Source organism: Symphodus melops (genome assembly GCF_947650265.1).
Source record: "Symphodus melops genome assembly, chromosome: 10".
NCBI classification, from domain to species: domain Eukaryota; kingdom Metazoa; phylum Chordata; class Actinopteri; order Labriformes; family Labridae; genus Symphodus; species Symphodus melops.
In genome coordinates, this window is record NC_136700.1 from 23819648 (window position 1) to 23891736 (window position 72089).

Below are 72089 nucleotides of genomic sequence, written 5' to 3' on the forward strand. Positions count from 1 at the left end.
TTCTACCAGTCTGTGGTGTCCAGCGTCCTCTTCTACGCCGTGGTGTGCTGGGGAGGAAGCTGCAAGAAGAGGGACGCAGCACGCCTGGACAGACTGGTGAGGAGGGCCGGCTCTGTGGTGGGCACAGAGCTGGACTCACTGGTGACAGTGGTAGAGAGGAGGTCTCTGGACAAAATGCTCTCCATCATGGACAACACACACCACCCTCTGCACAGCACCTTCACCGGCCAGAGGAGCATGTTCAGCGAAAGACTGCTGTCACAGTCGTGCTCCACGGACAGACTCAAGAACTCTTTCGTCCCCCTGGCAATAAGGCTGTATAACACTTCACTGTCACGGCAGGGAAGAAGCGCACGGTGATCCCTGGAATCTTTTTTCACTTTTTTCTCACTCCTCACCTGCACTGCTGACCTCAGAGTCAGCCTCCAGTTGGACACTTTAAATGCATATTGATAGTCACCTTACTGAGCACTGGTCACTTTAATGATAATCACCCTAGTCATGTCTGGTTTCATCCTACTGTTGTGTTATGCTACATCTGTAAGGGTTGACATGATCACCCTAATTAGGTCAAGTTTCACTCTATTGTCTCCAACACTTAATGCTAATCTGCCCATCAATAGTTGGGTACTTAACGATAATTACCCTAAGCACTCCTGGTTTCACCATATTGTCTAGGTCACTTAATGCAAATCACTGCTCCTTTAAGTTGGTGAGCCAATTTACATTCCTGCATTGACTGTTTAACGACTGTACTCACACCTCTGGCATAAGCTCAAACACCTCTGTACATGCACATGTAACTAGTTTCTAAAGGTCAGCACTTTGTTTCTAAGGCTCTTTAACTGTTTACAGGTCTCTTTTAACCAACACATATTTTTCTCTCCTCACAGGTTATGTACATTATGCTATATTAGTTTTAAGTCTAACTGCTAATGCTAACTGCACAGGTTTAACATATAATTATGTTTATTCTTAGTCACATAGGGGCTGCTAAATCTGTTTGGGGGATTTGTATACAGAGGGGAGGGGGGACAGCGGGTGTGTATTGTAACTAATGTCTTGTGTCCTGCCTGTCTGTATACTGCTACTGGATGCCTTGAATTTCCCTCGGGATCAATAAAGTATCTATCTATCTATCTATCTATCTAAACTGTGAATTTCTCTTCATTTGTCTTTGTTGAATTTCCCTGCAAAACTTTCTCAGCAATAATACACACAATTGTTGGCAGGGGGGTTTCCGACTGTCTCGTGCACATTTTGAGACACTGCTGTGGATTTAAGTTTGTCAGCCCTCAATTCATTCCAATGTGCCCGTTCACGAGCAGCGTCTCCAATTAGGTTTACTTAACATTCAAATGTGTTGCGCTCCAAAACTCTCTTCGCCTACTCTCAGCAACCTTTGAATAGAATTACAATTTTTCATACCCATGTGCTAATTTTCTAAATTAATTCCTGCTGAAATCATTCCTCTCCTCTGTGAAAAGTTCCTTCCTAATGCTTTTCAAAGCTAAGCAATGATGGCCAAGTTTCTAAGACCTCTCCCTGAGTTTAAAAGTAAAACTGCTGTTCATCTAACACTTAAACTCTGTGGTCCAAGTTGGACAAATCAGATGGGGATCTTCACAAGTTCGCATTCTTTATGGTGTAAATTTCCCTCTTTGTAGTTCTTCAGTCAGAGTGTCCATGCTGTGCTGTGGTGGAAGCAGAGCAACACAAAGAGGGACTTCTGAAGACATTGGCTTGATTTGTCTCTCTCACACTGCTGAAGTTTCAGATTATTTTTAACAGAATGAGGACTGTGGACTTTGTCCCCGATTTCTTATATTGAAGTAATATTTAGAAGGTATTTTGCACATTCAGGAACATGTACAATGAACATAAACACTCATATAGGTTTTCATATGGGAACTCTACTTAAGTTTTTCAAATCAATAGCTGTACTGTTTGACTCTGAGAGAGACGCAGTGTGTTTAAATGCTCGTTGGTTGCACATTAATAAATTATTTGAGTCAACAGAACAACAACACTCCTGGCTCCAAAAATAATGTTACTTAGATTTTATTGTTTTCTTCAATTGCAATGACTCACTGCAAGCCACTCAGCCCTTTGCTTGTAATAAAACGGTCAATGTTTGATAGGGACCTTTGCTGTCTATGCTGTGAAACACCTCAAGCTGTCAGTGACACAACAAGAACTTTTCATTTATATACTTTGGTCATGCACATAATCCCTGATAGCGTCTATACAGTCTGTTTTACTGCAGCAGGTGGAAGCTATCTGCTGACAAAATATGTGGAAAATTGAATTATAATTGAGTATTAACTGATTTTATATTATTAACCGTATTAAGTGAGTATTGAGTATTAACCGTCTATATCTGACACAAAGAATGACATTTATTTTGCTGATTTAAGGTCAAAATTGTTTTGTAACCACAGAAATTTGCCTCAAAACACAAAACAAGTGGCTTGTTTTCTAAATTGTCAAAGTCAGCCTAACACGAGGTGATGGGGGCATTTTCTGGTGGAGAACCATCATTTTGTCAGACTGCTTCCAGGATGCCTGATGTCAGGGACAGTGCTTCGTGAAAATGCCCTGACGCTGCATATTCTCCCCCGCTGCAGAGCAGAGTGGCGTAGAGGCTGGCCGTTCATCATATTACACACAGTAGAGGGACGAGGACCGCTGGGGCCTCCGCAGTGAGCCTGTGCCATGTGCACACAGGGAATAAACTTTCACTACCAGCAGATGGGGATTTCAGTGTCCCAGTAAGACTCCCAGATCATAAACACAACCCTGACATCTCATTTTATCTCCCTGTGCAGTTCTGTGGACTCACTAAAAAGGCTCGATTCATTCACACATTTCTACTAATCAGATTAAAAAATGAACCATGAAAATCCGCTTGCACCATTACTGAACAAAATGATTAACCCTTTATATTAAAAGTGCATGTGTAATGTTTTGTCTTCGTCAGCTTCTTGTGGATTCAGGGGATTATAATGATTGATCTGAACATTGCTAATCCTTTCAAGGACACACAACCTTTGACACATACTGTAAGTGAACAATCTGCAGGAGATCCTGCTCACATTGTGTTCCACAGACACATTAATGAGACCTTCAAGTGTCTCAGGGAGGACAGATCAAAGGTAGACAGACAGCTCCATTTAAATGAGCCTCTTGTTTGTCGGTGGGTTGTTTCTACGAGCTGTTTGATTTGATGGAAACAGACAGAACAAATCAGTATGGACTGCAGGGAGTCACACCCTGACACTTTGAGATAAAGACAAAAAAAGACTGGTGGCTAAAAAACAGACTCACACATTATAAACACACACAGATGTTTTAGCCAATAAATAGAAGACACGTGTACAAAATACTTTTAAGAGAGGTATGAGGAGAGAAAATTGTTTGATATTTGATCTTTACGTGCGACTTTGGGAACTGTTCAGTGTTTTGTTGTGTTGTAGTCAAGACCACACTAACCGAGATCAAGACATACCCAAGACTGGAGTGCTCAGAGAGCGAGTCAAGACCAAGAAATTTAGGGATAGAGAACGAGTCAAGACCAAGTCCAAGATGATAATTATCATGGCAAAATCATCATTGAGTGTGCAGCAGGTGTGTCACTTACTTAGTCCTTAAGAACAGGAGCGTTTTCCTTCTAATCACAGTAATGATCTGGAAAAATAGCCTGTCACTCATGGTCTTAATTTATGATCCAGAGTCCACCAAGTCTGAGACCGAGACAAGAAAGAGGAAGCGTGCTTTAGATTCCAAGACCGAGACCTTCAAAAAGGGGTCTCGATACAGATCTTGAGACCAAGACTCATTTCAAAAACTTGTTCAATGAGTCAGCAGTTAAAATGCATGTTATTTTTCATAGAAACTATGTTTCTGCCGATTGCAACACACGACTGTCTTGACATGTAATCATGGCTTTGATGTCTGGGTGGTAATTTTAAAGAAACGTTTCAGCATCCTTTGGAAAGTAGTTAGCAGCAATTGCAGTGAGGACTAAATGTTCTGAAACGTGTGAACATTACAGATAATAAGGTTGAATAGCACACAGAGGGGATGGAGGTTAATGTTCTGTGGCGTGATGGAGCAGGACGGAGGCTGTTTGGGTGGGGGGGGGTGTCACACTTTGAGGGTGACACGGTGGAACAGCATGGTGTTTGACCAGCTGACCCACTACAGGTTTGTCCAACCTCAACATCCATCTGCTCTGCCGTCTGTCCTCTGACACTGAAGAAAGAGCAGAGACAGTCTATCACCCAGCCCACTGTCTACCCACAATGCATTTCACCATTACATACTCCCAAGTGTGGTTATGACCTCTTTAATTAAAGCCATCAAAAATGTCAAATCCTGTGAAATTCAATTTGATATATTCAACAATGTTATCATATTACAAAGGCTCTCATTATCTGTGCGAGTCATTTTCGTCACTGTACGTACGTGTATTTTACCAAACTGCATTTTACCAAGACACACCCCGGCCACAAGATGGCAGTAGTTACATTTTACGCATCAAATGGGAAAGGTCAAAGTCACTACATTTTTTGACATTTCCGGGAAAGTTTTATTTTGAATTGAAAATGTGTTCTCTAAAACCTTCGGGGTCTTTTAGTTGTAAGCAGACACAGACTGTTAAAAAAGGAAAGGGCAGCAAACAGGGACACTTTATTTTCAGGTATTTCGGTGTAGCTTGTACACATTCAGCCCAACACTTTCCTTTGAAATAAGAGACCATTTCTACAGCAGGATTATTAACAACACTTTATGTCAATGTCAATTTATAGAGATCATTAAAATATTTCACCATACTGACAATGGTGAGAGGGTTCTGGTCTTGGGAGGCCTTTCTATCTTTAGCTCTACTAACGGTTGTTTTATACTTAAAGCTAAAGCTTAATTAAACACTATAAAACTATTCAGACCTTAAACAGAAACCACAACTTCTGGCACCAAAATATTATTTACGGTGAGAAGGCAGACTCAGAGGGTAGAACAAACACCGAGCTGTGGGAGTGCCACCCACCTGTGGGAGGGGCTGCTGCCCTTTGTGATGTCATGAAGGGAACATCTCCTAACAGCCCGTTTGAGCACACATGTTCTAAGCGAATCAGACAAAAGATGCAGAGGATGGACTTTCCCTGTATTAACACATCAAACACACATACAACAATAAGATGAGTAACACAAAAAAGATATTTCATTATAAAGTGATTAAATACTTTTCTGTGTGCTCATTGATTTTTTTTCCAGGATTGAGCCTTATTGATGGCATGACTGAGATTTCACTGTTCTCTTTATAAATCTTGCAGCAAGTTAGAAATTGGTTTAGAGAAAAAGGCAGTGCATCTCGGATTCCTCCCAAAATTCAGTTCCGCCTCTTTTGGCAGCTTAATTATTTTAGTCTGTTTGTTTTTTTTTGTTTTATTGTTATGTTGCAGTTAAACAATGTACACGATCATGTTAATCCTGTTAATGCTGCTGAATGTTGTTTTTAGTGTTACAAATCACCATAAACATGCTCATCAAATCAAAATCTCTGTTACTTCATGTAAAATTGCTAATAAAAATGACTGAATTAATATAAATGAAGACATCCGAATTATAAATAAAGCGCAGAGAAAGGCAGCGGATGTGTTTCGAAGGACTTTGGGTCAAGTTGTGTGTTTAGAGGAGACTCGGCCTCTCCTCTGTGTTGGTGTGCTGCAGAGGTCGATGGGGATGAGCTATCTCTGTGCTGATCGATTGCAAATGAGAACTTTTCAGACTGAGGCTCCAGCTGTCCTCTGAATGAGGGGAGAAAAAAAAATCAATGAGAGAACAACTGAATCTCTCAACTCCTATCACAGAAAAGTCTTGTGCATAGGAAGAAATCGGTTTGGGTTCTGTTAGTCGACCAGTAAACTCATACAACACAGAAATAAATCAGGACATGAATTATTTAAATATTTGTTTGACTGCTCATCCTTTGCTGTCTCTTAACTTTAACGAGCTAATCCTCTGGTGTTTTGACACGTATAGCTCGACTTGGAGCAGCGAGGAGGTCCAATGCCTGAACAACATTTGGGCAGATGAGCATATTTGTCACATGTTGGACAACACTAACTGTAATACAGAGTCAGAAGGGGCTTTCATCGCTCTGCTGAGCATCAATGTACGAATGCCAAGAAACTCCAACAGCAATATGTTAAAGTAAGACAAGAGAGCAACTTTGCAAAAGTGAAGGTTCTAGTGATGAAAAGGAAAAATTCCTGAACTAAACAAGTTGTTGTTGATGTTGTCAAGCATCAGCTCTTCTGCTAATGTTGAATTGGAAGGAGACGTTGAATCAGTATTTTTGTGCCGGTTATCAGTGGTCGTCAAAATTGTCTAGTAGCTGTATTAGCGCATCGACTAACTGCTTTGTGTCTACTGTGTTGAGACAACCAGTTTTTTGTTATGGTTGCTGCGCTGATTGCATTTTTCAATCAACTAACCGCTCCAGGGTTCAGCTGGAAACAAGCGAAGAGATCACCACTCCTCATCAGAGTGCGATCACTGCGTTCACATCCGTCCAAAAGACCCCGCTCAAGAAAAGAAACGCTCCCTGTTTCAGAACTTGTTCCTACTTCTCTCAAGGATCCAAGAGTGAAAGCAGCTAGCAGCTGCAGAGTTAATAATAGTTTCTTTAATTGAACATTGTTCTGGAGTTTTCTTTCATTCTTCTTTGAATTTTGAAGGTCTATTTTAGCTTCTAAACCAAGCACAGGTTGAATTGCTGAGTTTCTTTCTGTGTTATGTAATCAGTGCGGCTGCCTTGGTGATGGTGTTTACTGTTTTACTGGGGCTTGTAAAAAATTTCATTATGATGCTCTCAGTAATAAACCGGTATCAAATGAGATTAGATCTGAAAGAGTAAGATATATGATGTGTGTGTTTGTGGTCTGTGAGAGCAAAAACCATGGAAACACACTCATTTCAAAATGAAGAGGAAACTATTAGAGCTATTTTAATTCACAGCTATTTTAGTTCAGAAAATGAACTTTGTTAATATATAAGGTCAAAGCGAGAAAAGACTTCTTCCAGTGATCGTCTGTCATTGAACAAATGCTTAAAACATGAAGTTAATCCACAATTTCTAAGGTCTAAATAAATATTCTAGATATGTAACTGTTCTATTCTCGGTAATGCTCCTTGTGAATCCAATGATCCTCTCAAACTGGCACAGAACCAAAAACCAACAACAAACAATTAACTTCAATGACTCACAAAGGACTAATCAAAAAAACAAAGCTGACTGAGGAGCAGTGGAAGCCTTGAAGTTCTGACTTCTAGTCTCTAGTTTGCAATTTGTATACACTGGAAGCTTGTTAAGGTGTTTATCGGTTCATGAAGAGCTTCCCTAACCTTCTGTCAGCAGGCAGCCTTACGTTTAAGGATACATGTTTTCTGTGTGATTTATGTCCGTGCAGTGAGGCTGCAGAGGAGTGACCCCTGAACTGCTTGTCACAGTTATATAAGTGGAGCAGAGCATGTGCACTTTGGTCTCTGTAGTAAGAAGAAATTCAAACATACCTGGATAAGGCCAGATGTAACTGGTTACCACAGCTTACCCAGAGCGTCGACAGACCTGAATACAGTGTGAGCCACATCATGTTCACGAGTGGAGGGAGAAGTCTATTTGCAGCAGTATACAGGAAGGCATTAATAAAATCCTTTCTATTATAGGCTTTGCTGAAAAGTTACACTTGATAATTGTTTTTCTTGTGAATGTATCTTTGGTTTGACAATGAACAGAGTTAGATATATTCCATCTGTCTGAGCACAAATATAAAAGGTCATATCCATTACCGTGTGTGTAATCTTTAAATGCTGTGAAATGAATAAAAAAAAGAATTATAATGTATTATTTCTGACTTGATTTACTTGCATCAAAGTCCAAGTTGATCTTATTTAACCCTGCATATTTCCTATGTTAAAAGTAGCTATGTTTTGTTTCCATTGACTACATGTAAACTTTAGTCTTTATTTTTCTTTCTCTCAAAAATGTGTCCTATTTGTGTTTGGACAACTTTGTGTTCATCTGAGCAGTTTTACTGGTTTTGACACTAAAGACCTACGAATGTAGAGTAAAGTGAAGCCTACATTACGTAAATGTATAGATACAAAATGGTTTAAAGTGGTTTTATTTTTTATAAAGTTTGTTTTATTTGCCCTTATGTTAGACTGTCAGGCACCGCGTCCTGCCAAGCTCGTTGCAGGTTCCTTCACCCTCCTAAACTTGTGCAACGACGTCCATATTCGTGTCCATTCAATGTAATCCTAAAGTGAAATCCTGAGTCGTGATATAACTGCAGGTCTCTGTGTAGCATGCTCTGCGCACCTAGCAGGCAAAGATCAGAGTACAAACAGCCCTGACTCGCCCCGTTTCGTCCACCGATGATGTGTGGGTGTTTCTCTCCGCTTATTGACATGTAGTGACACTGATCTTGCTGCTAAAGATAGTGAACATGTCTACTCAGGCGGTGTATGACTGTATAGTGATCGGGGCCGGGGTGCAGGGCTCGTTCACGGCCTACCAGCTGGCCAAGAAGGGCAAGAAGACCCTGCTGCTGGAACAGGTGGGTGTCACACTTTAAACTTTGTCCCATAAAATATGCCTCTGGATTGAGGCTGGAGGTTAGACAGCAAACCGGACTCAGAAGTGTTTTTACTAGACTGAAATGTTGCAGTGTGAGCTGAGAGTCTGTGTGCTGCCGGCAGCAGGTGGCACAAAGAATCACTGTAAGATCACAGTCACTGCATGTTTTCTTTTTGACTCTGAGCTGTCTTTTAAAGAAAGATGTTGCCAAACTGGCCTCCGAACTAGAAGTGAAGTTGGGATTTTATGATTGAAATCCTGCTTTTATTTGTGTTAAACATGTGTCCACTCTGATCTGATTAATCCTCCTTTAATTGATTGATTTGTATTTATTTATTTTGTTTTATTTAGTAAATCCAGATTCAATGACAGTGATGAGGTTATAAGTTCAAGGTGCAACGACTACTACAAAAAAACAGATGAACAACTATAACAGTAGAATTAATTAAATAGAAAAATAATATACGATTCAAGTATATCACAAGAAGCTTTGGTTTTTAGGGCTTTAGGATTTGGGCAGTGGTTGAATGGTCCAGGTAGAATTCCATGAAGGATATAAAAACAGAATTGCTGAGTGAATTTTTTACACGTTTAATCAAACTTCAACATCTAACTTTTGGTTCAAAAAAAAGATTTAAATCAGTCCAAAAAATTTGACTTGAAGGACAGTCCCAAAAAAAGTGAACATTTCAGAGAGGGGAGATGATGGATTTGCATGGTGTAACGTGTGCAAAAACAGCAAAACTGGAGGTGGGTTTTCTAATTTGAATTCTCAGACCAAAGCGGCAGTTGCAGACTTGATACCTGAACTTTTCTTCAAAACCTCCAGCCATTCTTGCAGCAGCTCTTCAGTGTCTCCGATGTAGTCCCATCTGCTAACTCATTCACCATTCAACTCTACACTGCTCCTAGCCGATAAATGTATATTTAGCGTAGTGTTTACTTCTCGGACATCACAGCCAACAGTCCCAACAAAGGCAGGATATGCAGAGCTGACATCATGCGTTTGCAAACACGTATTTAAAAACAAGTATTCTCTGGGTTTATACTAGAGTAGACATAACACGACATAGCATTCAAAGAAACGTTTTAACTATGACTGCTTTTCTTGACTAGTTAATTCTATTTATTAACTATAATTAATATGCAACTAAACCTGTGAGCTGAACAAGGTGAAAGAGCACTAAACAAAATATCGAGTAAAAAGTAGTATCATCTTTCTTTTATTTACTGAAGAAGAAAATGCATAAACTAGCTTGATCAAGATATCTACAACACTTGAAGTTCTGCTTTTTCTCCACAGGGGGCACCAAAAACACAACAAGGTGGAAACCCGAGGGTTTGTCTGCTTCAGTTGATCAAGTGACATTACTTTTTATTTTTGTCCAGTTCGTGCTGCCCCACACCCGAGGCAGCTCCCATGGCCAGACCCGGATCATTCGCAAAGCCTACGATGAGGACTTCTACGCCCACATGCTGGACGAGTGCTACGAGCTGTGGGCTCAGCTGGAGAAGGAGGCCGGCGTCAGACTATACAGGTAGACTCAGCACAAACACACAAAGAGAGAAACCCCATTAAACAGAACATAACAAAACCCCAGCCAGAACACAGAGATTTGTCACATTCAGGGTGCTGCGAGTGCACGCGAGCAGCGACTCAATCTGCAGAGCCATAAACGCATGACTTTCTCATTACCTCCAGCGTTACTGAATCACCCCGTGACACCTCCCGTGCCTCTGGATGGTGAGCAGGGGGCTTTTTTTTCATCTTGCTGAACCTTTGATTTTCCTTCGCAGAGCGGGGAGGAATTTGTGTTTGTAAATATGACAGTGGCTTCAAACTGCGGAAAAAACAAACCTTGCAGCAGCACTTTGACGTCCCTGCTCTGAGCCGCCTTGTTCGTTTCAGCAGCACAGAGATGGAGAACTCACTTCATGCAAGGGCATACAGTTGGGAAGGAAAGCAAGGCATATATCACAAACAATGTCCAGATACTTCTGAGTTGTTCAAATAAATCAAAATATTATCTGTCAATCACCAATGGACTTTCATTCTGCATAGGACAGTTCTGCTTAAGAAGTCACCAGGGCTCTGTCCTTTAAAAGATGACTAAAGGAAGTATTGGTGTAGGATAAAAAAATCAATCAACTCATCATCATGCTGTGATTTAGATATCATTGCAGCATATATCTGGGAAAATTCACAGCAAAGGAGCAAGCGGGAATGATGACGTTTATATCCTGCAACAAGTGCTCAATCCGTCCAATCACACATGAACGGATTTATAATCAGAACTGTCAAAATGGTGTTTATTATTATTCATCACATCAAATACCATGTCACGTTCTGCATGCATACATTTGATTTGTGCGTAGGAATAAACCCATCATGTAAAGAGTGGCAGTTTAAGTCTTACTAGACGGCATTCATAAAGACATTTCCACCAAAGTAAGCACATTAAATATTCTGCAGATTCAGAAAAAAAAGAAAGTGTAGCGTTTCACAATCCAAACTAGCAGAGAAGAAACCTCCCTGTGAGTCCCCACCAGCGCTGAAGCAAATCAGACGCCCTCGTATGGCTTCATTATTCATATCTCTGACTAATAGTTCATGAAATAAAGCCACACCCACATTGTATTCCCCTAGAAACACAGCACACCTCCCCGTCGCCTGGGCACCTGTCAGCAGCTCATGACAGATGCGTCCACATCGAAGGCCATCTGTGCCCTTGGGTCGGAAAAAAATGTCTGCATCCAGAAGAGAAATGAGCATAAGCACAGCCTCCCGCTTCTGCTGCCACCGCCTCTGGGACTGATGTAGCCATTGGAAAAAGGCTGGAGCTACTAAAACCTGCCCGCAAACCTTTTTATTTTCCTCACATACATGTCAACACGTGTGCACATCCACCCGGTGAACTAGTGCCACCAATCACCCGCTCTGACAGGTACGACTAGACGAGGCATCATATTTACGACCCGACATACACCCGCACGGTTTTTCCTTCCTCTGTCACACACTCGTAAACAGCCGAGCACACGGGCAGACACAGTCATAAAGTGTTCTGATGAATGGCTGCAGCCTTTAGCTGGGGTTGTCTGTGCCTCACGGCTGCTGACAGATGTCGGAGCAGCCTTTAGAAAACCATGCTGGCAAAGGTCGAGTCGAATATCTATCAGACAGATTACTGATTTAGACCCTGTGTTTCTCAACCTCTCACTCCAGGGACTCAATATCTTCATACTGGAGCTGCTGTGGTCTGATGTATTACAGACCACTGGTCATATAAGGGCCAGTCACATTTGTAATGTTTGTAATGTTGCAGTTTGCAGCCTTTATCTGAGAGAGGTACAGTACATTATACTGTGTGAAAACAGCTGCACTTGTTTCAGATGTTGCGAGTGTCTCAAGGCTGCATCTCTGTGAAGAGGACGGACAGTTTCAGCTACGATTTTTATCGTAGGTCTGCAAAATATGAGCAAATGTGCAATACTTTTTTTTCAATATTGCAATAACACATTGAAGTGTGATAAATGAAAAAAAAAAACATTACAGAAATGCCATATTAGCCATGACTCACTGTGGTCTTTAGTTCTGCTCGGTTCTTTACATGACAACTGTGCAACATGTCCCTCCTGACTCCAAAAGGAATCCAGAAAGATGTTTTTCCCGACAAAATCTGGCACCAACATATCTGAGGGTATGAAAGCATGGTCGTTAGGACCAGGCATTTATGCTGAAAGCGAGTGATGAGCATGCAGATTCAGAAGCTTTGTTTTCTCACATTCTGTGCTGCAAAACACTTAGAATTTTACGACGTGTTCACTGCAAATGCTCAGACGATAATAAAGGATTCATTGTGACTAATTGCGCCGCTGTAGTTTCTTAACTCTTCTTATGCTTGCACTGCTAGCTGACTTTGTAACGACGCAACAAAAAGGGAAAAATGACATCTTAACATATGAGAATAGAGGATGTGTGGGACAAGGAGACATCCTGACACTATTTCGACTTACGGGATATTCTTCTGTATTCGTTCAGTATGGGTACAACCTGAAATGATCTTGATGTCAGCAGACTACAATCTATTCTGAGTAGCTATGAACTTCCTTGAAGAAACATATATCATATGTAATGTCTCTGAAGCAAATGTACTGACTCGATCAGCAGTGTAATAAGAGATTGTTCTAAATAGATCCTCGACATTCGAAGAGTAAAGGTAATATGATTCTCCGCACCGTGTATAGAGGAATCTAAAGCTGGAAGGAATTTATGACGCATGCTGTGAACGGTATTTAACGGATGTACAGTGATCATTAAACTTGTCTGTCTGTCTATCCTCCAATCTGTTTCTTGTGTATATTGTCAGACCCTCAATTGGGTTATGCCGTCTTCTATCATCGAGTCTGTTTTATAGATTTAGCGTTAAGGACATTTAGTTAAACCCCTTACAGAAATATAAGGTTAAAGAGGCTGTGTTTACCTGCTTGCAATGCATCTTTGTAGACGTAGGCTCTGAACCTAAAGTCCAGTTTTCTCTGTCATTACATCATGGACTTAAAATGTTATTGATTTAAATAACATGCCCAGGGTTGAATATTTGTCAATCCATGTTTTTCCAAGTTCAGAAGTATTCTGTCATGTTTTTACTTGTCTTTTCAGACAAAGATGTCTGAACCTCAGCTGGCAGCGCGAAGCGAGAGTGCTTTTAAATATTTTCACACCATCTCTTGTGTCAAGTGCTTTAATTTCTGAAAAATATGCTCGAAATAACAGCTCTATATGCAGCCCTTTTCTTTCTCATAATTAACTTGCAAGTGTTAAACCAATTTAAATCCCATACACTCTATCTGCAAATACAAACACTCTGTGAAACTTGTACCAGAGGCTCGGAAAGTATGTCTGGTTTACATGAGATCAAACCATCAATCCACACTGACCTCCTCTGGAGAGTGTTGCAATATTCATTTTGGCCTTCTTAAATGTTAATGTTGCAGTTAACCGTATTTTAACATTAAACTCTAAATACATTGTTTTGTATTAAATCTGTATTCTTCAGCCTCTGATCATACAAACGGTAACATTTTCACAGCATGCATGCAAAGCTGCACTCTTTCCCTCTTTGAGTGGGTTATGAGTCTACAATAACTATTAGGTTACACAGAATGACATAAGTGGAGTTATCTTCGTGAGATAAAAAAAAAGCTTAAAGAAATAAATTAATAACTGCCATGTTTTTGAAGAGACAACATGGCATGTGATTCATACTCTGAACCCTGAACCTTAATAACGCTCGCTGAATATTTGAGCTGCTGTCTCGGAGGAGAGGAGCCGTTTCCACTTCCACGACACAGGCGCCTAGCTGTCCTTTGTCAAGTTTAATAGTTTTTTCAAGGTAGCTTGGGAAGGTGGACGAGGGCGTTTGTGAGGCAAAACATTGGTTTTGATGACCCTGAGCCTTCAGCTGCGTGAAGGTAAAAATAAGCAACAGTCTCCATTTTCATTATATAGTAAGTAGCTGCAGGGACAAATCCTTGGAGTCTTTTTCTTTTCTTTTTTTAAAATCAGCTTTGGCTTGACTAAAAGGTTAATAGAAAATCTTCTTTCAAAGTTACTTTTCTCTATGGTAAAGACGGGGGGGAAACACAGGAAACAGATGAGAGTAGATTGCTGAAAATTTAGTTTGACATGAGAAGACTTTGTGATCTCAATGTTCAATTCCTTACTTTTCTTTGAAGGTTCAACCTGGTGAATACCATGTTGAAGACATCATAGTTCAATATGAATGAATCTTCCTAGTATGAATGGTAAAACTCTCTGTGAGATAGTTTCTGTCGATCATCAGAGTGTTAAGCAAACTAAAACTAAACTGTAGGGTGAGTCGAATAAATAAACCTCTTCAGGGAATAGAACAACATACAACGTTATCACTGATTACTCAAAATGAAAAAAAGAGAAGTCTAAATTATCATGTCATTATGATCGAAACTATAAAGAAGCATTACAGTGTCATCAGCATAAAGGAGAGATTTTTCAAATGGTTTGATGTTAATGTTTAGAAAAAGAATAGAGGATCCAAAACAGTGCCTTGTGGAACTCCTGCATTAAAATATTACAAGTAATACAAGACCCATTGTATTGTAGCCATCTGGGACTTAAGTTTAACTAGATTAATATAAGCAAAGCAAAGTAGTACAATGTAGTTTGTTGAGCAGAATCTTCAATAAACTATTGAAGATAAACTAAGCTACAAAAAAATTGCTTTTCAGTCAAGTATCATTTTGCTGGCCTACCTCGTTGAATATGTTCCAAGATCTCATAATCATGTATAATCAAGACCATCTGCTCAATCAGCATATTACCTATTTCAAGATTGTATAAAACATTGAAATAGTTTCACTTCCTAACAGATGTTTTGAAGCCCATTGTAAGTGCTGTCAATCTCACGTTCGATGCCTAGAAACAGGTGGAGTTGAGATGAGCCTTAAGTCTCCTGCTGAACGGCTACAACACACCCACATGTCAGTCATATCAGCCACTGTTATCATAACTGTTAACTCTGCAAAACTCTGTCTTCACATTATGAGGATGATGCAGATGAGTTGTAAAAAGAAATTAACCCCTGCTACCGTTTCTGAAATATAAAAAAGATCTTTTTGTACCAGGCTTTAAACACGTTTATCCTGTAGAAATCAGCATTTTACCTAGAGGCCAGGTATTCTTTATCTTTTTCAACCAGCCTCAAGTGGACAACTGAGGACATGGTCCTCATTAGCTTTATTTTTCAATGGCAGAGGTTTCCTCTTCAATTTAATTAGAGCTTTATTCCTTACATGCATTGAATGAGTTACCACTTACAGTAATGGATTGGACCCTTAGTCTATCTATGTGAAGTCTTTGTTAGGCTATTATACAGAATGCCCCTGTACTCTAGTGTTTTCTTTTGTTATGTAATAATCTGAATGGCTTATTTATTCTTTCTACTGTTCATAAGCACCGACTGTGAAATACAATACGATTAGGACAACTTGCATGTGTCTTGAACCAAGCATCACCTAAAGATGCCACTGATCTCCCCTCTCAGACAAACAGGTCTCCTGGTTATGGGACCAGAGAACAGTCGGTATTACGAGCTGGTGAAGAAGACCCTGCAGAAGAACAAGGTTCCCATGGTGGTCCTGACCAGGGACAACTTCAGCCAGCACATCCCCCACGTCAACCTGTGCGAGGGTCACGGAGCAGTAGTGGAAGTGCCTGCTGGAATTCTGTATGCTGACCGTGCACTCAAGACGGCACAGGTACATCATGGATAAAGCATTAGCTATTCAAGACCTGCATAGTCTAAACTGGAGCACTAATAATAATAATAATAATAATAATTAGAATTGTAGCCTGATCACGTGAAAAAATGCTTAACGCAAACACCTCTATTAGAAGAGACTGGTCTGATCGAGCCCCTAAAGAAATTTTGGAAATGGGGAAATAAAAACAGATGACTAAAGTCATAGACACAGAAAAGGGGCTAAAACGAAGGCCAAACTAAGGACGGAGGGTAAAATTCCTTTCATGTGCACCTGTGTGAATGATTACATAACATACTTTTTCGAGCGGTTACAAGCACTCTTGAAAATATCACAGGGTCATCTAAAGAGAAGGGGAGGGCCTACTGGTGAGCAGAAAAGAGTATGAAGCAACTTCCTTACGTGCACAAAGATGCCACTGGCCGTCACACAACGGCGCTGGAAAGAAAAAAAGTTTTTGATCAATAATTCAGATGGTTTTATTCACGCATGTGACTCACCATGAGTATTTTGTATGTGGGAATACAGCACGTGTTACTTTAAATAAAATCAAATTAACGCTATTACTGAGAAGCCTAAATAGCTAATTCCCCGGATTTGTTGACATTTTTTTACGTTAAGGATGTGTTTTGTTTTTTTTTTAGTATATAAATGTATTCACAGTGACTACTTCCCTCACTTACTGAAAGGCATGACAATAAAAGTGAAGTAGATCATGAACAAATGTACGCCATCTGATTCAATAATGGGTCATTAAATGGTAAGCTGTTCAAAATGTATTCAATTAAACTTTTTTCAAGCACTGTACTTAACAAATGTACCTCTGAAAATGAGCTTGTAGGTGATGGAGGAGGTGATAAAAGATGAAAGAAGCCAAACATTTTCTGATTTCATGAACAAAAACTAGATTGAGAATTTGCACGAATTATTCCGTTGCTCTGTGGATTTTTGAACATATTTCATGCACATTGTTTTAATCCAATAATATCTCATGCCAGGAATATCTTTGAGCTATAAATTCACATTAGCGCTCTTTGTCAGCTCTGAGAGGAAGCACTGGAGGAGAACAGACTCCTCCACGGCTGCCAGGTCAAGCACAAAACGCCGCTTTGTTATTTCAGGGAGGTGCCATTTTCAATCGACTGGACAGATTGTTCGTCCGCCTCTCCGTGAAGCAGCAGTCAATTATAAATTAAAGCTTGAAGTGATAGATGTGCAATAGATCAGGAGATTACTGCTTTGTGAATTTTCATGCCCCGGCTCTTTAATAGCCTCTTGCCTATAATATTATGTCGGAATATATGTTGCAATTGATCTGTCTTGTTGAATTATCCCAGATTGGCAAATTCGTGATGGCTTCTTTTTTCCTCCCTGAAAACAAACAGCTGGTTTTATTTGAACCTAAAAAGCATCTAAATATCTTTAAAAAAAAGTGTGCATATTTTGAAAAGCTTAATAAATCCAACTCTCATCTTGTTTTTCATGCAACATGTGAGTTTTGGTGTTTTTTTTCTGCTGGAATAATCGATTGCTCATACATAATTTTTTTTTTTTTAAAAGTACAGCTTCAAAGATTTTACCACTTATGTATTTTTACTACATTTCTGTAACTTTTGTATTTTCCAGGGGCAGTTTCAGAAGTTGGGTGGGGTCATAAGAGATAAGGAGATGGTGACGGACATCAAGCCTGGCCCTGTGGTAACCGTTGTTACCTCTTCTGGTGCTCATCAAGCCAAGAGTGTGGTGATCACAGCTGGACCCTGGGCTAACAGACTGCTGGCCCACACCGGCTTAGAGCTGCCTCTCGAGGTAATCAAACGAGTGTCCTGCAAATAATGTTCATGTAGCTGCATAAAGATTAAGTCACATACTCGGTGTTGAAAAAAAATTAAGAAAATCAGGTTGTGTAAAAACACGGCAATTTATTAAATGTCCGCTTAAGGCTGGCTGCAAAAGACAAGGAATCCACATTAGAAATGTAAACATGTTTATTTATGCTGCAAAAACAGACAGTTTAGGTCTCTATAGCTTACTTTATTATTAGCACATAATATCCCTCATTTTGATTCTTGGTGCATCCTGCTCCACGTTGAGCTCAGCACGCACCGAGTCCTATCTGAAAGGCCCTTAAGATGTGTTTGTAAGTAACCTCAACCCAAGTTTTGCATCGTTAGAGGTGCGGCTAAGTTTAGCAGAAGGCTCGCCTGTTTCAGGATTGAAGGTTGACAGGGTAGGTTGATTGCATACCGATATGACAATCATTGGGCTACAAAACCAAAGGGCGACATCACAAAGACGGCGTGCATGTTTCATCCAGTGTAAGATAAAGATGCATTCTGTACTTTAAAATAGTCCATCTGTAGCAGTTGTAACGTAAGCCTGTAAAAACTTTGACCGATGAACATCACTCGCCCGAGAGCCGTAGGCTACTGCTGTCCTGGCCAATCAAGTTTCAACTTCTTCTTCATCTGTAATCCTGTCCCTCTCTCTTTAATCCTTACTGGGTCTTTATTTAGCCTGCCTGATACTTTAAACGCCCATCATAAAAGACACCACAGATCCAAATGCATCACTCCTCCATATTTTAACAGCTTGACAGCCTGAGTCAGCAAGGCGGTCTTTTCCATCTCACGGTATGCCACACAGGCTGAGGAGAGAAGGTGATGGCAAAACAAGCAGACAGCTGTTAGAGGGGAGAATTGGAGTTTATAATGGAGTTGCATTATTCAGGTTGCAGCAGGCTTGGGGGGGCTGAGGGAACGCCATGCGTGAGTAAACGGGTAAAAAAACCCGGACTCTGAGCTCTGCCTGATTTTTTTTATAGTCCCTGGGAATGAGTGCACGGACGGTTAGTTCATTACACTGAAAGCTCCTGAACAATGTGTCCTTATTATCAGCTTCCTCGGGTGGACGTCATTTGTACCACCATGTGTACATTTCATTAAATCCTCATTCTCACCTCAACACCGCCAAGCTGCTTTTGTAATTGCACTTCTATTAGACAGGAGAAAAAAAAGGTGATGAGGGGGATGGAGGAGGTGGTGTTAGGTAGGTTTTTGTTTTAGGAATTCATAGCTCATACCAGGCTGCCAGCATGTTTCATTCATGTATAATCCGTATCTTGTATTTGAGTTTGGACACTTTCATGACAATCACTTTAATTTACATTTTTAATTTGCAGCGGTGATGTCTGCATTGACTGTTTGATGTCTGTTCTCACAACTTTTGCACTACCCCCACTTCTAACACCACTGTTCATGCATAAACAACACATACTTTCAGAAGTTCAACACTCTTCACTTGTTATGCACTGGCCTCATCACTAACTATTCTGAGCTTCCTTAACGGTTTTGAGGTCTCTTTTAAATAGCACATATATTTTCTTTTCCTGCACAGGTTATGTTCATTTCTTTTTACAAGTGTGACTATTTTTAACTGCACCGGTTTAATTTGTAATTTTATTTTTCATTTAAGGAGCCTTCTAAATCTTTTTTCGGGCTTACTGTATACAGAAGAGAGGGGGGACAGGGGTTGTTTATTGTTAGTGTTTATTGTCCTGCATGTCTAGTATACTGCTACTGGATGCCTTGAGTTTCCCTCGGGATCAATAAAGTATATCTATCTAGCTCGATCTATTTTAAGCCGCCTGCAGACTGCGATTTTTACAATATTGAAGTGTATTGCAACCATTGTGCAACAAGTATCTTGTGTGTTTGCTGCAAGAGAAGTCAACACCGGTCAACATGCAGCATCATCAGTCTGATTTAACCTGATCAAGCCGAGGTTGCCATGACGGTTAGCAGAAAGCAAGCTGTTGCCATATAATGGTGCTCATGTGCATAGAAAAAAAAAGAAAAAGAAAAAGAGGAGGAATAGAATAATGGAGCCAAATTGGGACGTCAGTGTTGCCAAGAGCAATCAATCAAATTTGGTTGAAACAGACAGTCTTAGAGATGCATCCATTTGTTTCTGAATAGGCACCCATTTGGCAGTCAACTCAGCCATGCTTCTAATTATGTGAAATGATGAACAACTTTTAGACTGAATGTGATATATTCACCCCTGCACTGTGTGTAATAATAAAGAAATTAGCTGGAGTGCAAAAGTAATTTTTAAACCAGGCTGTACTTTTTCTTTTTTCGCTCAAAACCAGACATCAGAATAGGACCTACTATGATGGGGATTCATTTGCTTTTGCAGCCAGCCTCAAATGGACCCTCTATGAACTGCAGACTGTTTGCACTTATGCATTGGCTTCTTCAACAGCTGAGGTTGCTTCATGGTTTAAACGCAAAGGTCATGCTATCACAAATGGGGTTCCTTTAGGAGGCTTCTTCTGGTACAACTGGGGATTTGCAAACACCTGGATGACATCAGGCTGGTACTGCCTCAGCTTATATCAGTGGGGTTTTTTTGTACTGCAGGTGGAAAAGATCAACGTGTGCTACTGGAAGGAAAAGGTTCCCGGGTCGTACGACATAGAGAAGCGTTTCCCCTGCTTCATACAGACGGAGTGTGAGGAGACTAATGAGCACGTCTACGGCCTCCCGTCCAACGAGTACCCCGGCCTGGTGAAGGTACGTCACAGGGCTGGAGGAGAAATCCTACTCAGACCTCTCAGAACAAAAAAGAATGAGTCATGTTTTAATGTGATTGTTAACTGATCCTTTGAGTTCACGATGAATCATCAATGTGTAAACTAGTGCCGTGCGAGCTTTTTGTCAAATTAAAAAACACACACGTCCACTAAGAGATGTGCTTTATTTTTAGCTTCCTTGAGCTCAACATAAGTCAAATAGCTGCTGCACTAATATGATGGTTGCCCACACACTTAATCCATGATTATAAACTTTAAAAAGCATGGAAACGATTTGCTGTTGATGACTTAAACTAGAGCGATGACTTTACACTTTGAAACCGAAACAGTGCTGCAGAATCGGCTGTTTAAATCTGCGTTTAAGGTGCGAGCTTGTCGTGTTGTTTGTGTGAGTTTTGCTGCGTTTGATGTCATGAGATGGCACGTCTCTATTCTGGGCATTATGGTGGAGCAGCAGGAGCTCACAGCCTAATAGCAGACCACATGCACAGAAAAGAGGGGGGGACAGATGGCGATGCCACGTCCCATTATTCACTCTGAGACGGCGTCACCTCAGATACTGTATGTGTAATATTTAGACCATTTAATACACAGTGGAAACAATGTCATTAATTAGTCTCTTTATATACTTCTTATGTAGTTCTTTTCAAACTGGATGAACTTGTCAGAAAGTTTTCTACATCAGAAGCTTTTAACAAACATGCAAAAACAAAAGGAAAGAAAAAGTGCAGATTTTCAATCCGACAGCCTCCTCGCTGCGCTGCGAGTCTCTGTTTGTGTCAGACTGGCTGACAACAGCAGAACACAGGAGCAGTTTTAAAGTGTAGTGTGTGTATGACAGTCACTTCTCCTCCTCCTCCTCCTCCTCCTCTTTTAGTGCTTTACCTTTCAAACGGCAGCCTGAAAAAAGTCACGCAGAAGTGTGAAAGATGCAATTTTCTGCTTTTTGTTCTGTAGCTGCAGAAGGAATAATAATAAATCTTATTTTCTGAAAAACATTTAGATCAGAAGAAACGAAGCTGTCAGGTTCAGACTGAGATTTAGAGTTGGGCACTGTATACTTTGTCTGCATGTAGTGATATGTATCCTTACATCTCCCCTGCACAAGTTGTGTAGAAAATGCTGTTATGTATTTGGGACTTTTAAAGTTAATAAACACATGAAGAACATTTCAATGTGTATAAATGCAGGTTAACAATAATTAAGTGTTTCATTCACAAATGAAATGAAATGTCATATTGTGTGTGCAGATCTGCTACCACGCAGGCAGTAAGGCCGACCCGGACCGCAGAGACCAGCAGACAGACAGGTCTGACATCGACATCCTGCAGCGCTACGTCGCCCGCTATCTGCCCGGCCTGGAGCCTAAACCTGCCGTGGTGGAGAGCTGCCTGTACACGGTCAGTACCAACACTTAACATCACCATGTTTCTGTTAAGAATAATCCAATGTAATGATTTCAGTTTAATGTTTACGGAGGAAAAGGAAGACGGTTAATTATTGCTGAAATCTGCGACACCTAACTGCTGATCAGAGAAGAGGTTAGTTATTGGGCAGAGGAAGTCACCTGTTGATCAAACGTTGAATTATACTTTCGAAAATGGTGCATTGTGGGAGTCTAACACATAAAGAAGTAATGAAACAAACACTGGTATCGGAGTGGGATCATTGCATTTAAATGACACCAAAACGGAGCGTTCTGAGAGGTCGAGGGTCACACACCTCCTCTGGTGCTGGATTCATGTTATATTTGGACCAAAGCACAGGGGGCTGTTTGAAAAGGGGGAGAATATGTCCTCTTTAAAGTGACTTGATGGACTCTTCATTTTTACACTCATTTGCCCACCTACGCAAAGGAACCTCCACCTCTGTTAGCACCTATTCATTGTGACCTGTTCGTTCCTATTCTTTCTTGTGTGAAAAGGTGCAAAGGTGGCGTGTACCAATTGTGCTGCTTTATCTCTCTTAAAGATTAAACCATAAAAAAAGTCCTTTGAATATCCTCTGATTTATTGTTTACTCATTGGCGTGACCTTTAAACTGAGGTCGTACAGATCGGAGGGTTGTGAACTTTCTGCGAGTATTTTTCAGTGTCTACTCTGGCAGCATGAAAGGGGTTAACTCAAACCAGTAACAAGAGTGAATCATCATCAACAAAGAAGTTGATCCCTTTTTTTTATCCAGGGCAGTTAAATGTCTGATGAAGCGTTTAGCCGTTAGTTTTTAATTTACTGCAACGCTCAGGTGTTAGATATGCTGCGTTTGTGTGTGAATGTTGCAGGGGTGTGTGTGTGTGTGTGTGTGTGTGTGTGTGTGTGTGTGGTTGTGCAGCCGATCTGCCCTCCAGCACCACAGCGAGCAGCTTGTACCACCATCTCACGCTGCGGCTGTAGGAAAGCCTCATTTCTGTGACCTTGTCCAATGCCCCCTGTAATCCTGACAGTCACGCTCTTTTCGCCTCACATCGCAGCGTCTGTTTTGTTCCATTAACAGAGTTTCTTTAAAGAGGACGCAGAGTATGAACACACACATCGCTGGAAAAAATGGGGTTGGGGGTTGGGGGTTGGGGGGGGGGGGGGGGGGGGGGGCTTCTGTCTGAGGTCATTATGTAACTCTCAGATAGACTCTGTAATCCAGTTTAACACATTAAACACATTTTCCACATAGACTTTTGACAGGAACAGCTTCAAGGCCACATGACTGTGTGGGGTGTGTGTGTATGTGTGTGTGTGTGTCCTTGTCAAATGTTCCCAGGACAATCTGCAATTGTTCCATTCACTATTCATGTCTCCATATCGAGGGTGGGATGAAGAGGCAGGAAAGGAAAGACCACAGATCTCTCGACTTAATGTTTAAAAATGTGCTTTTTCAGACCATCGGGCCCAAGAGTCTTTATCAGTGAAGTCCGCTCTGTAGTTTTAAACTGAACTATTTATACTTCACCTCTCTGCTTATCTTTTTGACATGCTTTCAGGATGGTTGGTTTAAAGCCGAGTGGAAATGATGACTATGCTGAATGTTGAAACACAGTCTCGATGCTTCTTTTAAGTCTCTGTTTAAATGTGCCTGTCATTCATGTTTTTGCTGACTGTGTTTTGTTTCGTTGTAGCTAACGCCCGACCGCCATTTTGTGCTCGACTGCCATCCTACCTACAGCAACATTGTGATTGGAGCAGGATTCTCAGGTAACGAAGCACGACATGATGCATCCCAACAAAAACCACTTTGAGCAAACTAAAGTAAAGCGGGCTTCTGCAACAGAGACCCTCCAGCTAACAAGCTGGAGGGTCTCTGTTGACTTCTTTTGGGATGTGAACGAAGACATGAATTTTGTCTGCATTTAAAACGAGTAAATTCAGAGGTCAAAGTAAAAATATGTACGCAGTTGCTAGGGGCGACTGTAGTGACAGGTAAGTTGTCAGGACCCAAAACTTTGCTGTCTCACTGCTCAGGAAGGGAAGAAGCACCGCTCCGGTTACCAAACCCATTTCCAGACTCAATTCAATCAGGCCTTGAACCTTGTGACCCCAACCCAGGTCCCTGCTGCCGCTGCTTCTGTTCAACATTTAATGGTCACGTATTCAAGTCTAGAGCAAACTAGTGTAGTCACCTGAGACTCATAGACTTACAAGAAAGGAGGATTTCTGTCTTGAGATCAATACAGGGACTAAAGGCACATGTTCTGTGTGTTGCTCTCATCGAACAATCATTTATGAAAAAGGGAAAACGCCACGAGGAGCGTGCGGAAAAAAACCCAAACAAAAACAGTGTCTGTTTTCTGAAGGGAGTGGAGTAGAGTACAAAACATCGATGTCTAAATGAAAATGTCAGCAGCTTGAGGAGACAAAGAGCAAAGAATAGTGAATCTGGCACCTGGTACACCAGATGTGTGCTGATGAGAGCCAGCACACACACACACACACACAGCAGCAGCAGCTAAATGAATCAGCATTACTTGTTCTCTCGTCCCCCTGAAGGAGCAAAGAGCCAAGCAGCCAAGTGGGGCTCAGACATCAAGAGCTCCAGCAGTACATATTTGTGACTCTGTGGTTATGAGAGCAAGATTACAGTGTATGAAGGATCTATGTGACAGGAGGAATAAGAGAGGAAGCTCGAATAGGCGCTGTAAGCATCAGTTGCTTTTTATTTGTAGCAGACGCCTCGTTCATCTGATGAGCCTCGAGTTCTGTGGGATTATATTGAATATAATTTTGGTAAAACCCTGTTTCCCTGAACTTCTCCCGTTTTAATCTAACTTTTTTTTTTTTTATCTCTCATTTTCTCAATTCACCATTTTTCCCTCACATCCTTCACTCGCATTGATTCTGCTGGCTCCTCCCAGGCAGGAATTAGAAGAGAGACACGAGGAGTGAGGAGGCAAATTTACCTCCTGAGAATTTCTTCCCCATGTCTGACCCGACGTCAGGCACAGAGAACGAGCAGCAGTTCACCAGCCGATGCAGAAGAGCAAAAATCCTGCAGTTCGTTAAGTGCTTGCTTGAGGCTGGCTCCAAGATACCTAAAAGTCACGTACACACCAGATTCAAAAAAGCCAGTTTTGACAGCAGGAAATAGCTTTTACAGTCTGGTACAAAAAGCGCGATCAGGCTAATTAGTTAATGTCCTCACGGCACACACTGCACGGGGGGGGGGGGGGGGGGGGGGGGGGGATAGAGACAAGAAAGCTGTATTTTGTCTCCTCTTTATTTCTGCTGAGCTCCCATGACCTCTGGACTGAATGTACAGACATGAAACTGATATTACCCTCTCAGCTAACTGTGGCTACAATGACAAGGTGAGAGTGTTCCTTGAACAGTATTGGTTATCAGAACAGACGACTATTTATGGAACACGTGAAAAATAGGATCTGCAGTTTTTTATTGTTTGAAAGACCCCTGGTGGCCACTGTGGAAAATACAACTACCTGGAGTTCCCAAAATGTTTGACAACTCAGCTCTGATTCAGCCAATCAGACTGCTTCTTCTTACAATGGAAGACTTAACAGAGCTTTAAGGAACACTGGAGATTCTTAAGGAAGCTCAGGTCATCGGAGAAACCTTTTAAACCTCAAAAGTGTTTCCTGAGGAACCTTCTTGCTGAAGGATTATGTCCTGAGAGGTCTTCCTAAAAAGTTTGCTGGAAGATCTTGCTCCAATAAATATCAGCCTTCAAAGCTTCTTTTTTGGAAAACAAAACTGAATTTGATGCTTTTCATCAAAGTGTTTTCGGGATATTGATCTGCAAAGATACCACACTTTAAAAAAAAAAAAAAAAAAAAAAACACTCTTTCAAAGGAACTCTTTAGTCAAACTTGGCATTTTATTCTTAAGGGAAGAGAAAATATAAAATCTTATCTTCAAATAAATACATTTAATAAAGGACATACTGCAAAACTTCAATGAATAACGCAGACTTTAATTTACATCAGTCCATCCTAAGACCCCCCTTATTTGGGACAGATGTCAATAAATAAGATATCTTGTTGGAGTGAGTGGGGGGATGACATGCAGCACAGGGCTGAGGTGGCCTCTGCATTGAGGACTATTTCTGTATATGAGGCGTCATACTAGGTGTCGCTCAACTAAATTATTTTCAAACCAAACGGTTCACAGCAAAGATGGGGAGGACTGAAATATTGTATATTTACAGATAAAAAGAAAATGTAACTGTGTTAAAAATGTAGAATATCCATTCAAATGAATTAATCAATTATGTATCTTAAGTTTGATCTTGCTTTTTCAGAGATTACGGCTCGTACGCATGCCAGCATTTTCCTGTCTTTTTTGGTCTGATCATGAAGTTAATCCATTTTTAATCAACACGAAACACCCCGGGGTCTCTGAGTGAGACTAGTTTATTATTTCATGGACAGTCCACTTTTAATAATTTGTTCATTTCCAGCTGTAGCCCCCAGCCAGTTATAAGTCTGCAACCTAAAATGCATAATTCAAAATTAAAATACAATAAATTACATTACATTACATTTGTAATTACAGAAGGCAGAAGCAAAAGGAAGAGAGGCATACAGACATACAATATATCGCATACAATTGGAGAAAGCATAGATCGAACAAAGACATCAAAGTTATAACAAAGGAAACAAAAGAAAAACAATCACAGAGGCCACATTTAAAAACACACACAAGATAGGCAGCAGTGAACATGTCACATTGAACACACGTCTGACAGAGATTAGTGTGTGCAGTTATCGTTGTTAATAACCATGGTGTGTTGTAAAGGTGGAGTATCTATATGTATCTATGTACTCTGATAGTGGTGGGCAGTGAATTCCAGTTTTGTATTGCTCTGACATGAAGTGATAGTTGACCGAATGTGCTTTTCCTAAGTGGAATCAGGAGACCTGCCTTTGTTTGTTAAAACGTACCACAAACACCAGGCTTGTAAAAGGGACCAGGGACGGGCGTTTATGTAAAGTTTCACTATTGTTTTTTTTTTTTTTAATAGTAATAATAGTAAGCAAACAAGAAGAAGTGCTGTTACGCAACACCACCTAAACTACATTGCAGCCTGTGAGTCATTTCCTATTAAATCCAAAAATGTGAGACATTAGCTGTTCTTCAGAATTACATTTCTTTGGTCTCTCTGGACGTATAAAATCATCCTTTTTAATCTCCTCCACCATTTCTTCAGAGCTGATAAAGCTCTCAACGAGATGAGGGGAAAAAAGCTGCTTAATTTCATAAACCAATCTAACTTCTGTTTGAAGCGTTATCATATGAAAACATTAAACATTAAGAAACCATACAGAAGGAGATCCTCATATTCTAACACAGTGTTCGGAGCTGCAGCATATAGACGGTATAGTATACCCCTTTGTGTCGGATCTACAGGGTCTTACCAGACCACCAAAACCTTCCACATATTCTAAGGACAAAGATCTTTAACTTTTAATTAGAGAGGTTCTTGCTCATTGTTAGGGGGGGAAGCGTCTCTGCTTTGGGTCTCCTCTCGTGTTCTTCTTCTAATTAACATGGCTGGAGCCCCCAGAAGGCCGACCTCTCCTCCCCTCTCCTTCAGTTACCTTCAGCGTCTCCTGGCACTTTTCCTTCTCCTCCTGCACTCATGTCCTTTACCTAATTATATCTGTAATTAATATCCTGCTCACAATGCTCTGCCTCCACAGGAGCTCACCGGGATAAAGGCACTGACATACCTAACACCCACTATATAAAAGTGTTGCACAAATTAACTGCATAATAACTGGTGAGCCTCGTGAGAAATGAAGCTAAAGCGCTCGTGACCCTGCTTTCATACCGAAGGCAGACTAAAGCCATATTTTATTAATCAAGGATTCAGCAGATTTGCAGATTTTTTCAGCGATGCTATGAGAGACATGTACGAGCCTTATTTTCTGCCCTGATATTTGCCTGTTTGCGTTGTGGGTCAGATCACTTGTAGTGAAAGCCTTTTGAAGGTGGCTAAAGAGAACACATCTGTTCGTTCAGCTCCTGAGCAGTACGATAATGTAGAGGTTATCCATTTATTCATGACATGGACAAGTTCAAAGGCCATTTAAGACACTGAAATGATACTTGTAGAGTCTCGATGCTACACACAAATAAAACATATACAATCTTAACTTATCTGAATTATTGGAAAATTATGGAAAATATTTTTAAACGATTGAAACCAGAGAATTAAACGCCCTTTAATCTATTAATTATTTAATAGCAAGATTACAGTGTATGAAGATTACAGCGTCTGTCCCAGATCCAGCAGAGACAAACTATCTTTGGATAGCAGCTTAAATATAGTGTACGCATGCTCATGCATGGATTCATTCACATTAAACGTTAAGATCTAAAGTTAGAATAATTTAGGTCTGAGCCGCTGAAACGCTTCAGGCTAAAAATATAAAACTGTAAAATTAGGAGCAACAGTGCAAAGAATAAATGAAGTAATGTTAATAAACATCATGGTCTAATCAATGTCACCAGGACAGATGTCATCATGGTTTAAACTCGTGGTTCTCAGCTGGTAGGTCAGGACCCAAAGGGGCGTTGTGGGGAAGTTTCCAGCGGGTCGAAGTCGATAAAGCACTTTTTACAAGCGTTTGTTGTTGTTCTTTCTTTCTTTGTCATTGAAGAAATCTGATTGGTGGAAAAAATTAATGAGGGCGTGATTGGTCCTAAGACCAGTGGTGTTTAACCACAGGCTGAAAATAATGGGCACCATGATGTCACTATTAGTCCCGTGGATTTAAAGACACTAATGTGGCATTTCAGGGGCAGCCATCTTTGATTTTTGAGACAAAAGTGACAAACTTTGCTTTGATGTGCTTTAATGTAGGATTTATTTCATAAAAATTTGAGTTTTCCATCCGTCAACATAAATTGTATGATTAAGTGAAGAGCATCGAGATGATTGAAAGGTGTTACAACATTAAGAAAGATGGCTCAAGATAACAACTTTAAGGGTTCATCAGTCCCTGTTTTTTAACAAATAATTTAAATTCAAAGAATGTATTGGCTTAATTGGAAGTTGAAGGTCATTTTTAAAAATATGAATAAAATATTAAGTGCAAAACTATCAAATATTTGTGCATAAAACAAAAACATTGGTCAAAAGACCAAAACAATACATAAATACATCAAGATGAAAAATGACAGCAAGACGCTCAGGGCCACATTGAAAAGTTCACAGGGCCTTTTTGTACTACCGGAAATAAAAGTGCTGCCTCCCTCCCCGTCCTTCACCCCGGCACTTGTCATCAAAGCCCGACACGAGTGCTTTAAAGCAAGTGCTAGGAGGTTGCCATGGCTACAAAGTCACCCCGTAGGTTTGGCTATCAATTGAGGCTGGAGTTTTTTCTTCTCTCTCCTTCTCCAGCAAGAGGAAAAAATTCACGTGGCCAAAACTGTCAGAGCCGAGCTTTTATGACTTCAAAGGCCGCAGGATCCGCGGGAGCTCAAAGACCTTTGTCAGATGGCAACGTGCTGCTTTCCCTCCAGCTCCATTCACACTCACTATTTGCCTCTCAGACTTCAGCAGCAAGGACAATCAGCCTAGAGCAACCTGCAAATATCCTCTACCCCCAGAGCACATGAAGCCATCACACTGACAGAGGACAATTTTCACTCAATGAAGGTTTTGATCCCAGTTCAGTGAAGTGAATATATTCTTAGAGACCAACATGGCAACAGTTGGACTAATGTGTGGACTTGACCATCAACTGCATTTATGATTTGTCTTAAAGGCAGAAATGGAGATATTTCAAAGTGATGTTGGAGCAGAGTTATTGAATATATACAGTCTGTACTTGTGGCTAAAATAACTAGCTTCTAACAGTCTAGTTAACCCTTGTGTTCCCCAGAGAAAAGACATAGATAGTTTTTAACAGCTGACTTTAGAGGCTAACAAAAGCTTGTTGGACATAACAAAACCGCACAGAATAACTAATTGTGTGTGTTTAATGTTTACATGAAAAACATTTTCAAAAGGCTCCAGTGTCACAAACTTGGCCCAGGGGTTCAGTGACAGACTCACTTTAGGACACAGCCTCAAGTGGACACTCGAGGAACTGCAGTTTTCAAAGTCCAAAAGATTGTCACTCTGTACTCACTCATGGTTGGCTAAAAAACAGCCAATTAAAATCCCCATTTTTGGGGACTTGAAACGCTCTGCAGAGCACTGACTCGCTCTCGTCACTTTGATTAATCCGACTTGCTTTTATGACCCCGTGAACCTGCTTTGCTCACTGTATCGACTTCTCTTCTGCAGGTCACGGCTTCAAGTTTGGACCAATCATTGGCAAGCTCCTGAGTGAGCTCAGCCTGGGTGAGGTGCCCTCCTATGACCTCTCACCTTTCCGAATCAGGCGCTTCCACGGAAACACCAAGTCAGCCTTATAGATCCAGGACTGCAGTCTGTGACATCATCAGATCCCCGCAAAGTCTTAATTCAACCTAACTGGAGCTTGATTTGCCATTCAGGGCTTGACATTCACTGCTTGTGCTCACCAGCTAAAGTGGCTAGTTGGATTCCAGCAGCTGTCTGATTAGATCACGTACCAATGTTCTGTGTGATTACATAGTGTCGCACTAATTGATATTAAAGCTGACCATCATATGAAGTAACATGCAATGTTATTAATCAAACATTCTTGGGATCTAACTTCTTCCCCTCACTTCTGTGTCGGGACAATCAAAGAGACTGGGTGAATCCGAATGCTCTGACATTTCTCCTGTCGTCCCGCTGTCACAGTGAGTGAGTGGTAGAGCAAGTCAAATAGAGAGAGAGAGCGACTGAAACGAGCGGAGCTGAGGGAGAGGAAATGGAAAGATAATCGGGAGGGGATAGAGGTCAGGTTTACAGCAGGAGAAAGGGTTCAAAATAGGGAGGCTCAGATCGGCAGGTCTGCAGAGCCAACTATAATGAAAACATACGCGTGTATACAATTCAACCAGCTACAGTTTTTGAAATCCACCCGCAGCTGGCAGGTAAGCAAGGGTTAATGTCAAGCCCTGTTGTCTTTATAATTTAGCACGTTGTTGTTTTAACTGATGCTTCACTGGATGTGTTCAACGTCAACTACAGTCAAGAGTCAATTCGGGTCATCTCTTGTTTTCATCTTTGGTGCACAAACACAAGAGAAATGTTTCAGTACTGAGAGGTTTGAAAGATTCGACTCTTTTGCTTGTTGCAGCTCTGCTTAAAAACGATGACTCAAGATCTGATGTTTTTCAAATCATTTGACTCAGCTTTGCTCCTTAACTTGATCTTCAAACTGTTAATGAACTAAATGTCTTAAATGCTCAAAAAAAAAAGTCAAATGATGGTGCTTTATGTTTGAAATCTGAAATAAAGATATTTCCTATTATTTTATATTGTTTATTTGTCATCAACACATTCATATTACTACACATTGAAGGACATTTCAAGAATGACTCTGGAAGGGATCTACACGAATATAGTTCAATAATTAATTTTTACTAATTTTCTCATAAGGATAAAACATCTCATTTGAAACTTTGTTGTTTGTTTTTCACGCATCTCTGATGTTCTATTCGCAGTGTTTCCTGCTGATGACAGAGGTGAGGCGCTTCTGGAGGTTTGAAACATTGATAAAGACGGCACAGTATCAGCTGTGTTTAAAATGGCTCTCAGTCTTAAGCTGGCTCATCTGGGTGACTTACAGAAGTTGTGAGAGCCGACTTTCCTTTCAGGGCCTTTTGTACACTAAATCCTAAAGTCAATATACCAAACATCCTGTTGTGTCCCACAGGCCAACAAACCTGTGACCAACCAAACATGTCCTTGTTTTAAAACATCATGTCTTTCTTCTTTTCAGTTTTTACTTCAATGTTTGTCCCATCCCACTTTTTATATACTGAACAATACAAAAACTTAAGATGACGATTATCATCATCTGCTAGCAGATGACTTATAGGCATAATTTATTTGATAAATTACATAGTTTTGCTAATCTTCACTAATCTTCACTAACCATGCAACATTGGTATTAGAGAACAAACTCAACGTGCACCATGTGTAAATATGTGGATTAGGAAAGAGTAGTTTCAAGGCTGTTTCTGTTTTTTTAGACTTTTGTAAACACGTAGCTCCGCCCCATGGACGACCTCGGAGATAAAGACCTTACTAGGGATGGTTGTTTTTTTGTTTTTTTTACTGGTCATGTTCTTCTTCTTTGTTGAAATAATTGGCTGTCCACACCGTGTCGAGTCACTGTGATTTATGAGCAAGAGTACGTTTGGCTGTGGAAATGAAGCAAGATCAACTGTACTGAACCGAACCGGGCCGCTTTAAGGAAACAGGGCTGACGACATCTAACCTGGCACGAAACAGATTTGCATTTGAATGAATGACAGAAGGAACAACCTGTAGAAACACAGAGCTTGATGTAATAATGTAAATAATCCCGCCTTGATTCTGACCATGAGCACCGACTGACACGCTGACATTGTTGTACATTTGTAAACTCACTCGGCTGTGACAAATGTTAATAAAAAAGAGGCCATAATTACATTGGCTTGTATGATTTCATGCATGAGTAAATCTCCCAGCATCCTCCATTTTTGCCACTAAATACATGGTTAAAAAGACATCAGCGGTGAGTCGTTTGTGTCGTCGGAGTCAAAGCCAGCTGCATGTTCGTGCTTCAGAGGCGGCCTGTTGCCTGGATCTATTATTTCCCTGTGTACCGGTAAACATTCTAATCACTAATCAGACGACCTATTACAATAGATACTAAGCAAGGCCATCAGCGGGAATGAGAAAATTATGCAGCGAGACGGCAGAGATCAGCCAGCCATTCGCTCCCTCGCCTCTAAGTGACTTCAGATGGATAGCAAAGGGCCATTATGCAAATAGCAAGAATTACAAGAATATTAAACATGCAAATGGATATATTCAACCACCAATAATCATCAAATGGATGAATTAAACCCCCCCTCTGCAACAATCTGTAGCATGGACAATCCCTAAACCTAAAAAAAAAAAAAAAAAGAAGCAGCACATGATGTTCTGCAGGTGCCGACACAAGACACCTGACTGTCAGTCCACAGTCCATTCAGGAAATCAGAAGAGGCATGCTCATGACTCCAGTAGATTTCTTCAGACTGTGATGGCTGCAGTGAAAATGTGGCAAGCTGAGTGTATCAACTAAAAGTTCTTGTTTGTGTTTGGTTGGGATTATTAGAGAGTCTGTCTTCATTACAGACATGTCTGACAGTGATAGACTTTTTTTTAAAGTGGAAGATGATTTCTTTGAATCAGAAACAGCTGATACATCACTCTCTTTAAAGACACTAAAGTCAGAGTTGGGTTTTTTGTGCATTCACACATTACGAGAAATGTGACTGTGTTTTGGTGTAGAACATTAAGCAAAGGGCTAAAACCAAAATAGTAAGACCCTATAAAAAAAGCTGCTGACAACCTATAGCTTCACTGACACTCATTCTACCACAACTGCATGGCCGCCATGTGTTCGTATGTGTTGAACAGACATTGTGATTGTTCCGTAATAAATAATTGGAATAACAGCATCACAACAAACTAACAGTCGAGCACTTAGTAAAGTTCCACTCTATAAAATGTTTTCTGGTGGCTTGAAGACAGTAATGTTTTGCATCCTGATTTCTATCCCCGCAGAGATTCCTCATGTGGTTGTAGCTCTGAATTTTTTTTTTTTATGCAAAAAATATTTTTAATGTACACAACTTTAAACATTAGGATGTATTTCCTAAATTTAAAATGTAGCGACATTTTAAGTAGAATGAGACTGTTGTCACTTCCTGAAGAGGTGGGCATTTATCCTCAAAAGTGACAGGAATGAGAAAGTTTGATTTGCTAATAAATCTTTAAAACAGAAATGTAGTAAAGCCAATCTGCTGCAGCCGCAAACGCCATTCTTTTTCTATCTTTGAATATTACAGCTGAACACAAAGAGCTAAACATGAGCACCAGTTTGTCCCAGGGGACCGGAGCCAACATTAGACCCTCCTCTGAAACCGCTCCTGTCACATTGGAAAGATGGAAAAGAAAAACACATGGATGGAAAAGAAAAACACAGTGAGGCTGAGAATGACAGCAGAAGTGTTTTCCACACGATCGAGTTTACCGAATTTTAACGGTTCTCTCTCTCTCTCTCTCTCTCTCTCTCTCTCTCTCTCTCTCTCTCTCTCTCTCTCTCTCTCTCTCTCTCTCGTCTGCTGCTGCTGTCACGAAGGTTTCAGGCAAACACAAGCTTGAGATCATATGTGACATTTCCCTCAGAAGGCAAGCAGACTGGATGCAGCGATAAATATTTACAGGTCGAGCGTCGGCCTGAGGGTTCCTCTCAATCCGACCCAGAGGAGTCACTGTGAGCAACTGGGCAACTCCTACACACGGTGTAATGATGCATTGCACCAGAGTTAGCTTAACTCCCCTTAGAGCTCTTTAAAATGTTAGCACAATGGGGCCATCTTTTGTTTGTGTGAAAGGTTAATAACACACCTGTGTGTCATGGGACGAGACAGCTGTTGATTAAAGCACACTGGAGAGAAGCAATTAACAAGCACTTCATTTAAGGTACTCCTCTCAGTTTGGGATAAAGCTCAGAAAAATACCTGACTGACAGACATCTCTGGTTTGTTGTAACCTTTTCAACAAACATTAGCCGACTCGGCTGCAAACAGCAGGAACAGACAGCAACTCGAGTGAAGCTGCAGGAACCAAAGCAACACCATGTTGGACTTTTTTACTGAACGACACTGACATCAATACAAAGAACACAAGCAGACAAGAACACACAAACAGTTCTCGTCTGCTGAGCCTGTCTGACCCATGTGAAACCTGTTAGTACCTCTGATGGGGGTACAAAGTCAGTACTTTGTCCCCCCATTACGCCTCCCGTTCATATGGAAGGCGAGGTATCACAAGAGAGTAAGTATCGCACCTTTAACTGCTAGTCTCAATATGGCTGCCGCACAAGGCAGCAGAAGAGCAGTGAGTCCTGTGAGCTGTGAAGTAAAACCCATCTTATTTTCAGAGGAGTCAGGTTTCCTCAAAGAGAAGAAACAAAACCAAAGACAGTTTTTTCTTGAATTTCGCTCGGGATCAATAAAGTATCTATCCATCCATCCATCCATCCATCCATCTATCTATCTATCTATCTATCTATCTATCTATCTATCTATCTATCTATCTATCTGTTATAAAAATGTGAACTAAAAGATCTCTCTCTGTGAGAAGAACAAACTGAGCCTGTCAGTGAGACAAAAACAACTACTCGAAGTGAATGCACTTTGATGACAATTAAACCATTTTCAACTCCCTTCAGAGTCGATTTATTGGAGCCAAGCCTCCAAGAATGTCAGCCCTTGGGTCATTTACATTCAGAAGTATAAAACAATCGGGCCCAGGTTTAAAAATATGAATTCAACGTATGCTTTATCCTTTGCTCTTTTATGAACTCCGACAGATATGTGACACAACATTTTTAAAACTGAAGCATTGCCTTTAAAATCAGATCAATTTAGGCTGTGCACGAGTGTGCTGAACTTTTGGTGATTCAAAAAGATACATTGACAAAAATAACTACAGTAAATAACTTTACTATATTTTATTGAGCAAACAACACACGAACATCACTTTTCATTTCTTTTTCGTGCTATGTTCCTGCAACCGTGCACACCTGAGAGAGAAGGTGTTTATGGTGTGCAAAGGGAACCCTGTTGGTCAAAGATGTTTAACTTGCTAGTGGCAGTCAGTGTGAGCATTGAGCATGAAGGACTGTAAATATGCACACTGCTGGTGTTAACATGTGTGAAGAGGTTCTCGGGCTGATGTGCAGAGCTGCTGTGACCTTCAGAGGGCACAGCTGTAGCTCTCAGGCCTTTTTCCAAACACTCCTACACAACCCCAGAGACAAGCCGTGACACCAGGTCAGCCTGCATCAGCCCTGCAGGCTCCTCCTCACCTGTCCTCCTGATCAGCACACACACACACACACACACACACACACACACTGAAGAGTCGATGTGTGTGTGTGTGTGTGTGTGTGTGTGTGTGTGTGTGTGTGTGTGTGTGTGTGTGTGTGTGTGTGTGTGTGTGTGTGTCTGCATGCCGCTGACCCGGACCTCGGCACTACAGACCTCAAGCTGAGCCTCAGAGAACCAGATCCAGCAGGACACAGGTCAACACATGGTAATATACACATGAAAGTAAGGAGACCAGAGGTCTGTATGACAGCAGCTGAATAAAATATGAGCAAAAACAACCGAAAACAAGAGTCAGATTTCTGTGACATTCTTTGGATATACGCTTGATAAAAGGAAAGCTCAAGACGAGCAAACATTACAACAAAAACAAAAAGATCACATCCTGGTCAAGTTCAAGATGAACTAACTCGAACAGGAAGGGGGAAAATGATGTCTTCCTCTGAAAATATTCAAAGTATTGAATGGAAAACATCAATTCTTACTCAGTTAGTTTGACTCTTAAAGGGACAGGACACTCAAATATCAAATTACTATTTTACAAATGTCAGCTGTAATTTGTACGAGGCTCCCAGTCTGACAAATAATACTGATCATTTCATAAGCTCGTTCTAGTATTTTCAGAGCGTTTGGACATGTTTGAAGTTTGATTTTTTGGCCACTTTAAAGTCAGGAATCACATTTAAAAGCACTGCAGAGGTCTGCATGATAACAACCGGATAAAAGAAAAGCAAACATTTAAAAAAGAATCAAACGTCAGAGTCCAGAATGATTTTTTTTTGTGATTCCAAAATGGTCTTAGGGAAAAACAGAAACAAGGTACATCATCCATTCAAGTGGAATAATGACCAATGGACAAAACAAAGTAACACAAGCCGAAGAAGCTCTCTTAGACGTGATGTGGGAGGAAGATGAAGCGGGTGATGCTGAATGATGAAAAATAATGAACAAAGCCAGGGCCTAGTTAACAAAAAGATGCAGTTTTTGCATCCACTGAACAACGAGTCAAAAGGACGCCATCTACTTCACAAAGCACGGCTAACAGGCTAACTGCCCTGCAGAGCAAACAACCTGCTGCCCCCGGGATCAAACGTCATTTCAATGAGCTCTCACAGAGGGAGGAATTGACCCTTTTCTTTGCAAATAAGTCCCATTGCAACAATACAGTGACCATTTGCTGCATTCATGTGCTGCTCTGCTGGTTCAAGTTCCCCGAGTTGGGAAGTTGTTGTTTCCACTTCAGTGTATTCACGTGATATCAGCTAATCAGGACGTTGTAACGACAGCAAACAAACAAACAAACAAACAAACAGAGTTGATGCTGTGAAGATGTGCGAATGCCTCTGCTAAAAGTTATATTTAAGCAAAAAGTGGATGTGTAATACTTGAATTAATAAAAAGTATGTTAACATTAACAAAACAAAAATATTTTGCCTTCGATGTGATGACATCAAGTCGGGCACCTTATGAGTCTCTGGGTTGTTGTTCCGACTTGAGCAGGAGGACATGTGTATTTTTTACAACTCAAAGAACTAATTTTCCCGATGTGTCCGAAACCACATGAACGCAGCATTACTCCACCAGAGAGCTCTTCAATGGGTGCAGTCTAGATTTTAAAACCAGATACAGTTTATAATGTCACCTATGTTCTGTATGTATGCACAAGGATTGCAAGAAGTATTAATCATTAGCCCATGAAAAAAATCTTTTTCCTCAATACATTTAAATAACGTTTTCAATGATTACAATGTTGGATATGTTGTGTTTTCAGCTCCATTCCAACCAAATCAGGAGACAAATCCTGTGCCAATATTTGCACCAACAACAAAGATCCTCTGAACAAAAAGAAGGAAACAATTGAAGTGTTTGGGTACCTGAGAGTCCATGTTGAGGGAAGAAGCAGGCAGAGAGTCCAGCTGGAGCCTTGTTTCTTCTGCAGATCCTTTTGAATCCTGTTTACTATGTCAAGCTTTGACAAAAATCTTTGGATATTTGGCTTTGTTTAGAGTGTGTAAACACAGTGGAGGAGAAGTCGTGGATTACCTGGATTCTGACTGGATTGACTGAAAACTTCCAAGTGAGCTGCCATGTTGTCTGTAGCTCAATTAAACTCTTAAAGGGACAGTTCACTCCAACGACAAGCCTTTTGTTTTCTTCTTTCTCTCAGTTTCCTCCGATGATTTAGGAGGAGCTCCCGAGGGATCATGATGAGAATTTTTACTACTTCCTTACCGAGCTATGGTTTTGCCTTTGGTGATTTTTCCGAGTCAGGAAATCTTTTTTTAGTAATTTTTTTAATAAATACTCTGTCCGACACTACGATGCCAGTTTCTGCCTCCATTTCAGTGCTTCTGTAAGTGTACTTTAACATTTTCCCGGTGTTGATGAACAAGTAAAGAACATACTGGCGAGCAGAAACGAGTATGACGTAGCTTCTCGAAATGCAATATGATGACACTGGGGGCTCCCCAGTGGAGTGACATAAAGCCTCCCCCTGACTTCAAATCAAAGTCAGGGGGAGGACTGAGAGGATGTATTCCTCATCTCCATATTTTGGTCTTTATCTTGAATGTGAAACAGAAATAGGCAACCGATTATTTAAATGTATTTCTAGACAGACAGATGAATTTAATTTGAACAAGCCTTTGATTCCTGGTAGGTAGCAGGACTTAAAGAAACCAGCATGGACCTGAGGCATCACTGGTAGTTCTGGTCTCAGTGTGTCCAGGACATACGCTCTCCTCGCTCTTGTTTAGAGAAGACCACATCCAGGCGTCACAGCCCCTGAACAGATGACAGTTCAGAGGGGCTGCCAGCCGTTTCCCTGACACCAGGTCAGAGGCAACGACTGCGAGTCGGCCAAAAAACACGACAGACTGTCAGCCAAGGAGACGGTGGGGTGGGAGGGGACCTGCAGCAGCATTTGGAAGGCTAATAAGCTCCAAGTGAGAAGAAAACAGTGAAGGCATTGCATGTTTTCCCTGCGTCTGCTTGTCACTGTCTGTCTCTAGGGAAAAGGTGTGCGCTCTCTCTCTCTCTCTATCCATCTGTCTTCCCTCCATCCCTCCCCTCTTTTCCTGCTACAGGAGAAGAGGGAGCTACAGTGTCTGAAAGGCCAATTTCCATCACTCAGCTCATGAATACTGAACGGCCTCGAGTAGTTTTGATTAAAAAGGTAAAAAGGTCACAGACAGAAAATCTGCAATCTTCCCCCGGTCGGAGAGGGATTTCTGGGAAAACAGCTGATGGAAGAGGAGGAATAATTTCATTTTGAAACCAGAAGCTGTTTAAGCGAGATGAGTTTTTCATTTCATTCCTGATAGGAGAGAAATATAAGGCATTAACACGAGTGTCTGAATTTACCATTTCACGACGCAGAAAGTGCTGAGGCAGCAGACACTCTTTTCACACCAGCAACAAAAACTTTTTCACAATTTTCACGATATTCCGACACAAGGCGTCAACTGACCTGAGGTTGTGTTTTTTCTTTCGTTCGTGTATTTCGGTATTTGTCGTTTTACTGTACGTTACTGCTCCCTGTGTTTGGCCGCCCTGATTGTGCTCACCTGTGTCTCGTTAGCTCCTGATTGTGATTTAATCCCCGCGTGTCCTCCTACTCTTGTTGCATGTTGGTTGTGTGTTCTCGGTCGGTCCAGGGCCTTCCGTCTTGTTTTTTGCACCGATAACTTCTTACCTACGTAGGCCTACTGACTTGGACTGTTTATTACAATTCTTGTTACCGAACATTGGCTGTCTTGAGTTAACATTTTTGGGCCCATGTTTTGATCATGTCCTGCCTCCTGACAGCTTCTCCCCTCTGACAGGGAACATCTAATGTTCTGAGAGACTTTTAAAAAACAAACACATTTTAAGAAAGTTAAAATCCAGGAGGGTAAAATCAGGTTTCAACTCTCTTATTAAAAGACATTCTCTTTACACACATACAGGCCCAACATACACACACTAACCACTAGTCAATGGAGTCTGGCACAACATTAATTTTGGTTTGAACCTGAGCTTAAAGTAGCAAACACTGAGCTGCTCCTGCCCAACATGTGAAGATCCAATTCGTGATGATTTCCGGGGCAGCCGGCCTGTCGTCTTCTCGATGTCTGCAGGAGTGCGTGTGTGAAAAAGGGAGAAACTTCTGACATCCTGAGTGTGAGCAGCATCCGCTCGCTGCGTGTGAGCGCTCCCCTGCAGCACAGCCACAGTCTGGGAGGATTCACTTTCACTTACTGACTCCTCACAGGGTCTGACCTCGTCACAGGTCGCCTCCTGCAGGTTTTTTGCTTGTCGGTGAGACCACAGGTGGGGGGTCGGGGGGGGAGACTAACATGAAGAGCCAAACGTATTTGACCCATGAAGAGAAAAACAGCACGAGAGTGACCTTCCAGCATCCACGTATTTTCACAAAAATAAAACGCTTGAGTTCCTTGACATTTCCTCTGGCTCTTCATCATGTGACGAAGAAGGGTTTTATTTGTGGATTAACAAAGTCAAGATCCAAACACCGCTGTGATGCATATCGACGTGATACAAAGAAGAAGTGTAGTGTCAGAGTTTGGATGCAGTTAAAGTCTTAAGTCACTTTGAAATCAACTAAAAAATAGATTTGATGAAACATGAAGGAGTGTTCGCTCTCTGAAGTCTGAAGGACAAAATACAGAGCACACATCAAAATATCAGATTGAATATTGATCAGTGATGGAGGATAACATCTCTCTCAAGGACACACTCTGCAGAGGTTTGTCATATGAAAGCTCTGCTGGATGGTTCGGTGAAAATGCGACAGGCTTTGGGAGACCATTTATTTTTACTTTTTCCAGCACTTTGCACGATAGTCTTGTTCTGGCAATAAAGAATTGATTATCTGGTGTCTTTAACTTTCAGTAAAAGCAAAAATCAGCCTAAAGAAACAATTTGACATTTATTGTGATATTTCTTGATATCGACTGATACACAATTTGTATCTCACAAAAATACGTACAAAAAAGGGAGAAGGTACTTGTTGTTATAGGATGACCTTTAAGTGTTTTTTTAATGATTCAATATTTCTTGGTTGACTTTAAATCTGTTGATATTTCTATCAAAGAAGCCACACCAGGATCCCTTTCAAAAAGTGGGATTTGTACAGTATGTGTTTTTATCAAGTGAAAGTCTTTATCACCCGGAAGCTTGTGTTACAGAACTCCAAAACGCCTCTTACAACAAGAACAAATGACTTTAATTCATTCTGAGTTTGATTTCTTCCCAGTGTTACGTTGTTATGAGGATTTATTCATTGATATTTGAAGTCTAGGTCCTGTTTTGGTCTCGCCCTCCCTTGGTCTTAAATAGATGTTGATCCCTCAATGACTTGGTCTTATCTCGGTCCCGGATAGTGTGGTCCGGACTACAACACCACCTGCTGAAGCTTCAACTGAAGTAGATCCTTAAAAACAGAAATCCAGCTGTTGTTAGACATTCAGTTTTTGTTCAAACCTGGAGAGCTCATTCTAGTTTGAAGCTCTCTCAGCTGTAGAGTTTTTCTTTAATTAGAGGTGAAACACAATCTGCCGGGTTTGTCTCCATTGAAGGCTTCACAGGGTCAACGCTGCTCTCGACTTCTCTTAAAGAGGATAAAAGCCTCAGAAAAAACACACTGGCTCTTTTTGTTTCATGTGCATGCCCTGTGGACATGTGAGAACCGAAAGCACATTTAACTTCCAGATTTCAAGCGTGAAGTGAAGACAGAAAAACAAGTGGGACAGATCCACGCCTTCAGGCCGTTTAAAACAATCACCATCATTTATTTACAATATATTAAACTGTAATGCAAAATTTATAACAAGTGGTCAATTTGTTCAATAATGAAAATAAACATGAACTATTTTCAAAGCTAGCATGGCTCATACACATGTATATATAAATAGTGTGTGCAGTCAGCGATATTATGTCTGCTGTTTTTTTTTTTTTTTTGTTAAAGTCAGACACATCAGGGTCAAAAAAAAAACAAAAAAAACATTTCCACACGTGTCGACTGCATAGAGAATAAAAATGAAGAGTCTACAAAAAGCATGTGTAATAAGATTCACACCCAACATCTCCCACAACAAACAACATCCACATTTCTTTTTTTTTTTTTTTTTTTATCCCTAAAAGCACTTCTGGACTTTAAATGGCTTCCACACTAGCATAATGCAACAGACACATGACCACAGGGAGGGACGTCAGCGACCATGAAGATGCACGTTCCTTTCCCCCCCCCTTTGTGTTCGGAGGCATCGTCGGGGTTGAACAGACAGACAGGCCTCACAGACACAGAGCATGAGTTCACAGTATTCATTATCAAACAGGCTGTAGTGTGTCCAGTTCATGAAGATATACTTAGAGTACCAAAACGAGGCTTTTTAAAGACGAGGCTGCTCAGTTTCTACATCTTTCTTTTTCACACCAAAAACACATGAAAAGAATCCTTTCAGTTCATTCCATCGATGAGCTGATTCATCCGCAGGACTGGCGTCCAGAACAGCAGCTTGCAAAGCTGAGGGCTTCAACATGACCGTATGACTATCGAGGTGCCCCAAAGAGTCAGGTTTAGGATGTGCTGATACACAAGGAACTTCAGGTTACAGCTTCAAATTTAAGAGACAGGGTTTGTATTAATTACAATCAAGCAACATCTGGTCTGAAGATTTGCAGTTTCTCACATGCAGGTGAAATCTCTTGTGTAATTAATCTACTTTGATAGCGTAAGCAGAAACCAATTTAGACAATATGTTTCTCACTTTTTCTGAGTTGAACCCTTTGTTTGTTTGAAGCATCCATTGGTTCAATGACCACTGCAAGATTTAGCTCTGGGCTTCTGACCAGGAGAAATTTGCTGACATGTCAGACCCTTTATTAAAGGCATACACAAACAACTTAATACTAATGCCAACAGGAACAATTTCACTTTCCATAAGGATCAGTAAACAGAGTGAGATTCATTCTGTTCAGTTCGGAATAGAGACTGTGTGTCCACTTTTGTTGGCTACCTTTGTACGCATATATGTCATCCACCACTCCAACCATTGGTTTCTAAAGCAGACTTTTCATGCTCATTGATGGTGGTCGCCATAATAGACACCGTGTCTCTAACCGGCCATCGGTCGACCTAGTAACAGGCAAAGAGCGGGAGCTGAGGCGGGGCCTTGAACCTCCGAGCGAAAAGCAACAATCCGCCTGATGAGTTTGGCTGTAAATATTTTTATTTCTGCTGTTAAAATGGGCATTTTAGAACGGATGAAGAAGAAAAACGGATTTCGCAGCACGCCTAAATCGGACACACGATAAAACTGCAGGTTTGCACTTGGATGAAGCTAGCAGTTAGCCACAAACAACCTCCAGCTAACACTTCCCTTTTCATGCTTATTTTTTGTTAATAGTCTAAAAACTAACAAAACAAGAGGAGATCATTAGCTGCACTTCTCTGCATATGTCTGTTTGAACACAAAGGGTTAAACAAGAGATATAAACAAGTTCCTTCAATAAACTATGACGATTAATATTGTCAAGTTAGCAACCACACGAGGGGAGCATTTGAGGATTCTGAGAAGTGCAGACACTTTTCCATCAGTATGTTTGGAAAAGCTGAGAGTAGATGGTTTAAGGTCATGATGACATGTATCCACCTGACACATAATGTAAAAGGAGAAACCAATTTTCCTCTCATGTTGGTCTTTCCGTGTGATTTGATGCCACGTGAAAAATGTAGAAAAATAGCCGTCTGTCCCTTTAACATGCCGGTTCAGGATGTGATCTGAAGTTTTAGTGAGAAACCATTAAATAAGTGGTGCATACGGTCAAGTACATTCCCTTCAGAGAAGGAAAGCACGCCAGAGCTAAAACACAGATGACAAGCACAAGCACAGTCATCACTGAAGAATTCTGGTGAGTATTAAGTCAAATAGAAAAAAGACAAAGCGTTTCACAGAGGTAAAGCGTCCGGCAATTAATTAGCCTGACGGCCGTCCTCTGCGAGACGAAAAGTGTCACACATCAAAAACAAGAGATTCAAAATGGAGAAAAAAAGCTTCGCAGCAGTTAGCGATGCAATCCTCGTCCCCTGGAAGGAGGAGATCATTTGCCAGCAAAAGGCAAAAAAAACCAACAACTTTGCAGGCAAACAAAATGCGAGCAGATGAAGATGAGAGAGCGTTCAGCGCACAGAGCCGCAGCTGCAGAGGAGCCAGCTGTGGAGGAGCCCACTTACATCAAATGGCACTTATCCCCAAGAACAAAGAAGAAGAAGAAACAAAAAGGCTGGGACTTTTCCCACGACTCCAATAACAATAAGTACAAGAGTGTGCACGCATATTCTAACAAAGGCTTTTTTGGCAAATACATTGTACAATGCTAATACATGTTATTGTGGTGTATTATATTTTAAGAGAGACAGAGACAAAGAGAGAGAGAATCTTTTAGCACTGCAACCGTGAGTTCTTTGGCTCAGTTATAACTGTGATAACTTGAGTTTAACTGCTGCATGCATGCAACCAGCAGGTGTTAACGACGCAGCTGCTGAGCGTGCAGTGAGGTCACGCACGACTTTCTTGGTTTGCACAAAAAAAAAAAAAAAAACCCTGCGAGGATTTGACTGAGTGTTTGAGCATCTACAGTGTTTAAATGTTTTCCTGCAGGATAGTGAATTTCTGCCTGACCACATCTTTTTGGTCGCCTTTGCATGCAAACAGTCTCAGATGAATGAAAAGACTACGACGTGCTCTCGTGAGGCGTGTCCTCCCCGTCGTCCTCTTTCACATGGCTGCCGTATCTGTGTCTGGAGTAGTGAGAGCTCGGGGTCGCCCCGCCCTCTTTTTCTTCTTCTTCCTCTTCTTCATCAGATCCATTGAAGCAGTAGCGTCTTCGGCCAGTGGGGCTGCAACAGCAGTGAACAAACAGAGACATGAATCATTATCTGATCAAAGAAGTGCCAAGAAAGCCGAGTCCACTGAAACAGTACAATCCTCATTACTACTTTGAATTCATTCTCTGTGTTGCATACTTGATTGTTTACAGAAAATAAATGGCAAGAAAAAAAGTTTTGAAGAATTTCATACGGAAAAAAATATTTAACAGTAAACTCCTTGTTTTGAAGGCTTCTGAAAGTATAACTGGTAATGATCATTTAAAATGTGGCCTTATCTTAAAATACTCGAGGTCTCATTGTTTACATGAGAGTTTATGTTGTCAACATAATCCTCGATGAGACCCACTGCATCCACTGAAAGTTGTTTATGTCTCTGATTGTTACAGAGAGGACGCCTGTGTGTTTTAAGCAGAGACATCACTCTCTTTAACAACACCAGACTTCAAAGACAAAACCTCACATTTTCTGCAAGCTGAAGTAAGCGAATCAATGGAGTCTGGTCTGACAGTCGATGTAAGTCCTGAACAAAAAGGTCCATCTCTGTATGGATCCTCTCTGTAAAGCTGTCAGACCCTCACGGCGACTATCAGAGTCTGTCAGTGACCAAACAAGAACTTTTACTGAATTAACTGTGATCAGGGTGTGTTCACGTTGTCGCCATCGCAGCCTGTGATGGATTACTGGCTGAAGCAATTTACTGGAGCAATTCTACATTTAAGATGGTCGCTGCCAAAAGGCCAAACTGGAGACTTCTTTAAAGTAATCCACAATGAAAAACATGCCGTCCCTCCACGGTGGATTTAAGTGCTGAATTTATCAGGAACAACCTTTCGTGAAGAGACTATTACGTTTTACTTTAAAATCTTATAACTTTACAAATAAATGGAAGGTTTCAAATCGTTTTTTTGAATTGACAAACATGTAAGCAGAGTAATAATGAGGTTCATATCATTAACTTGATCTGGTGTGCTGCAGTGTTTTGAACTCTCTTAACCAGCGCTCGCATCTTGAGGGCACAAAATCATGCAATGCATTTTTATTTTAGCATGCAGCACTGATAACGAATACAACATCTATGCTGTTCAAAAAAACAAACCAAGCTCTGTGAGTTCATCCTCTTAATACTCTTACACTTGCAAGTGTTAATGCATGAAAAAAAAAAAAAAACATCGAGAGAACCAATAATAAGGAAAACTTCTAAAATGACTTGAGATTTTTTTTTTTCTCCATTCCTCCTCTGAGGCAAGAAACATACAATTCCAATCCCGGTTTACAGCTCAGCCCAGTTGTTTTTTTCCTTCATTTTATTTAGCATTCTATCTGCTTAAATTTTGCAAACTGGGGGTTAATTACTGTCAACTGTGCATCTCAGATGAATTTGCCAGTTGCTGTAAATCAATGCTTGGGGTCTAATTACGCCTGCAGCGTTGGGGCTGGAAGATAAAAAGCGATTCTGGCCTCTTTTAATTGACTCCTGTTATTTTTACCTTTCTGGGGCCATAAATCAATGTGACATCTCAGGAGTAATTAACGGCTGAGTTTACATCCCTGTTGGGTGAAGCATCTCACCAACTCCACTTCCCGGTGTGGTAAAACAAGTCGTTTCAGCTCCCCCAAAGGGTCCTCAATCAAAGCCTGAACACTTCTGAACCAGTGAACAGACAGCATTAGAGGTTTTTACCTAAAGCTGAATATGTGAGGTCACATCAAACATTGTTAGCATGCCAAAGACGTCAAATCCAACGCAAAAATTTGAATTGAAAATGTGGAGGTGTGAGCTGATTGGTTAGGTCACTCCATGCTTTAACAACACGCCTTGTTCAGGGGAACCAGAACCTGCCTGCCTCAGTCACTGTCAGGCCGGTAGAGGTACTTCATCATCAGGCTGTCCACCTTCTTCTTCCTCTTCTTGTCGTCCTTTTTGTCCCCTTGCTGGTTCTCGCTTGGTGGCCTCGCCTCCTCTGCGTCTTCTGGACTGGACATCTTCCGAGTTGGGGCCCTTTTCACACTGCTGGAGCTTCGGTAGGAAATGGTTGAGGCCCCTGAGCTCGAGTCCGATCCAGACTCAGATTCTGAAGATGAAGAGGAAGACGAGGATGAAGAGGAAGATTGGTCCCTCTTCTTGGACTTTTTCTTGGACTTTTTGGACCTCCTCTTGGAGCTGCTCCTGTGCCGACGGTCTTCTCCTGAGCTGTCGGACTCGGAGCTGTGGCTCCTCTTCTTTTTCTTGCCCTTTCCTTTGCTCTTGCTGCGATGGCGGCGGCGGCTGCTGCTGCTGGTGCTGCGGGTCGGTCTCATGCAGTCCACGGCTGACGCAGATCGTCTCAGACTGCTGACGGGGCGAGCACTGTCTCGCTTCAGCGTGCCGTCTTCTTCATCTTTCTTGGACTTGTCTTCATCACACTCCGAGTCTTCCAAGCTCCTGCGCTTGAATTGAATAGGCTTGAAGCTCAGCACCTCGTTGATGGCTTTCTCGAGGTCAGGGTCCAGGTAGTTCCGGTGACTGACTGTTTTGATGTCCATGGTATCGATTGGGTCATTCTCGGATGTTGTCGCTCTGGCTTGAGATGGAGGCATGGAGATACTTCTGCCGATGGATGAGTGAGGACTGTACGCGGATCGCTCTGTGAAGGCAACGCTTCGACTGTCATCGATATCAACGTCAAACTCGCTCAGGCGGCAGCTCCGTGCCAGTGACATATGGGAGTCGGCTCGGCTCACACTTCCAGGACTGCGACCCCCTGACCGTCTGCTGAACGAAGGACTACTGGGAGTGCTGGAATACACTGACCGTCCACCTCTGTCCTGTTCGAAGCGTGAGGTGGTTCGGCGGCCTCCAAGAGGGCTTGACAGACCTAAGCTGATGGTGGACTTGGCGTCATCCTCCGGGCTTAACCCTAGACGCGTGGATGCCCGACTCGGTGCAGTGAATGAATAGGTGGATTCTTTGTCGAGGTCGCCCCAGCGGCTGTCCATGCCTTTCCTGGCTCGGCTGTTGGCTTCAGAATACGCCTGAGAAATGACAGATTCTCTACCGTTCAAGTCATCGCCTGCCTGAGACTTCCTCCTGGAGCTGACGGAGTAAGAGTCGTTCTGGAGATCGGTGCTTTTGGGTTTCGTTTTATGGAAGGACAGAGTGTCTTCTGAATCAGCGTTCTCCTTAAGTGCACTGAAGAGGGCGTCCCCTTTGCCACCGATGGAATCAAGGTTGGATCGTTTTCTGTAGCTGAGGGAGCTCATGACCGACACCGACCTGCTCGACTCGACCTCTTTACCCTCTTTATTTACCTCTTTCCATTCCTTACCCTCTTTCCACTCTTTCCCTTCTTTCGAGTCTACATTAACAGCAAATCTAGAGAGAAACAACAACGGAGAGGACATAGGAATGAAGACAAAGGGAGAGAAAATGACAAAGACGAGACATTGGATCAAGAGGTGGTGAGTGAAAGAGGAGAATGAAGAACAAATTAATCAAAATTGAAATGTGAGGAGAAATGTAAGAGCTGGAAATGAACCAAAAATAAAAGGTACAGTAATGACATAAAAGAAAAGGATTAAGAGGAGTGCAAATGGAGACAACCAGCAGGGAATAACGAGGCCACTTTCTGTCCAAACAACACAATCATCTGACTGCCCACCGAGGACGAACAAAGGCCAGAGTCATGACAACAATGGGAACATCCTGCACTCAAATACCACGTTAAAGCAAACAGAACATTTGTGTAACTAACGCGTACTGACCAGACAATGTGAGACTCAAACATTCACACAGCCATTGTGTCTGTCACATACAGTACGCTACTAACTCATGTACTTATCATGATTTAAGTTCCACTCTTCTAAGAAAATATGAAGGATTTCAATGTGGAACTGTAGTTCTCTAAAGACAAGCAGTTGAGCATGATGATTACATGTTGTATGATTTGGTATGGATCATTAATTAACAGTGAAATTCAAAGCTCAAAGTTGTCTTTTTGTAATCAGTGAGCTTCATTAGATCTATTGGCTTTATTACAGTGCTAATGTAAAATGAAATGGCAGAACTGATGTATAAAACATTCATTTAGTTTTTATTTGGCTTATTTAATGATTGTGGCGTAGCGTTCTTTAAACAATCACAATACTCCTCATAATGTTAGACCACGTTCGAGCACACCGTCCCCTGGGTGCTGGATCCAAAAAACACACAAGTAAGGAAGGAGAGCAAAACATGACCTGCACACCAAGAAGCTCCCTTAAAGTCACGTTTCCAGCCAACATGTTGAGAGCATGTTCCTCCATCGGGAGCTTCTGGGTGTGCGGATCTTGTTCGGCTTTTCCAACCACAACTCTGAACAACGTATACAGTACCTGCAAGAAAAGTCAAAGTTTTATTTATTTTATTTTTTTTGGTAAACTCTTGTTTTAAATGTTTCCAACACAACAATGAAACGACAGTATCAAATCAAAATGACTGGACAGCTCCCTTCAAGTGCAGCCAACACATTTAGAGCTCCCGCTACTGAAATATATCAGTGCAGACCATTAGCTCCGCCTCCTCCATGTTAACAGATGAGACAAACTTACATAACTTTCTCCTCAAACAAACTCTCTGACATTATAGCTCTGATCATGATAATCACTGTCATATGTAAGTGTTCTGAGACGCCTAATTTTAATTATTAATTTGATGCTATAAAAAAATGTAAAACCATGATTGACAGCTGTGTTGACAAATACAGTTCATTCAGCGCAACGTGCACCATATTAGAGGAGAGCAGTGAATACGAACATAATCATTCATCTTTCTCTAACAGTGAGTGTGTGCTCCAAACTGACACAGGAAGCTGCTCTGGCGTGGACTGAACCCACCGGAGGGACCTCTGATGTTTTATCAGTAAGTTTAAGTGTTTTAAGTGACAGTCCGACTGAACGATCTCTGGCTCCCAATGACGTCACGAGAGCAACATGTAGAGACTCTTTGTCCGTCTTTGTTCACTTGCTGTGAGAAGTGACGTTGTACTTGTACTCATTTACATGTGACTTAAAGTCCCAGGAAGTTAAATGATGCCGCTAAAGTGGGAAGTGCATGAATCTCTCTGTGTTTGCTGACGGGGACACGCTGCTAACCGAGATTTAAAAACTCCCAAAGTTTTTAAAGTTGGGAGTGGCTCAGCTGGGAGAGGGAAGTTAAATCTTCAGGTGAGGAGACAAATCTAGGGCAATCGAAGCTGTCAGCCTGCAGACACATTCATTAATCTCAGCGCGCGGGCTCAGGTAGACGATGCCAGCTGGCCATCGGGCATGTCGATAAATCTGCTCGGGAGATGGTTTGTTTTTGAAAAAAGAAAGTTCCCTCTTCACCAAGAGGCTGACAGCAAAGACAAAGCAGTGAGAAAAACACATTTAGGAAAAGCATTGGTATTATTTCTGTAGAATATTCTGCTCTGCTTTATTTCCTCTGGGTCAGATCATGTAAAACAGACAAATCTTTCCAGCACAAGAACTGCTGCTTGAGTGACAGAAACGGCAGCAGCTGTAAGTACTGACCTGGAGCTCTTGAGGCTGCCGTCGTCTGAAAGGTTCTTGGCCGAACCTTTGCTTTTGGACAACCAGGACTTCACCCCATCCACTCGATCCTCCAGCTCAGAGTCTGTGTCTGAATCCCCCTGACTGGTGAGGAGTCAGAGACAGGACAGCAAGTCAGAGGAAGGTTATAAAGAGCGAGCCACGCTAAGAGAGGAACGTTCAAATAAGAGGCATGTTAGTGCAAAGAGGAGGGTCAACACTGGTAGAATCGATCCTGTGAGTCTCTGTGGAAGCAGGCTGTACGTGTTAGTGTGGCAGCAGAGAGGGATTGTGGCGTTTATTCTGGATGAAAGGCAGCTCATGCAGTCAGCTCAGAGAGCCCCTGTAAACACACAAACATGCCCACGACAGGTTGTAAAGCTGCAGACACCACAGCAGCATTCTCACTGTTGTCGTTGTCAGACGAGTACTTTCTGTTCTGCAGTCAGCTACAACAAACACTTTACCTTTTCTCGTCCAGAGCTGCTTCGAAGCTCGAGTGCAACCATGACAGGAAGAAAACCCAAACACAGAGCCTTATTTTTACAGCCTTTTAATGTCACAGCTTCCTCTCTCGTGTCTTTTAGTTATGAAATGAAGTTGCGTAACAGAGTCATTGCTGATGTCGGGGTTGAGTGATATGATGGTACAGTGTAGCAGCAGGAGAGAACAGGAAACACTTTCACTTTCCTCGCATGAATATTTTGAACATTTCTGCGAGTCCAGCTGCATTTGATGGAAACGTGATGTGTACAAACACGGAGAAGTTTGATGTAATGAAGGAGCAATAACCCCACCCAAAAACAAAACCTCTGCTCAGTGGACAAAAAAGATATATCCTTCACTTGATAATCATTTCCATTAGCTGTCGTGCACGCGTCCTCTCATCATTTCAGCTCTTGACAGAATGATTTCGTACACAGCTGGGCACTGCACTGTTTTTCCTCTCAATTATCATTACATGTTCACAAACCACGGCGAGACGGGGAGTAAAAGAGAGGGCTTGTCATAAAATTTGACACGGATGGAGAGAGCGCCACACTCATTAAGTGCCGTCAGAGCCCAGCGCTTGTGTGGCGCTGTGAAATTAAGTTGTTACAGCTTAATAGTCCTGCAGAGACGTGGCAGGGGCGGCTCTGCATCTGTTCCACAACGACTTCTATCGTGTGCAGAGAAAAATATTCTGCTCCCCAGCACAAAAAAGTACCACCTATAATTAAAAACATTAGCAGGCAGAGACAAAAGCTCGCTGCTTTTCAAAGAGGAGATCTGCCCAGTGAGATTTAAACGCGCGGCTTTTATAGAATACAATCACCTCGGCTGGTGGCTGCATTCACACTGGAGAAGAGGGAGGGAGGGATGGGAGGAAGGATGGGGGCGACGGACTCTTTAAGCTGTAATTAGCTGTGCAGAGCATGCCTCAACTATTATAGTCAACCCGGGGACTCGCTGCTGCCGACTGTTCTGATGACGGAGCAGCAGACTCTTTGTCAGAGAAGACTGTGCAAACATCATTTAACGAGCGGTGAGGACACTCCGACGAGAGGTCACAGAAACTAAAATCCATGTTTTAGAATCAAACACTGAAATCTCTTCAAAGATTTGGATGTTGGTTGGTTTCTGAGGGTCATTAATTACCAGGACTTGACTCCACACAATAAGACTCCTTAGACTCAGATTGAGCAACCTCGAATAATCTGTGACGTTCTCAAAGCTCGGAGCGAACAACGACAAGTTCCCAAACATCCCTGTAGATATCAGGAAGAGCTGTTGACTTAGTCTCTAGACATCAAGAACAGGGAATTAACATGCCACATTTAATTAAGTAGTTACCGAAATTCAACCACACATCTTCTCTAAAGCTCGGCAAAATGTATATTCTAACGTCTTTTATCACTGGAAACACTTTTTCTAAATAACTCCTTCATTGGGAAATCGTGAATTTGAAATTGGGGAAATGATGAAAAGATTGTTTTTCACCAAATGACTGCAAAACGTTAACTTTTTCCCCCAGCTTTTTTCACAAATGGATTAGAAGAACGTTTCTTTTATACATTGTTTTAAATGATTAGCAGACTTTGTCCAAAGGGGGGCGTCAAAATCCACACAGACAGGGGACAACATCATGTCCTTTTATTTGTCTTCAAAACTAATGTCTGTCGTAACGAGCAGCAGCGTCTCAAGAGCAAAATCTAAAAAATCAAAAAAGAAATCAAAAAAATAAAATCAAAATCCGTGTATAAAAAAGTTGTTTAGTTTGACCTACTTTAAGGTTTTCTCACATTTTGTGCCTGTAACAAAGTCTGAATCCAGCCCTCTGCAGGAATCAGGAGAACCCAACATTTTTTAAGGATTAAAGTTATCCCAGTCCTGTCTTAAAGTTTTGAACACAAACTGGACGTAAAACAAATCAGCTAGCAGTTATTGTCTGATTCTGTTATCTTTCTTTTTCCTCCTTCTGAACAATTAATTTCAAGATCCAAAGCATTTCATCAATCCAGATTTCTTTTGAAATAGTGATAAAGATGAGATTCTTGGTTTTACTCCGTTCCTGAAGTGCGGCCCGGCTAAACCCTGACCCGCAGGATCCTTCTGATCTCTGAAGGCAGTCCTTTACAGCGTTTTAATGGGCTCTGAAGCTCCTTCAGTGTGCGACTAGTGATGCCTTAGTGTTTCCCTGAATGACTCAGGAGGTCATTTGTTCCCGCAGCTGTCAGATATTTAAATGAACATTAATAGCTGTGGCTCTGAGTCACGCCTGTGAATTCTGTCTCAAAAGGTTTCTGAGGTATTTGTTTTTTATTCACTTGTTGTGTACTGCAGTTGCACTGTCGTTAATGTGTGACTAATCTAATGAAATGTAAAGCTGAACACACAAACAACATCTGCATGAAAGTAACTGATTTATCATTCACTTTAGAATATCATCATGTTTCTACGCCTCTGGTCACAGAGAGATACTTCCCTCTGTGACTAACATGTTTTCAGACCCACTTGGGACTGAGGGTTTTTTTTATTTTTTTTATAGTATTTTCCCACTACGTGCTTGATGACCTGAAAACCAGTTAAAGAGAAATAATGACTCTTGGAAAAAAGTTCCTCTAATTCTGCAGCTGAGAAAACTTTGGACTGTCATTATTCTCAGAGGCTCTCCTATCTGTGGACACTTTCCTGATACATTCAGAGCACATAGAGCCCTCTCTCAGGTCTGCACACACAACCACAATGGTGGGCACTATGTAATTGAGCGCTTCACACACCGTGTCAACCACAATTTATGTCCTTGACCACCACACCATTAGTTAAGGCCTGCTGAAAGCCTGGGGGAGGCAAACAAACACAGCGCTGAGGAGACATTAATTGTCTGTGACACTCTGCCGCCATTGGTTGTACATCTCTGTTACACACTATTACATTCATCATTAGCTTGTATGGATCCTCCTCTGCGCCTCTGTGAGCCCTGGGTCTTACAGACACCCCGTTCCTGCCCCTGTTAGAGAAGGCTGTGGACCGGGTGCCGTCCCTGTAGCTCTGCAGCTCAGACGGACATATGCGTCCGCTCAGAGACCATTAGGAGACTCGCTTTTTTTTTTAAAGCTCTGCTCATTTACAGTGTGACACAAAAAGGTAACGCTGTTAATCTCCCCCTGCAGTGAGCCTGGAGTTCAGAACAATATGAACCACGCTTATCCGAACAGTCATTTATTAACTGAGCTACTGAACTCACTACACCCATGACTGTTCACAGTCCAGTTTCAGGGCTGAAGAGGCCTTCAGGACTTGAATGTTAGGAAGAAAAATATCAAGAGGTGTTTCTTCTTCCTGCGAGCGTCTGAGTGGGCGCACTGATTCGATGTTTGACGGCTCAGTAAATCTGTCTTGCTCTCTTGGGACCGTCTTGTCTGAGAAAAGAGGACTTGGTTTTTATTTACTTCAGGGAACAGTTACAAGAGTAGGGCTGTCACTAAAAAGAGGAATCTTAAATCAATACCTGTTGATGTTTTATTATGCATTTAGATCATGCCCGCGATCACGTGGTTAATGTTTCAGTTTCCATTAAAGTTCAGATATTCTTCTTTTCCACAAGTGTAAAGAAGTCTCAGAACTCCTCAGAACATGTGTGTGAAGTTTCTAAATCCACTCTGATCCTGTATTTGATCATGTTTATAAACCCCTCTATTTCAGCCCTGCTCAGAACAGGCTGTTTCTGTGTCTGTAGCTTTAAATATGTAAATGAGCTGTGTCTGACCTTTTTATCATAATTTCAGACATAATTAAACTCCGGATGTTTTAAATGTAAATTCTGGTCACAGGGACAAAAGCAGGGAAACAACTAAAACGCCTCTAGAGGAACTGGACCCCAGTTGGAATGAGGACTCCTTGTGTGACTTTCATCTGGTCTCTTGTTTTTTTTTTTATTGTCTTGTCTTTACACTTAATCCAGTAGTAACAGGACACAAAAATTAAACACCCCGACTCCTCTATGAGTCATGCACATGCCCAGGATTTGCTAAATATTGTTTGCAGAGGTGTTGCAGAATAAAGGGCAGCACAATTAGCATCTTATTACCTCTGTTGTTGACATTTAAAAGACACATTTTAAGCTGGAACGTGTGTGGGTTTAGCCAAGGATCAAGAAAATGTGAATTTGAGGCCGTTTAATGTGAGTTAAATTGTTGAGTTCTGATGTTTTTGAATGAGTTGCCATTTTTGTCTCGCTATAAGTAGCAAATATCTCATCCAGGAAAGGCGGTGGAATTTGAAACACGTTTTATCGTCAGCATATTCATCAATCTAAAAGACTGGCACGTTTCACTGTCTCCAGAAGGAGATAAGTCAAGATTTATTACATAAACATCTGCAGGGTTTCAATGTTGCTTTTGTTTCTTTGTTTTTTAATGGTATCTGGACTTGAGCTTGTATCGTTCTTTTCTCGTCTTTCTAGACTACTCAACGAGTTTTCACACCTACACATTCACACACTGATGGAAGAGGCTGCTGTGTAATGTGAGGAGTAACTCATCTCATACACATTCATACACTCGTCACGAGGCAGTGAAAGCAACTTGGGGTTAAGTGCCTTGCCTAAGGACACATCAGACGTGACTGCAGGGGATCGAACCCCTGACCTTCAGGTTAAGAGACAAACTGAGCCTCGGCAATTTAAACCTATCACACTGAAGACAGAAGCATAGTCTAAAACAAACAGGAACAAAAACACCCTGTCAAAGAAGATCTTTATGTTGTAGGGAATAAAAAAAACCTTGATTTAATTTAGAGATATTTTAAGGACTTCAAATGTAGGTCTCTGCCTTCAGGGTTTTGTTGGTTTTTAAAGCTTAAGTGGATTTTAAACTGGATCAATATTTATGAAACAAAATGTAAACATGCATAATTTAGAGTTTTCTCCAAACACAGAGAGATCAGCTCATTAAAATCCTGACATCTTTGTTCTGTTTTCTTTAACTCTGATAAAATCCTTCAAATTGTTCGAAAAACAAACGATGAGCGAGGCTGAAGCGGCAGTGATCCAGAGGTTGGAGCTGCGTCTGTGCTCCTTGTCCTGTGAGCAGGATCACTTTTTGTAAGACATTTGAGAATCCTGCATTATTAAACAGGTGCGAGTCAAAGATTGATGAGGAACACACCCTTTTTTTATCCCGCTGTCAGAGGGGACGTCACCGGCGAGCCGCGGTCACAGCTCACCATGCAGAGGGACGATAAAAAATTTAAAAGGACCTGAGGAGCGAGAGGCCGTGTCGTCTGTTCAAACATGACATAGCCGGCCTGACATGATGCCCCCTTCACCGACACGAGGCTGTAAACGATACAGGATGTCCCCCTTAGGCAGGACGCCAGAGGAAGCTCTCCGCCTCGAGGGACATGATGGGATAAAATATGGGAGTGCAACTTTAAATTCAAAGCTTTGAAAGTGTTTAAGCATAGAGGGAGTCTGAGGAAGGAGGCTGCGCTCATGCTGCAGGAACATATTGTCAGAGATATTCATGCATCTCAGCATGTGAGGCATGCAATGAAGAGTGGAGTAAACCCGGGGTTATGAGGGAATCTCTGAGCACTGGTGATGATGCATCATCCCTGAGCCTTCACACATCAAATGATTTTATGTATCTCTGCCTCTTTCATGAAGCATTTTCTTTCTGTTTGAATTGTTGAACATGTTTGGATGCGGAGCTGAGCCGTCGCTCTTTGATTCTGAGGGCCTGACACCGCCAGCTGAAGTCGTAAAATAGATGAACATTATCACAGGATCACTAAAAAATCACAAAACAACACAACATGTGCAGAATGCCAAATATCGTTGTCTATTTTTTTTTTCCCTGACGGGGGATTTTCTCTTTCAACCTCAGCTCTGTTCAGCTGTACCAGAAGCCAGAAGTGAAGCACTGACTGGACCGAAAGTGAATCCAGAGAAGAGCTGTGAGTTTTGTTCCCCATGATGTGTAAAGGCTGAAGAAGTCAGCATCATTTTCAGCGCTGCAAACTGGAAAAAAAAACAAAAACAAAAAAAAACAAAAACAGTTTCTCACGTTCTGTTCTGTCTTTTCTGATACTTTGTCACCATGTCTTGCAAACTGGTGGTGATGAAGATGATGATGTGTGGAGGGACAGACAAGAAAGGAAACAACAACAAAAAAACAGAAAAGAAAGACATGAAAGAAGAGTCAAAAATAAGACATAAAACATGAATGATAGCTAAAAATATCTCAGTAATAATGGAGGTCATGGATGATGCTGTGATGACCCAGTCTGTGGTCCTTTCTTCCCCCTGTACTGTATGCATTATGTTTGTGGGGACATTGACTGAGCACGCCGCCTCAGTCTGATCTTGTGTCTGGCGTGGAGAGTGGAGGAGAAATTCTGACAGAGTGAGTATCAGTGAATCACTCGTGAAGCTCAGCACGCCATCTCGGAGAGTTTGAACGTGTTCTTACAACGAGGAGTCTGTGCTGGGTGTGAGGAAAAACAGCCTGAGTCAGGGAAAGCACTAACCTTTAGACTGTGAGCTACCGACCACACTCTGTATGTGTGTGTTATCTGTGAGGAGCTGGACCACGTGTTGTCTCAGGATGGAGAGTGTTCAAGGTGGAACAGGTGTTTTAAAGCAGGAAAAAGAAACCTCTACAAGGCTTGGATTGGTTTGTTGAAACTGTCACTTGAAAATCGGTGATATGACATTACCAGAGGTCGACCAATAAACTGGATGGACGATTTATCAACATCATCATCAATAGGTGGAAGTTGTCTGTGAAAGTCTCAGGATGAGAAAAAAAGAATAATAATCTGAAACTTTGCAGGTAAATGTAGATCAGCTCGTTGTCTGCAGCATATGTAGCTTAGCATAAAGACTCATGGATCAAACAGGAGGTAAACATGATTAACTGTGTGTCTGGGATTATTTGTGCTGGACCTTTGTTTGATCATCATCACTTCATAGTTCTTCTGTGACAGTGCTGGTTGTTGAGCAAAGGTCGTTATTGTTGTTGTTGTTTTTGTGTAGCACAGCGGAACAAGGAAGCCTCACTGTGAACACTACACTGCAGGAACTCAATGTGCCTGGCTGTGTTTTTTTTTTTTTTTTTGTCAACACAGACACCGGCTGATATTGATCTGCTCTTCTCACTCCGGGAACGAAAAACAAACATCTTTTGTGGAGAAGACAATACAAGCAGGAAAGACGACACGTGGAACTATTTCAACCCCAGACAACTATCAGGGCAGGGTGAAGATTTATAGTGAGGAGGGGTCACAACGGACGCTCTGAACCAAAAGAGTGAGAGTGGCTGCTCCACCTGAATGTGTGCAGGAAGTTAAATGGATGAGCTACAAACGTGCACAGCACTGTCCCACCAATTTGGATTACAGCAGGGATGATGTGACCTGAAAAGAAGAGGTGGTCAAACATCCGACAAAAGCAGCTGATACACATCTGAGAGTCATAATTACATCTTGGTGTAGATTTATGAGAGCAGTGGGAATTCTTTATCTCATTAAGAGTTGATTGGTATCTTTTTCTGATCATCCAACTGCACTTCACCGTCTTGATTCCCAGAGTTGGTTCTGTTTTCATAACCTCAACATCCAACAAATATTCTGTTAATAAAGAGTGACACATGTGGATGAAAGGTGGAGAAAAGGGAACGAATCAAAGACAATCTACACTCTAGAAAAGTTGGGATTATGTGCAAAATGGAAGAAAAGTTTGATGGCGCCAACTTCTGCTTCATCTTTTATTCTACAGTCTGTAAATTGACGTCGAGGCTGGCGGTGAATCACGGGAGTGATTCTCTCTGCTACTCCCAAGAATCACCTTCATTAAGTTTTTTTTTCACAGCAGCACATACAGCGACGGTACGGCAGCTCTCAGTAGCAGCCCCTGCTTTCCTTACGCAAAAGTTTTTTTCCCAATTATTCTAAATCTTCTTCTGGAAAATGTTTTTTTTTTTTTATATAATCAAACTCATATGAAGGATTTTAAAGTGTTTCAAACACAGGAGTTTCATCTCTGTACCTGTTGATGAGATCTTCATTGTCGTCGCTCTCCATCTCGTCCTCAATGGCGGCCTGGAGGTCCCCGATCCTCTTGAAGGCCAGCTTGAGGTCCGCCTGCAGGCTCTGGTTAGCGGCCTCTAAGCTCTCAATGTCCATTTCCTGGAGAAAAAGAGGAGAGTCAGCTGATGATATCACCACGGAAACTCTTATGCAGGCAGGAGTGACAACCAGGTCGTCTAAATATTCGACACTTCGTAACGCTTTGATACCATGCGTCATCGAAGGAAAACAATCTGTTGGCATCGTAAAATACTGAAGAAAAACGTTTTGATCTTTAGTCATATTTTCAAGTAAAAGAGAAAGCAGCGGTGCTCACATTCTCAGGTGGGTAAATATGGACATTTAACTCGAACTTTTGGCGTCTCATAAAAATGCAAAGGTTATGTTTAAGTCTTAAACAAACAGGCTGCAGAAGAGTTGACACTGACTTCATTGTAAAACTACTGTAGTTGGAAGGTTGTTAATGTTTACATTAAGCTGCCTCAGACTCCTTCTTTTTACAACAATGGTATCAATATCGTTTGAGTTGTAGCTCCTCAAAGTTTCAAACTCTTGTATCATGACAACCTCCGACTGCGTATTGATAACAGTGAGTAAGTTCTCAGTCCCATCCTCACCAGCTCGTGCTTCTTGCGGCTGGCCTCGGACTCCTTTTTGGCCAGCTCACTCGTCTCCTCCTTGATGTCTCGGATCTGTCTCTGCAGACGTTTGTTCTGCTCCTTCTCTCGGTTCTCGCTGCTGCTGCGCTGGTCTCGCTCCTCCGTTAGCTTCTCCAGGTTCTCCTTCAGACGAGCGACAAGGGTCTACGCGGACGCAAAGAGGAAAGGGTCAACGTGAGACAAGTTAACTGACTGTGTGTGAAAAAGGAGGTGAAATTAGCTCGAAAACTGGACGCCATTTGTCGAGTCCCCTGTGCCAGTATTGCAAGAGGAAAATTCAACAGAAGGGAATCGACTAAGTCCTCAGTCATGACATCATCTGTGTGCTTTCAAATCTGCAGCAGATTATCGATTTATTGTTCCTGCAACCGTGCACAGCTGATAACGTATAGGCTGTGCACGGGGCCCCCTGTTGGTCATTTAGCTCAAGTTAAGTCTGCATTCATTGGCTCTCACATTGACACCACAATGTGAGAGTATCCTTCAGATCCAACAAACATCAATGTTTTTCCTTCTTCATAAATCAGATGTAAAACCGAACGGAAAAAATTAAAATAGAAGCATAGAAACAAGCGAAACACTTCTCCACACTCAGAAATAAATGTTAACTTTTAATGAGCAAATTTCTATCAATAATACATCGGAGAGGTGCAGCTGGACGTCTTCACATACGTTGGTTTTCAGCTCGTATTTCAGCAGGTGAGTCCTGTGTGAGTGTTCTGAAGTTGCAGCTTGTGTGTGTGCATGCCAGCCAGCAGCTCACTGTATCAGTGAGAGAGCTCCTGTATTAGCCACCAGCTCTGTCCATATTTCACATAGTGAGTGGGTGTTGCTCTGTGCCTCCTCATGTCTGTATTGATTTAGCTCTGCTACCTCAAGCTTTGACCAGCTACACTACTCCGACAACCTGAAAAATTCACTCACTGCACTGCTGAGGAGCTGTACAAAAAAAAAAAATAATAATAATAATAAAAAAATATATATATACAGTGTATATAAAAAATACTCCACCGAAAGGCAGAAACAGTCTAACCCCAGTCTAACCGTGCACGCTACAAGATAAATAATTACATTTATTTTGACTATGTAAGGCATGGAGCAAAGGCGGACGACTGGCGGTGAGGAAGCTGCACAGATAGTTATTACTAAACTGAACCTGTGGGAAAAAAAAGGAAAAAAAAAAGGAGTGCAGGGTCATTTTATCTGTGGGCGAGAGAGGATTTCAATTTGTCCCCGGGAGCGTGCAGATGGTAACCTTTATCCTTCACTTGTGCTTTTTGTCTCCGGCAAAATCTGAAAGTAATTTTGAAAATGACAGAATAAAAAATGGTATTGTCAAGTGAGAGAAGCACAGGCGGGAGGATGAGGTGAAGCTGGAATGGTTTCATATAAATAAAAAGCGGCAGTGGTTGGAGGTTTCATGGAGCCACAGTGTACATTCATGTTGTGTTTGTGGACAGTATTCCTGCAGGTGAACTTTAACCTCTCCAACAGTAAGCAGCCCCTCTGTGTGTCTTTAGCTCTCACCTCCAGGCGTTTGACCTGGGTCCTCTCAAACTCCAGCTTGGTCTCCAGCTCACGGCTCTTCGCCTCCTGTCTGCACACCAGAGATTTCTCCACCATGGATTGCTCCTGGAACTCCAGCTGGCTCTGAAGCGCTTGAATCTAAGAAAGAAACAAAAACACATTCATATATATTTATTAGTGCCGTGGACAGGCCGGGATCAAATCTGAGTGCTGAAAGGAGCAGTGTACTTCTCTGAAATCTGGAAAAAAAGTATATTAAAAACTCTGTATCGATATTCTTCCCAATGCAGGCGACATCCAACTCTACATCGCTTTTAAACTTCATGTCCTGGTTAACTTGATCACCTGAAAAAGTCCTCTTCTTTTTTCTATTTTTGAGACCTTAATTAAAACTTACTGACTGCACTCAACCAGCGAATCACAGCTCCTTCTGAGTCTTCAGGGTTTCGTTCCAACCAATAGATAATTTGTGTTATTGTAAATTTGTCATTTGGAAAACTAGTGGTCACTCCGTCCTAAAATCCTTTCAATGTAAAGAGTTCCATGTCAGTAACCCCCCCAACACTTTTCTATTCTCTTTTTTAAGAACAAATGCATACTTCTGATGCTAAGCTAGGCTAACCACACCTTTGTTTTAGTTTCACATAAAATATAAGCGCGGAGTCTATGACTGGTTGAATTTTTTTGTAAAGATTGTTCAGGATATGTTGTGTCTTGTTTTTTTGGAAATGCCGTCATGTTTTCTGAACATTGATTTGTGTTCAATAATCATTATTTGTGAAATGTTTATTTCAGAAAATTGTTCAATCTGAGAAATCACATATTTCAGTGAAATTTGTGATATATCAAAAAATCTTTTTGCTCTCAAACTTTTTTAGACCCTGGAGCCCTTACAGGTGAGAAGGGCCCCTCATTATTGTAATGCTGATAAGCATATATTAATACAATGTATTCATGTACAATGGAGAACTCTGCAATGATAGCATATGGCTACACTTATACTTTCTAAGTAATTCATTTACAAACTTTGAGAAAATGTTGGCTCCAAGGAGTTGTTTTTTTTTTTTTTTTAAATATCTGATATGTCACGGTCATATCAGAGCTGATCTACTGGCACAAAACTAAAGTGGGCGGGAGTATTGGACACAATAGCTGATTTCATTGGAGCAAGAGGTCCAAGTTTGTAGACACACTTTTTCAATGATACAGCACACATTTATAATTTTTTGTAAATTATTCTCCAGACCACCAACTTATAGACTGTCGTCTCTGTACGAGGGGCGTGGATCCATCAGCGCCCTGACATAAAACATTTTGAACAGATCTGTCTGAGGCATCACGATGATGACGTTGTGCAGCCTGTGAGACAAAGTGTGAGGCGCATGACGGAGGCGTAAAGAAGTTTCAGGACTTTTCCTTCCCTCTCTGTAGGATACGAGTCACACTCGCATTACGTCCGTTGTTCAGGGTGGGGGCGGGGTGTAATCCCTCCCCCCTTCCTCTGCTGGCTTTAATTTGTCAGGTACATCTGTTTCTGATGGAAAAACAGATTTGTGCAGCAGCAGTCATTACGGGGATGACAGCACCAGCATGTTCAGCATTATTGCTCGGCTGAGTTGGGAAACCGAGTCGGCCATCTGTGTCACATATTGCAGGCACAAATCCTGCTTGAATGACACATCAATTACATCAAGGGTTGTATTTGTCAAGAGAGCAGTGCAAAGGCACAGCAAATGGGCTGAGGCAGCGCTGCACACGAATGCACGCTGGATCCTTCGCCGGACGCTGCAAAGGAAACCCGAGAAACTTCCCAGGACGGGAACAAGAGGAGGGCTGTGTGTAAGTGATCCTGGACCACATTCACAGCAAACGCATATTATTCCATAGCATTCTGCTGGGTGTGCACTTTAAGAAGACAACATCAAGCAGAGAGCTTTACACAGATCATGTAAAAATGAGATGGAACGTTTTGGCCTTCACCTTTTTTATAGTTTCAGGATCCAACGGTCTTTGAAAGCAAAAACATTGTCTTACCTGGCGATGAAACGATTCACTCAACCTCTGACAAGATTCACGATACGATTCTCTCACGACTCATTTTATAAAATGAGACTGAAGACAAATTACCAGATGACTGGAAAAGATTCCTTTAATTTGTTTTTCATGAAAACACTAATGCACCTCTTCATCTCTTTGGCTCTTGTGCTTGTTCGGGCGAGCGGGGCAACAAACCTGCTTGTTTGTATGGTTTGGTCTTCACAGCTGCCATGGTAACGCCCGCTTGTTACAATCAACCGATCAATCTTTACATCCCTCCTCTTACCAGTTAAATTCCCCTCTTTCATGGAGCAGTACGCTTTTTTTTGATTGATTGATTATTTGGGGAAAGAAGAAATTCTGCAACACAAAGAAGATCAGAGCGGATCTTCTTTAAAGAAATTTCAGTCCTCCAACGCTTTTCTTGATTTTATGAATATCATTTTGAGACAACCTTTAATTACCAGGAAGTCCCTGAAGATTAACACGTGTTCTTGTGTTTATGGGAAAGCTCCAGGATTTAAGTATACTGTACGAAAAAGCTGACACAAGCTCGTTCAAATCTGTAACTGTAAATGTGAGCCGTCTTTTCCTGAGAGGTTAAGAAAGCTTCTACCTTCTCCTGGATCTCCTGCTTGTCCTTGAGGGCCTCCTCCAGCTGGGCCTGAAGGTCACTGATCTGAGCCAGGTTCTGAGCCGACTGAAAGGCAAAAAAAAAAAACAGCAAAGAAGAGTCATTTTTAGAAAGTACTGCATCTGAGCTGTGAAAGCCTGAGCAGATAAATCAAACTCCATTAGATGAAAAAAATCAAGCAGATCCAGTAAAACATGACATCACAGTGACATTACCTCGCCAAATAAATTTAGCAGAGAGATTTTTTAAAGCGGTGAGAGCACATCAATAAATCTCATTTCAATGTGACCTGTGTGAAATGTTTGAAACGAGTGTTTTTTTTCTTTTTACAGCAGATGAAGCACTCTGCTGCAACGAGTCCCACCGGGAATTCAGCCGCTTCAATTTAGAGCGAGAAGGATGGATTCATTTCGGAGCCGTCGGAGGCAGATCACTCATCATCCCATCAGCAGTGGAAAAGGAAAAAAAAATGCTTTTTACTCCACTTTCATTTCCACTTGCTGCTCATCTGCCTGTACAGCTACATTAATACTAACGCTGCGAGCGAGCGAGGCCCCCCCGCTGCTCTAGAACCACTCAAATGGTGAGCAGAGATTGTGTTAAAACAATCCAACGTAAAGCCTGATCTTGATTTGTATATTTCATAAATGAACCTGGGATTGCTTTTTTGCAATGATGGAGAGGCTCGACTGGTTAGGATAGATGACATACAGGGGTTTTTAGTAAATATCGTTCTCCAGCAGGTCGAATCCTTCAGCTCTATCGTCAACAAGTCGGAGTCAGATGAAGAAGTCATCAATAATGCATCATGTTGTGTATATGGAGCTTTAAAGGCTCTTCAGCTTCTTCAGCCATTTCTGTCCTTAAGCTTCTGTATGCAACGCACATTTCAACAGATGTTTTTACACAATTCCACATGAGCACAGGCGGTCGTACAAGCCTGAGTTTATTGTTTTTAATAGTGTTTAATTCTTTGAATTACTAATGGATGACCTTATCGTGTGTTATTCCCTCCACGCTGACACAGAGGGCTGATTTATTTAAATCCCACCTGGGCCACGGCAGCTTTGTGTTTCTTCATCAGCTCGTTCAGGTCCTCCTGGTCCTCCTCCATCCTGGACTGCAGGTCGTTCTTCTCCCTCTGCAGACGACTCAGCTGCTCCTCCAGCTGAGGAACACACAAACACGTTTTTTTTTTAAAATTCATTTATTTATTTTAAATAGATCCAGCAGCTGTGTTTTCACAATGTTGGACTAAATTAGACCTGAGAAGGCAGCTGCTTCTCCTATCAAACCCAAAATATCAGAGAGGAGAAATCCAACACACGGTCTGTGCTGCAAACTTTTGATTTATTAAGATAATTAATGAGGAAAATACTATTTAAAATAAAGGCTTCTCAAAGAAGACCCAGCTTAACAGACATGTTTAAATCCTCTAAATGTTTAACCCTGCCTGATTTTTAGCATGCATGCATTTTGGTACATGGAATTATCACATCATCTGGGCACCTAATCATAAGAGTAATTTTTAGAAAGAATTACAAGGGATTGAAAAATGCATGAACAATAATATTCTTTTGCACCATAGCGAGACTGCATAGACTCTTTCTTTGCAAAAACTAAATGTGTGTCAAATGGGTGAAAACTGTCACAGTCTGGATCTGTGCTGCTCTATGCAGAGCCGAGGAGAGCCCTTATTAACTCCTCCACAGCCCACGCTCTGATCACGGGGACCAGCAGCCGTTGTTTCAGGCCCCAGTTATCCAATCACACAGATCCAATTAGCTGCTAAAAGCTAGCGCTGACTGCGTCGCACCTCCAGCTGAAAGCAGGGTCGTGCCGAAGTAATCCTGTTTCAGTAAGGACTCAGATGATGCACAAAGAGCACGAGGGCTTTCAGGTGGAGGGCGACAGATTAATAAATGACTAACGTGACCGTGTGAAAAAGCTAATGAATACATGTGCACTTGAATGAGAGTCGGAGACAGACAGAGGTGAGACATCTGGAAGTCAAGCATGCCAAAGAAAGCTGCAGAGTTATTTATTCTCCATCTATTTTTATAAACACCTCCCACTGATGAGATGTTCCAAGGTGTACTTGACTATCTAAATATATCCATGTGGAATCTGGGGCGGATTCATTTACATATCACACTTTCCTTTTATAGATCCACCGTTGGCCTCGCCGAGCGCCGTAAAAAGACAAAGATTTTTGAACGCAGCGCCGTCTCTGCAGCTCGGAGAAAATGTTTGACAGTCTGCAGCATCAAACTTTCATTTAGCACATTTAACAATAGGCTGTCGGTGCAATCTCAACCCAATTACGTGTCCTGGCTCTTTGTTTTTCGCCTCCCACCCCCCCCCCTCGGATCGCCGTGGCTCTCAGCAGGAAAATAAAGCTGTCGAAAAACATGCAAGACAATTTCCTCAAAACACTGCAATTACGGCGATGGAACAGCGGGGGAATCGGGGGGGACAGCAGACCATTTGAATGAAATGTTATTTGCATGATTTTATTTGTGTTGAATTGCAGAGGATGATGTGACCCATGCTGCCTCAGAAATCCCTCCATTTATGCAATAACCGTTCCTGTCATCAGCTCGCGCGGGCGTTTGCTGATGGGAGATGTGGAGGTCGTCCTCAAAGACAGAAAGTCCTCAACCGAACAGCTGCTGACGCATTTATCTGCTCCCTGCTCCACACTCTTTAGTGCTCCTGCACATTGTCCTTAAGTCTAAAGTCCAGACTCAATGTCCAGAGTTTTTACATCACTTCATGTTGCACGAGAGTAAAAAACGATGGTCGTTAATGTTTGTGTTCTCTTAAAAAGAACACAAAGAAATCTGAATTTATGGTTTATTTTTTGGGGGGGACATTTTTCAGCCTTTGTTGGAGAGACAGGACAGCAGGAAGTGTCCATCAGTATTAGCTAATCCCACTCATACACATTCATAAACTGCTGAGAAGCTCCCAAGGACACGCTGGACACGCGGATCGAACCCGAACCCAACTAATCTGAGCCCGTCCGTGACAAGAACCAGAACTTTGAGGTGACTCTCTTGGAAAGATCAAGAATCATGTTGCAGTCATTACAGCCTGTTTCACTGTCGCAGGCTGCAGAAATTAAATCCAGCTGTTTTCTCTGATGCACTCCTGAAAATGCTCCGGCCTGGCTGCTCACATTATGTTCCTCACAGCGGGAGACCATCCCTGTCAGACGGGGGCGGGGGCGGGGGCGGGGGGGACGTGACGTAATAAAGGATGGCTGACTAGCAGACGCAGCAACAGAGTCCGCTTGACGACCCGATAATAAACATATCTGCCTTCATATGAACTCTCGGTGCAGAGCGGAGTGAAAAGGTCATCAGCAGTCAGTACAGAAACATCACTCGCCCCTCCTCTTGGCTACAGTTGAATTCTCCTGATTATATCCCGCTGCGTTCTCACATCAGCTCACTCGGACTTGCTGTGGAAAAAATACTCGGGGTCTGTCAGGAGAAACTCTGTGTGAAAACTGAGCTGAAGAAGAAGAAGAAGCTGCTCCTGGTAATAAACTTATTTCAGAAGATTTGTCTGAAAGCCCCAAGCGTCACCTGGACTCCAAAAAAAAGGCTTGTTGTTTTCATTCACTGAGAGCAAAATAATAAAATAAAATCTGTGACTTTTTAAGAGAAAACAAGGTTGCCATAATTTTGTTAATTGAAAAAAAATAAATCCTTTTTACAGCCTCTTTAAATTTAGAGGCTTCAAAAAGAGGGGTAAAAACTTCAAGTTGAGGGAGTGTAAAAGCCATCCCGACATTTTCTCCCCTCCATCCCTGTTTGCAGAGTCTCTGCTTCTGACCCACAGCTGTGTCAACTCAATTATCTTCACCCTTCACTTCACTTCGGACATAATATTCACCTTCCCCAAAAACACGCAGTCAAACTTCTCAAGGTGACGAGGTGTCTTATTTAAATTAGGCTCAGCAAATTGCTCCGACCAGTTTGAACATTCAGTGATTTCTCATTTACAGACAGGAGGGGGGAGAGAGAGAGAGAGAGAGAGAGAGAGAGAGAGAGACGCAGAGGGTAAAGAACGATGGAGGGTAAATTAACAGCAGGAGAAATGTGCGAGCAAAAAAGACAAAGGAGTAAAAAAAGAAGGCGGTTTGAGCGACATGTGGTAGAAGATTGCCATGGGAACAGAGCTTTAAGTCAGAACAGCCGTGCCAAAAGGACAGAAAAATATAAAGGTCAGAAAAGATTAGGAGATCCTTGAGGTAGAAACAGTAGATATTTTATTTTTAGGAGTAGACGAAAGAAAAGAGGTGAAGTAAAGATGGATGTATTGACGGAGTATAAAGTCCTCCGTGTGTTTTTGCAGAGAAATAAGAAAGTTCCCACCCTGGAGAGTTGGAGGAATAAACTAAAAGAAGCAAGAATATGAAGAGAGGGAGTGAGTGAGGGACGGAGGACGAGCTCAGAGGGAACAGCTGTGTCCTCTAACCCCTCTTCTCTGGCTGAAGGCGATGATTTGACATTTCTAGTGCCGCCACAGATGGTGCAGCCTGATAAAAACACAACCTGCATGGTCACAACTGATGATCACTCCCAAACGATGTGACAGCTTTCCCGTCTTTTCAACCATACGCAGTAAACTTCATCATAAAGTGGACGGGGCCGCCACCTGTGGTCACATCACTGGAGGAGAGCTTTTAGAAACACAGCTTTTTAAAGATGAGACGAGACGGAGGAGGAGAAGGAGACAGGGGAGGAGGAGACAGAGGAATAGGAGGAGGAGAAGGAGACAGGGGAGGAGGAGAAGGAGACAGGGGAGGAGGAGACAGGGGAGAAGGAGAAGGAGACAGGAGAGGAGGAGACAGGGGAGGAGGAGAAGGAGACGGGGGAGGAGGAGACAGGGGAGGAGGAGAAGGAGACGGAGGAGGAGAAGGAGACAGGGGAGGAGACAGGGGAGGTGGAGGAGACAGGGGAGGAGGAGAAGGAGACAGGAGGAGAAAGAGACAGGGGAGGAGGAGACAGAGGAATAGGAGGAGGAGAAGGAGACAGGGGAGGAGGAGAAGGAAACAGGGGAGGAGGAGACAGGGGAGGAGGAGGAGAAGGAGACAGGGGAGGAGGAGACAGGGGAGAAGGAGAAGGAGACAGGGGAGGAGGAGACAGGGGAGGAGGAGAAGGAGACAGGGGAGGAGGAGACAGGGGAGAAGGAGAAGGAGACAGGAGAGGAGGAGACAGGGGAGGAGGAGAAGGAGACGGGGGAGGAGGAGACAGGGGAGGAGGAGAAGGAGACGGAGGAGGAGAAGGAGACAGGGGAGGAGACAGGGGAGGTGGAGGAGACAGGGGAGGAGGAGAAGGAGACAGGAGGAGAAAGAGACAGGGGAGGAGGAGACAGAGGAATAGGAGGAGGAGAAGGAGACAGGGGAGGAGGAGAAGGAAACAGGGGAGGAGGAGACAGGGGAGGAGGAGGAGAAGGAGACAGGGGAGGAGGAGACAGGGGAGAAGGAGAAGGAGACAGGGGAGGAGGAGACAGGGGAGGAGGAGAAGGAGACAGGGGAGGAGGAGAAGGAGACGGGGGAGGAGGAGACAGGGGAGGAGGAGAAGGAGACAGGGGAGGAGGAGACAGGGGAGGAGGAGAAGGAGACAGGGGAGGAGGAGACAGGGGAGGAGGAGAAGGAGACGAGGGAGGAGGAGAAGGAGACGGGGGAGGAGGAGACAGGGGAGGAGGACAAGGAGACGAGGGAGGAGGAGTTTTGTACTGACCGCCTGTTTGGTTTTGGAGATGTCCTCCATCTGAACGTGCAGATCTTCTATCTCCACCTCCATGGACTTGCGAGCTTTCACTGCAGCCGCACAGGTGAACTCCGACTCCTCCAGCTGGAACAGACGCAGAAAAGAAGCCAGATGTAAAACACAGAGCTGTTTTCAGCTTTTCCTTTCCAACCTCTGTCTGATGCACTGATGGAAGCAGAGGGCTTCATTTGAAGAGCAGCAGTCGTACCTGGTTCTTGAGCTGGGCGATCTCCCTCTTGCTGGGCGCGTTGTTCTTGATGTGGTCCAGCATGATCTGAGCGTCGGCGAGCAGAGCTTTGGTTCTCTTCAGGTCCTTCCTCAGACGCTTCTCGGTCTCTGGGTCTCCTCCTCTCACCTGGAAAACACAACGTGCAGGGAGGCGTCCTCACTCGACATGTTACGACAGTCTGCATCTCCCAGATTGTTATTTCACAGTTCCGACAAATACATGCACGTCTAATTTAAATGAAGTAAAGAACGATCAAGCCCCACCCCTTCTCTGTAAGCCTTTGATTAACAGCTGCAATCTGCACTGAGGAAAACGCCGTTTACAAAATGAAGCATTTGTTTTTTTAGAAGACTTATATGAACTTATTGTTTCTGTTAGCAGAAGGCCTCATCTCAGTTTGAACTTTATCGACTCAGCTGACTCTCAATGTACCTCCAATCCAGTCGGCAGTTAATTTGTTTACTATTTTGAATGAGTTTGTATTATGTTTGTTTGTTTATCTTTGTCTGGCACATTGAGTTTACGTTTGTATGAAATGTGCTATACAAATAAAATGGAATTGATGAGGCTGGAGCAGCGCTGTGTGCACTGGTTTATCAGGGTGGAGGAGGAAGGTCTGCTTCAAACAGACGACTGTACGACTGTAACGAGGTGAGAGATCTTTTGAGGTCTTTCGGTTTCAGTACGGAGCATGCGTTGATCCTGCTGTGGGAGATGTCGGTACCTTATCCTGTGCGGTCAGGAGCTTTGACTCCAGCTCTCTCTTCTCCTTTAGCACCTTCTGCTTCTCATCGTACTCCTCCTCCAGCTGGACCTCCATCTGCTTCAGCTGGACGCACACAACGAAATAAAACACACGTAGAAATCAGATAAGTCAGCTCGGACGAGGAGTAGAGAAATAAACAGTAAAACATAGATTTCCAATGTGTTCTTCAGGAGTCTGAAACCATTAAGTGGCTCTGGAGACATCTTGGTTGACAGCCCAGCGTTTACATTATAATCAAAGTGGCTGTAAAACAGATGGATTCCACTCGTCACTCTGTTCATAGACTTTAAAAATAGCTCTGAAAAATGCAAACACAGCTGGACTCAGGAGTTTGAAAGTCCCACAGACAGTCCCTAAAGCGCCTATCTGCATAATCCATCATCAAACGATACATCAGCATGTAAATGTCTGTGTCAGATGCATTGCAGAGGCCGTGCTCCCGTCCTATGTAAGAGCAGAGAAAGCTAATTATGTGTGGGCTAACGAGGGCTCGTCTAGTGGTGGGGGGGGACTAAATATTTTTACAAAACACCCACTCAGACACCCACACGCTAACAAACACAAACAGCCCTCTGCTCCACACACTGACATCACTGAGACTGCTGTTAGAGCTGACGGGCTTTCATTAAAACAAACAGGACTCAGAGAAAAGTCAAATCATTCACATTGAGTTTAGGTGTTTGCTTCTGTGTTCAACTACACCTCAACTTTACAAAAATATGTTTGTGAATAATTTAATATACTGGAGGTGCTATCTCAACCTAACTTTATCGAAACGTCAAAATAACAGACAGAGGCCAAAGGAGCCGGAAGCCTCCTGGGAAACAGACAACAACATGTCCGCCATTCAAATCACCCACGCCCCCAGTTATGCAAATAATGCATAACTCTCCACATAAATACATGAACATGGATGAGTGATGTATAAATAATCCTCTGTAAACTTTTGACCAATAAAGAGCAAAGCTGGCCAAACATTGATGATGTGGCTTCCTGAACTTTTTTTCCATCAAGCCTGCACGTGTGGAAGGCCACGAGACGAGAGAGAATTCAATTATTAGTGTGCAATAACCTCGAGGTCGCGTCCTCTGCGTCCTGTTCATGTAAACTTACTGTAGCAGCATGAAAGTGAATTCTTGTCGTGTGTGTGTGTCCAGGAAAAGATCAAGAGTGGAAACGTTTTCAGGTAATAAATGTTATAAAATAAAATACATTCCTCCTGATTGAGACACTGAGAAATGGACCAAATCTTCAGCGTTTGTTTTGTCATATCTAAAAAGTGTCTGCTCCTCCCTCGCACCACACCACAAGTGAAGGCCGAAGCTGAATCAGCCGTGAGCGTGTGGTTACCTTCTTGCTGCAGGACTGTCGGATCTCCTCCACCTCGTCGTCTTTGCTCTCGATGTCTTTGGAGTGTGTTTGGCGCAGGCGCTCCATCT

At 42.1% G+C, this 72089-nt stretch overlaps 2 protein-coding genes across 8 annotated transcripts in view; one reads left to right on the forward strand and one right to left on the reverse strand.

The window, feature by feature from the left end:
• The first annotated feature begins 8483 nt into the window (after positions 1-8483).
• pipox (pipecolic acid oxidase) lies at positions 8484-31380 on the forward strand. The gene is made up of 8 exons (XM_079354583.1): positions 8484-8624; positions 10034-10182; positions 15727-15940; positions 17570-17752; positions 20368-20520; positions 21791-21940; positions 23650-23725; positions 30282-31380. The coding sequence occupies exons 1-8, from the start codon at positions 8514-8516 to the stop codon at positions 30410-30412; spliced, it is 1167 nt and encodes a 388-aa protein (XP_079210709.1). The 5' UTR covers positions 8484-8513; the 3' UTR covers positions 30413-31380.
• Positions 31381-41772: 10392 nt separating this feature from the next.
• Positions 41773-72089, reverse strand: part of myo18ab (myosin XVIIIA b) — a 96925-nt gene continuing 66608 nt past the window's right edge. For 4 of the 7 annotated variants that reach the window (XM_079354715.1, XM_079354714.1, XM_079354713.1 and 1 more), the window contains 13 exons: positions 72001-72089; positions 70609-70713; positions 69864-70010; positions 69626-69739; positions 64921-65037; positions 63852-63935; positions 61199-61336; positions 59630-59815; positions 58972-59111; positions 56990-57034; positions 50424-50546; positions 46735-48246; positions 44766-44903 (listed from right to left, as the gene is read on the reverse strand). The exon at positions 72001-72089 is cut by the window's right edge and continues 22 nt beyond it. In XM_079354715.1, the coding sequence (XP_079210841.1) occupies positions 46740-48246; positions 50424-50546; positions 56990-57034; positions 58972-59111; positions 59630-59815; positions 61199-61336; positions 63852-63935; positions 64921-65037; positions 69626-69739; positions 69864-70010; positions 70609-70713; positions 72001-72089 (2795 nt within the window). In that variant the 3' untranslated portion in view covers positions 44766-44903; positions 46735-46739. Of the gene's footprint in view, positions 44904-46734; positions 48247-50423; positions 50547-56989; positions 57035-58971; positions 59112-59629; positions 59816-61198; positions 61337-63851; positions 63936-64920; positions 65038-69625; positions 69740-69863; positions 70011-70608; positions 70714-72000 lie in introns of all 7 variants that reach the window. The other 3 variants (XM_079354717.1, XM_079354716.1, XM_079354718.1) reach the window with 2 other exon arrangements.

Bases quoted from the DNA above. Each gene is read 5' to 3' on its own strand.
- pipox (XM_079354583.1), top strand. From the start codon at position 8,514: ATGTCTACTCAGGCGGTGTATGACTGTATAGTGATCGGGGCCGGGGTG. The intron at 15,941-17,569 runs GTACATCATGGA...TGTATTTTCCAG, and splicing joins GTGCACTCAAGACGGCACAG to GGGCAGTTTCAGAAGTTGGG. The intron at 17,753-20,367 runs GTAATCAAACGA...TTTGTACTGCAG, and splicing joins GCTTAGAGCTGCCTCTCGAG to GTGGAAAAGATCAACGTGTG.